At 32.8% G+C, this 60948-nt stretch overlaps 2 protein-coding genes across 5 annotated transcripts in view; one reads left to right on the forward strand and one right to left on the reverse strand.

Annotated features, from left to right (window-relative positions):
• LOC139486956 (uncharacterized) overlaps positions 1-2664 on the forward strand; it is a 6759-nt gene extending 4095 nt beyond the window's left edge. The window contains exons 3-5 of the mRNA XM_071271997.1: positions 1097-1178; positions 1719-1975; positions 2528-2664. Coding sequence (XP_071128098.1) covers positions 1097-1178; positions 1719-1975; positions 2528-2563 — 375 coding nt within the window. The 3' untranslated portion in view covers positions 2564-2664. The remainder of the gene's footprint in view (positions 1-1096; positions 1179-1718; positions 1976-2527) is intronic.
• Positions 2665-28136: 25472 nt separating this feature from the next.
• LOC139485251 (serine-rich adhesin for platelets-like) lies at positions 28137-60618 on the reverse strand. 4 transcript variants are annotated; one of them, XM_071269552.1, is made up of 3 exons: positions 60482-60618; positions 37917-37972; positions 28137-30426 (listed from the first exon to the last, which is right to left on the reverse strand). In XM_071269552.1, exons 2-3 carry the CDS (start codon positions 37957-37959, stop codon positions 28301-28303), a joined length of 2169 nt encoding a protein of 722 aa, XP_071125653.1. In that variant the 5' UTR covers positions 37960-37972; positions 60482-60618; the 3' UTR covers positions 28137-28300. The 4 variants fall into 4 exon arrangements, with proteins under 4 accessions (XP_071125653.1, XP_071125654.1, XP_071125656.1 ...); XM_071269553.1 differs by lacking the exon at positions 60482-60618 and adding an exon at positions 49395-49493; XM_071269555.1 differs by lacking the exon at positions 60482-60618 and adding an exon at positions 43344-43535.
• Between the last annotated feature and the right edge of the window lie 330 nt (positions 60619-60948).

A 60948-nucleotide genomic window follows, 5' to 3' on the forward strand; every position in this document is an offset into this window, starting at 1 on the left:
TGTAAAACAAATGTCGTGGTAGAGGGGTCTAAATACAGCAGAAACAACATTTTCCAAAAGACCAAAAAAAGTGAAAAAGTATATTTCAACAAAACGCATTTGACTAGCAGGTCGAACAAATGGTGTTCTTAAACCCTGCTTACTACCATTTACGATTGCGAAATAAATTGATCACAAGATGTAACAAAATGGATCTTTATATCAATTTAATACCAAACAGGTAACAATAAACTTGCGGCAAAGATGTTATACCACAAACATGAGGTGCAAACATAAGTACACCATATCCGGATTTAGTCAATTAATCACATTATGTCTCTTCAGTGACGTGAGGAATCAATACGGTATTTAGAAAGCCATGTGATTTACCTCAATTTAAGATAGACTTTTGAATATATAAGAGTCGAGAAAGGATGAACGGATTATTTAATCCGCAGGGAAAATATAAAACAAGCCCAAAAGAAATAAATATAGACTTACTTGAAAACAACGTTCAAACCTATGATATATAAGTCTGAAAATTACACCCAACAGTGTAAGAACTAGATTTTCTGCTGACAAATATTGGTCCGTTCCTCAGCGAGATCGAACTCACGCCTTTGAAACACTACATCACCAATCGCTTCGCCTCATGTCCAGCGCTCTCTCACTATCTATGTATATATATATATAGTTACAGATCTAACATTGTTGGGTTGATGTTTAGACGAGTTGTATATATATATATATATATATATAACTCGTCTAAACATCAACCCAACAATGTTAGATCTGTAAATTTGCTTTCGCAAATTTTTGGTTCTTCCCTCGCCGGGATTCGAACCCATGCTACTGTGATATCGTGACACCAAATCGCCTGCACTGCAGCCGTCCCGCTAGACCACACAACCACCTGGGCTCTCAAAAAAGAGCTTTCGCTGGCCGTGTGTTACCTTTCCACGTCAGTTTTAATCTAGCGGCGTACTGCAGTACATGATATATAAGGCATGAAGATGTTATTGTTACAGATCAGCCAAATTATCTATAGTAAAGGATCCTACAAATTAATGTAAGATACAGTCACAGAAAATAATTATATTATATATAAATATTGCAGGCGAAAATTTACAGTGTTTACTATGGTAAATGTTCGATAGAAGACTTAGCGCCATATCCAGGAAAAGTTAACTGTGTGCCAAGTGAGTTTGATTTTAATTAAATTAGAATACAGATCCTCTTCCCAGCTTTTCCTTACAAGAATCTGAAAACACTGATCTATGAATCATTTCATTGGCTCTTGAAATTTCAGTATTTAATTTTTTGAAGATGAGTATTAATCCAACAAAACTAGAGTATCTCAAAGCATCTTTAAAACAGGAAATAAAACCGAGTATTTTCATATCCTTGTAAGCAAAGCTTCAACACAGGATATGTATGACAGTTAGATTGGTTCAGTTTTTAGCTGCATTTTACAACCATCTTATACATATGAATAGATAAAAATAAATTGCGAAATTGTCAATACATAAATTTAACTGTTCATTTAAGAAGACAAAAATGAAAGCAAATTAAAAATCTAGATTGCAAAGATTTGCAGAAGATACTTGCACACAGAATCGAAATATGTTTATCGTCCCACTTAGTGTTAAAATCAGAATTGTCTTAAAACATTCTCAAGAGAACGCGTATACAGTATAACTCGTTAAAGTAGATTAAGGAAATTATTTTTGTTATTCCAGCTGATGCTAAACTGGTGCTTTCTACCTATTATGGTTTTGGTGATAATAAGTACGAGATTGATATTTATGAATTTATGGTAGATGGTAAGAAAATGCAAATGAGTTTCAATAAAGGAACATGTATTCCTGTTGGAGAACATCAGCAATTGGCCAATGGCTTTGCCGATATTAGTTTCATGGGGATCACAGAAGGAATAAAAGACCCAAAAGTGTTTGATATCCCACCGGAGTGCAATAGAGCGAGATCAGTTTCTCCGGTAAGTAAACAGATTCTGCATGTACATCATGCATGTCAGCAGATGTGGTATGTGTGCCAATGATATAACTCCCTCATCCAAGTCACAATTTGTAAAAGAAAATCCTTATAGGTCAAAGTTCCGTCTTTAACACGAAACTTGGCTCTCACCGAACAGTAAGATATATAGGGCCAAAAATTGCATGTGTTAAATCATTCAAACGGGAAAACCAACGATCTACTCTATAAAAAAGGAGAGACGAGAAACCCTTATAAACCACATCAACAACAGACAACTACTGAACATCCGATTAATGAATAAAACTTAAAGGCGAAAGACGTGTGATTTGATCTTATACTAATTATATAAGTGAGATTGAATCGGGATACTAATATTGGCATAGCACTGAGATCGAAGTTCATTTTAATTATGATTGTTGGTAATGTTCACACACATGAGCAACTGAATCAACCAGAGAAATGTGTTAACTTCTATTCATTATTACACTCAGTACCTCATTTTTTGGGATCTTATGATTTTCTATTTATGTTTTAAAATATTTTTTTATTTCAGAGAATGCAGTATGTTAAAAAGATTGGACATTTTTAAGGTGAAAAAAACTAAAGAAATAACTTCAGTCACTTCAAAGATATATTGGTAGTGTGATGTTATATATATAATTTTGATATTAAAACCTTAGAAATACCCGACTAATGGCTACTAGAAATAAAGAGAATGAACGAGTTTAACAAGTTACCTACGAACAACAAGAATAGTGAAGTGTTTGTTTCTTTAGTTGGATGAGTTCCTACTACCTTCTAGTCCTTATAGAAATCATTGACTTCGTAATATATATACATATACTACGCACTCATTGACAAGTACTAGTACTTGTATATTGGAAAAATATAAACGCAAAAAAGTAGAACCAAACGTCAAACTGCTATAAAGTTTATATACATGATTGCTAAAAATTCTTACAAATATTAAAGAGAAACGAAAAGCTTAGTATAATTTTAAGATGACAAAAGGTCTTGAACGTTGTAGTATTGCAAAAACCAATCCAAAGAAGTTTTGGTTAACCTTAAAGCAAAATAAAAACAAACAAATCAAAGTATGAGCGGACAACGAAATGTCCTTGTTCGTATGAACCAAGCCGAGCTATCTGATGCAGTGTTAGATCTTTTAAATAACACTTATTTTGATGGTTTAAATATAGACTTACTAGATACATTCATTTCGGAAGACGAAACTATTTAGACACAAAAGAGTCTTAAATGCGGACAAGTGCAGGTAACGATGAAATTGTAGGTGAGGTGTTTTCTTGTCCTTTATTTGTCGCACCTATTTTAGAAACTTTGTTCACTCGATACTTGCTATCGGAATATATCCTGAAAGTTGTACTGAATGTTTAGTTATTCCTGTTCCTAAAAGTGGTGATATTACGAGTCCAATTAATTATACACCTATAATATTAGTAAGCATCCTTTCGAAGTTGTTCACTAGTATTCTAACTGAACGTTTGTTATCGTGGTCTCAGTACGAAAATCATATAATAGACAACAAATTTGGATTCCACCCAGGACGTTCGACTGTTGACACTATATTTACTCTACATGGAATTATTTAACATACTCTTCAGCATAAATGAAAATTATACTGTGGCTTCGTAGACTTCCGAAGGGCATTTGATAAAGTGGACAAAAGAATTTTGATTTACAAACGTCTCATATCTGTAGTTCGCAGTAAATTCTATTTATTTATCTGTGTGTTTACGTGTGCGATCTATAAAGTACTATCAGAGTCTTTTGATAACCATCTTGATGTAAAACGAGGCAACCCCTTATCTTCTTTCCTCTATAATTTTCAGTTCATCTGGCCCAAAGGCCCAAGTGAACTATTCTCATCACTTGGCGTCCGTAGGTCGTCGTCGTTGAAGTTTTACACTTTAAACTTCTTAAACCACTGAATGGAATGGCACCAAACATGGCATGAATATTCCTTATGAGGTTCTGACCAAGTGTTGTTACTTTGTAGCCGATCCATCATCCGAAATAGCCGCCAGCGAGGGACTTGTTAAACATCGGACCCTATAGGAAATACATTCAAATGTCTTCTTTTAGAGAACCACCGAATGGAATGAAGCCAAACATAGCACGAACGTTCCTTATGAGTTGTTACTATGTAGCCGATCAATCATTCAAGATGGCCGCCAACGGGGGAATTAGTTTGACAAAGGACCCTAAGGGAAATAAATACAAATGTCTCTTTTTAGAGAACTCACTGAATGGAATGACACCGTACATGGGATGAATGTTCCTTATGAGATGCTCACCAAGTGTTGTTACTTTGTAGCCGATCTATTATCCAAGATGGACGCCAGTGTTGACTTAGTCTAACATAAGACCCTATTGGAAACACATACAAAGTTCGACGTAAACGTTGAGTAAACCAAAGTAGTGGTTCATAATCAAAAACGTGTAGCACATGTCAACAAGGATCTAGAGCTACAATGCAGATCACTTCTAACCTCTAATTAGAACTGTCAGAATAATCTGTCATAGAACTGTTCTAAACTGTTTTAGAACAGTTCTACCCTAGAACTGGTCTAGGTAAAACTGTCAGGATCAGTTCTAGTCGTAAGACTGACCAAATCAGTTCTTTTCGTAGACTTGTCAACCAAACTGAATAAATGAATAAATCAGTTCTTACCAAGAAATGTCAGCAGAACTGTCTCAAATTTCGCGGTCGTAGAACTGATTAAACCTGTCAGGATTGTAGAACAGTTCTAAATGACGTTTGGGCATGTTTAACAGTGGTGTGATGGGAATCGGTTAATATTTAAATTTAAGACAAAGAGTTCTTAAAACTGTTCTATGAATAGAACTAACTAAATTAATTCTAACAGTAGGACTGGACAATTCAGTTCTAATCGTAGAACTGTATAAACTCTAAAACTGTTCTAGGGTAGAACTGTCTATATTAGTTCTAGGCAGAACTGACTAAGTCAGTTCCAGGTAATAACTGTCTACACGTACATGTGAAAGATTTATAAAAAAAAATGTTTATGTGCAAAATTCAAATGAAAATTTTTCTCAAAATGAAAATGTTGAATCTGAACAAGGGCACACTGTTGATAATGATAACTTTTGAGGCCAAAATATTCATAGAGATATTGCTAAAGAGAAATGTTATCTTTGGTAAGACTAGATAAGTTCATATACTAGTATTAGAAAATTCGAGGCGTTGAAAAACAACAAAAACAATCCGCGTAAATAGAGGATTACAAAAACCTTTTTCCAATAAATGATAGTTCGGTTGATTTTTTTGCAAGTTTCAAAATTAGTCGATTTACTTTTAACTCGTATAGTCCTGTTAAAACAGACACATAATTAAATGGTTGTAAAGCATAAGGATTGTCACAGTCAACTTGATTCACAAGATCTCAAAAAGATAAAAAAAATTGGGTTTCCAGAGGAAATTGAGTACACGAATGAATGTTTTTTTGTATTTATATACATTCGACTTGCTCTAGCTTCACTATAACAAACTCTTCAGATTGATGGTTTTGGCAAAGCTGAAGTTTGTCAAATCATGAAAAAATGTTTTAGCCATTTCGACTTAAAGACTTGACCAAACAGCCGTATATGTGCCTTCTTTTATTTGGTACGTCGAAAAGCTGCAGGCTTAACAGGGCTGACAATAATGTGCAGTACATGCCAATATCTATCTTTTAAAAAAGACCGGGTATTTGGCAATGAGCTTGTAATAGCTTTTGAAAAACACAAAGAGCAAAAGGAACATCTCTCTGATCTTTTATCAAAACTAAGTAGGACGAGAACATTCGAAAATAACTATCGTCAAAAGGAGAACAATATGGTACCCATATAATCTAGTGTACCATCTTGTCTTGTGAAATCATTCTGTGTCTGCGTGATTAGGAAAAAGTCTAAATCCGACTAGAAATGTCAGGCGCGATCCAGAGGGGGGTTCCGGGGGTTGGAACCCCCCTTTTTTTTGGACGATCAATGCATTTGAATGGGGACATGTAATTGGACCCCCCCCCCCCCTTTGTCCTGGGCTAGGAACACCCCCTTTTTAAAATGGCTGGATCCGCCCCTGAATGTGTTATTTCAGGTCAGCAAATTGGTAAATATTGGATAACCGTAAATACATGTATGTTTGAATAAGTAAAATGTGTTTTGTTGTTTCCATATGCATATTGAAATACAAACGCATTGAATTTTGAGTTATCTTTCTTTGAGTAATTTAACAAAAGTATACAAGATATAAGTATGCCATTCCCTGCGCTCATTTGTATAAATACATTTGAATGCCAAATACACGTAATATGCGGAATGAACAAACTATAGGACATGAAGTCCTAATTAGATAAATCAACTTCAACATAATGGTGCTTGCACAGTTCTGCACGGCTTCCCTAACCAGTTTAACATCCTGTAAGTTATCAGCAATCAGCACCTGTTAATGTGCAATTTATACCTCCCTTATGATGATGTAAGCGAATGCGCGAAAGGAAACATCTACCTTGAAGGGCTCTGAGACAAATTTTATCAAAAACTGTCATTGATGCAAAGAGCTATTGGAGAAACAATTATTTTAATAAAAATATAAATCTTTGTGAGATCTAGTTCAAATATTTATAGTTTTTCACTTGCTTTCCATCACGATATAATTAACGAGACGGTTTTTTCAAACACAACCGAATCACCCACCATGACAGCATTTTGTCCAATCACAGAAAGGATTTTCGAGCATGCGTATTCTGTTGCCATAGTTAAGCGTCTTTAAGTTCAAATGGCACAAACCGAAACTATACCGACTACGTCGGCAAAAAGATGGCGGCAATCTAGAAAGTCGTAATCGTCTTTATATGTTTATCAGTCTTTAAAATTATGAATTTAACTCTCAACATTCCTATCCACTTATGAACAGCTACGTCTTCAAATAAAACTCCAACTCCAGTTAGTGCGCATGCCTAAAAGAAACAGACGTGTTATGAAGCTCCGATAAAAAATGTGACCGCTTCCATATGCGACTTTAACATGCTTTAGTGCCTTTAGATCAGTGTGTATGGTACGGACATCAACTATATAATTTTTAAATCACATTCAACTTAAAACTACGATATTTGAACGTTTATAATGTTTCAATTGTACAATTCGAGTGAACCTTTCAAAGGTAAACAAACAAACATTCTGTTTCGTTACTAGCAGTGAATATGGATATCTAGGCCGCCTTGCTTTGAACGAGTTTCTAGACTTTAGTATTACTGCAAAAGCAGTAACTATGCCAGCAAACAAATGTGTAGGCATGGTGAAAGTTAAGGATGGCATTTCATATGACATCTGTAAAAGAACTATTTGATTCACTTGTTGAATATGGTGCCGCGATTTTAGGCTGCGAGAATTTCTCATTTATTAATGCAATTCAGATGAAGACCAAGCGTCGCTACATGTATAAAGCGGGTATATGTCCTAAGTCAGGAATCTGATATCAAGTAGTTGTCGTTTGTTTATGTAATTTATACGTGTTTCTCGTTTCTTATATAGATTAGATAAAGACAACAGTAGTATACCGATGTTCAAAACTCATAAATCGATAGAAAAAAATAATCCGAGTCACAAACCAAAACCGAGGGAAACGTATTAAATATAAGAGAATGACAACACAACATTAAAATGTAAAACAAACAGACACGAACTAAGCATTAGACAAAATCCGATGAGAATAACACATATAACATCAAATCTAAATACAGGAATAGGAATTTGGGATAGAAAAGAACCGTGACATGTCTTATAATGATGTAAATACACATTCAAATCTAAGAGGAAACAAACGATCAAAAGAAACACAACGTTAAAATGTAACACATATAGAAACGAACTATAATACAACAATGACCATATTCCTGCCTTGGTACAGGACATTTTTTTAAGAAAAAAAATGGTGGGTTGAACCTGGTTTTGTGGCATGCCAAACCTCCCTCTTTTATGGCCATGTTAAACAGAACATTAAAATGACAACACAACATTACAGGACTACAATACAAATAAATAGGAGAACACAATTGACAAAGAAACAAAAGGCACCAGGTTTAAAATTGTATACGCGAGAGGTGCGTTTTGTCCACACAAGACTTACTAGTGACGCCCAGATACAAAAGGTTGAAAGCTAAAACAAGTACAAAATTGAACAGCATCGAGGACCAAAGATTCAAAAAAGTTGTGCCAAAAACGGCCAGGTTCTACTGTCAGGTACCAGAACATCCCTATTATTTAGAATAATTTGTACTTTTGCAAACAGTAGTTGGTTTCCCCGTTTGATATTTACACTAGCAATTTTGGAGCCCTTTATAGCTTTTTATTCGGTGTAAGCCAAGGCTCCGTTTTGAAGGCCGTACATTCACCTATAATGGTTTACTTTTATAAATTGTTATTTGGATGGAGAGTTGTCTCTTTGACACTCACACCACATCTTCCTATATCTATATAACAACTTTGCTAGAAATGAGTCGCAAGGAGGCGATGATCGAGAACATATTCCTGAATTTCACAGAGTCAACAATGACGGACATAGTCGGAAGATAGATTTTTGTTGTATAAAAACAACGATTTGATTGTTCTGGTATATTTAATTAATGACAACTTGATAAATCTTAGGCAATGTACAGATATATTGCGACGGGACCTTCAGAACTTGTCCCAGGCCGTATTCACTATATTTTACCATTCATGGCCGTTATCGAAAAAATGTACCCAAATTTTGACTATTTTATTGTTTGTGTCTGTTTAGTTAACGCATCAATGTAAATATAACGGATTTTGATGAGACTGTCATCAAAGTGAGAGGGTTAGCGCTATAAAACCAGGGTTAATCCACCATGTTCTACATTTGAAAATGCCTGTACCAAGTCAGGAATATGACAGTTCTTGTCCATTCGTTCTTGATGCGTTTTGGTTCAATCCACCATTTTTATTCTTTAAAATGTCCTGTACCAAGTCAGGAAAATGGCCATTGTTATATCATAGTTCGTTTCTGTGTGTGTAACATTTTTACGTTGTGTTTCCGTTGTGTCGTTTGTTTTCTCCTATATTTGAGCGTGAATTCACATTACTATAAGACGTGTCACGGTACTTTTCTATCCCAAATTCATGTATTTGGCTTTGATGTTATATTGGTTATTCTCATCGGATTTTGTCTAATGCTTAGTCCGTTGCTGTATGTGTTACATTATAATGTTGTGTCGTTGTTCTCCTCTAATATTTAATGCGTTTCCCTCAGTTTTAGTTTGTTACCCCGATTTTGTTTTTTGTCCATAGATTTATGAGTTTTGAACAGCGGTATACTACTGTTGCGTTTATTTGTTATTTGATTTTGCCATGTGATTACGGACTTTCCGAAATGATTTTACTTTTTGTTAATGTATGATCTCAATATTGGTGGCTATAGACATTTTACAATCAATGAAGGTCAAATTTCGACAAATCATACGGCACAGTTGGCGCCCATGAAAAGTCATCTGTTAGTTTGAACTCGCTTTGAACCGCTGAGTTAATTGGGACCAAACGATATCCGACCAAGATGTCAGACACAGCTGAACTTAGCTAAACATAGGATCCGACGGAAAATTCAAATAAAGATATTCTTGTCTAGAACCAGTGAACCAATTGGGACGAAACTTTGGTTGAATGGTCATCCTTAGGTGGTCCCTTCAAAAAATATTTCCAACATCCTCAACCTGCGAACAAGATAGCCGCCAGAATCAAACTTGGTTTAACATCGGACCTATGAGAAATTCACTTACATATTTTATTGTCTGAAACAACTAAGCAAAATGAAACCATAATTTACAGCAATGGTCCTCGGGTGGTCCTGTTTCAAAAATGAGTCCAATGATCGGGACCACCGACCAAGATGGCTGCACATTGAACTTAGTAATATTGGATCTTTTAGGAAACAACTAAGATTTTGTGGTCTGAAACCAAAGAGTCAACTTTAACTCTGGCTTACAAATGATGTCTTGAAAATCTAAGAAAAAACCATCTCAAAAATGAAATAGTGCAGCATTTGTAAGCTAGGGGGCAGCACTAGTCAGTCAAATAAGTACTGTGAATACGTGAAAACAGTCATGTGTGACCAGAACTGACTTATGAAGGCCTCAAAAAAACATAAGTGACCAAAAGTTATGTTCAGCTTTTCCTCGAGATGGTGGGTAGGATATTTTTACTTTTGAATCAGTTCATGATACTTTCATCAGATATACGCAGTACTCAAATCCAGCACATGAATTCCGACTCACATACATATGAAGTAGAAATATCACTTCACTGAGTGCCGAACTATTGAACTGTCGGATCATCGAACTGTCGGACCATCGAACTGACTATTCCCCGAGGGTATCACAAGCCCAGTAGTCAGCACTTTTTGTGCTGACATGAATTGTCATTGAAATGGTTATAATTATAAATTTACTGTAAACAATTTTTTTAATTTTTTGAGATACTAAGTCTTTTCTACCTCAGGCATAGATCACCTAAGCAACAACAACAACAACAATAACATTTTTTTAATTGTCAATGAAGACGCCCCGAGGAGCAGTACAATTACAGTTTAAATCAAAGTGTACAAATAATTGTGCTGATTTTTATCATTGAACTATTTAAAATTACAATACATGACAACAAAACTAAAACTATATAAGAGAAGGGAGACAACAAATACAGTATATTTGTATAGTGAGAAGGGCTGGTGGCCTTAGCTGTAATTGGCAAAACTTTTAGGAATTTTGGTTCTCAATGCACTTCAACTTCGTACTTTATTTGGCCTTTTTAACTTTTTTGGATTCGAGCGTCACTGATGAGTCTTTTGTAGACGAAACGCGCGTCTGGCGTATATACTAACTTTAGTCCTGGTATCTATGAATAGTTTATTCACTACTACGTATGTGAAAACTACAAAAACAGAGTAAACGTCGTTCTAACGAAGATTCTTATAGAATTAATTACAACAACAAAATATTATATGCTATCAATATTCAAACGTTAAACATGTTAAACTTGTTATATAAAATAATATAAAATTGCCCTTTTTTTGTCATTTATACTACAACGCATTTTTACGCACATTGGTTCCGAATCAAATTATAAGAGGGGAAAGAAACGAAAAAAATAAATAGTTTTATTTGTATACGTAAGTTCCTCTTAATGTACGACGGTAACACGACTCCCTTAAAATTAATGTTTAATGTTTCAAAATATCATAAAGTCTTATGGGGGTGGGGGGGGGGGGGGGGGGGGGGGTATGGATTTTTTTTGGAAAAAAAAGTTTGTTTCCAGTTTTGGGAGAAAATAATAATTTGTTTCTGATCCTGAGAAAAAAAAATTGTTTGTTTCACCCTCAGCTGCCACTATATGTAATGCTAAAATTGAAAAAACATTGTTTTCGACTTCTCGCCAATTAAATAGATTGTTTTTCGCCGAATGCGAAAAAAAAAAACGTTTGTCCAGAAATAAATCCCCCCCCCCCCCCCCCCAGAAAATCAAATGGTTGCTGCCTTATGACCACTGTAATACCATTTCTGAACATCACACCTTTAACGTTCTCCTTGGTAGGGACTTCCTCGGTTACCCCTCCTTCTAATATTAACACTAATTTCTGAATCGGCCTATCTATCATCAGTGTTCCAAAGTAACCATAAAATGTATATTTCAATAGACAACTTTCGAGTTCGATGCAGTTCCGTCAAAAACTCTGGTTTTAGTGAACCTCATTCGTGCGTTTAGGGGCATCGTCACTTCCATTCCAATGTTGAGCGAGTGGTTGGAAAATTATAATACTATATTGCACGATTTTCAAATGTATTCGACAAACTAAACTCTAATAATTGACAATCAGCACTAATGTCATTAGGGAATTAAGCTTAAGTACCTACGAAACAAAAAATGTTTCTAGTTTATCCTGTTCAATGACGATCACTTAGACGCTTGATAAATGTTGATAGTACAGGGATACAGGCGATCCCCACTATCTGGTAAATGACGTCACAAAGGCGCGCCTAATTGACGAGTATTTTCCGGTGACGGATGAACTCAAAAGTGGTCTATTAAAATAAATAACGCAACTTAATAATTTTTAAAATTTACACCTATATAAAAAAGAAGATGTGGAATGATTGCCAATGAGACAACTGTCCACAAGAGACCAAAATGACACATACATTAACAACTATAGGTCACCGTACGGCCTTCAACAATGAGTAAAGCTCATAACACATAGTCAGCTATAAAAGGCCCCGATATGACAATGTAAAACAATTCAAACGAGAAAACTAACGGCCTTATTTATATATAAAAAAAAAATGAACGAAAAACAAATATATAACACATAAACAAACGACAACCACTGAATTACAGGCTCCTGACTTGGGACAGGCACATACATAAATAATGAGGCTTGGTTAAACATGTTAGCGGATCCAAACCCTTCCCTTAACCTCGGAACCAGGCTCAAGCTAGCAGCCACTACGCTAGCAGCCAGTTTCGCCACTAGGTGCAATGTGAAGCTGAATAGCTAAGGTCGACTTGAGAAAAAATCCAGGGTGTTGTTCGACTTAAATTTTTTTTAAACTTGGTCCAAAGTTGGGGTCGGACACCCTACCCCACCCTTACGGAAATGTTCATAAAAAGTGTTCTACGGCAATACTTTTTTCGCCACTAGGTGCAATGTGAAGCTGAATAGCTAAGGTCTACTTGAGAAAAAACCAGGGTGTTGTTCGGCTTAAATTCTTTTTAAGTTGGTCCAAAGTTGGGGTCGGACACCCTACCCCACCCTTACGGAAATGTTAATAAAAAATGTTCTACGGCAATACTTTTTTCGCCACTAGGTGCAATGTGAAGCTGAATAGCTAAGGTCTACTTGAGAAAAAATCCAGGGTGTTGTTCGGCTTAAATTTTTTTTTAAAGTTGGTCCAAAGTTGTGGTCGGACACCCTACCCACCCTTACGAAAATGTTAATAAAAAATGTTTTACGGCAATACTTTTTTCGCCACTAGGTGCAATGTGAAGCTGAATATCGAAGGTCTACTGGAGAAAAAATCCAGGGTGTTGTTCGTCTTAAATTTTGTTTAAAGTTGGTCCAAAGTTGGGGTCGGACATTCTACCCCACCCTTACGGAAATGTTAATAAAAATGTTCTACGGCAATACTTTTTTCGCCACTAGGTGTAATGTGAAGCTGAATAGCTAAGGTCTACTTGAGAAAAAATCCAGGGTGTTGTTCGGCTTAAATTTTTTTTAAGGTTGGTCCAAAGTTGGGGTCAGACACCCTACCCCACCCTTACGGAAATGTTAATAAAAAATGTTCTACGGCAATGCTTTTGCTCATGCACACTAGGTGCAAACGGAAGCTTTGAACCTTTGGTCTAATTGACCAGAATTCCAAGTAAGGGTATAGCATTTAGTTTTGTTTTTGAATATAGAATAATAATTTCCTTGCCCACCATACTTTTTGTACAAAAAATAAAGCTTTCGGCTAATCAAAAGTAAGCGGTAACCTCTGCTATAGAAAAGGAAATTTCGTTAAAACAGATTTGTCCGAGTAAATAAATATTAAAGTACGAGCGCAACTTTCTATTCTTGTAATGCAGAACAATTGTAACTTTATAGGAACTATTTGACAGGATGCAGAGAATATGGAAAGCTATTTGGCACAATATCACAAAAAAATAAATCTGATGACAGAGTCTGACAAGCAATTGTACAAGCGTTTCAATAATTTTAGGCCACACCAATTTGATTTCTTGTTCGACGGACCCGCCCGCACCTATTTTTTTCAAAACAGAATTTTTTTTTTTTTTTATATTCCCGCTTCCCGCATCCGGAAATGTAATCATGTCCATTTCCCGCACCGTTTTTTGTAAATATTATAAAAAGATATCAGCATTTGTTTTTGAAATCACAGTCTAACCTGTATATAACGATTTTAAACATAAAAGCACCCCACCACACTGTGTAAATATCTGTGAGAATATTTGTTTCAGCATGAAACCTATTTATCTAAAGCGGGAGTGCTCCGTATATATTTTTATATCAGTGGGAATACCTGTAAAGAACAAAAAATTGGTTACTTTCCCCCTTACTTATATTCCCTATCAAAACATGTTCGTTGTTGGAATAAAGTACAAAGAACTTCTGAAGGATTTGCCTTCAACTGCAATTATATTGTATGCTGGCTAAACAAAACTATCCATAGCCGGTGCATGTTTATGCACCTGTCCTGATTGATTGAGGGGCCTGTCGTTCAGCAGTTATTGTTTGTTGATGTTGTTCATTGAAATTGGTATTTTCCCGTTTGGATATACATGATATATAAATTAGATCGTTGGTTTTCCTGTTCGAATTGTGTACGCTAATAATTTGGGGGTCCTTTATAGCCTGCTGTTTGGTCTGTATCAAAGCCCTGTGTAAAATGCCGTACTTTGACCTGTGTTTGTTATTATCAGGTCGAGAACAACCCTCCCTCAGACAAGGGGTCATTTTACTGATGTAGAAATGAAAATAGAAATACCATGGATTTGTATAGTCCTTCTATACAAACCTTTGAAAACTTAGAATTTTTTACTCAAAAAGAGGAGAGTTACATCATATTTTAAACAACTTTTTCTAAAAGAGGGGTCCACTTATTTTGAATAATATTAAACTGTTAAAGTAAATGTGTTATAAACATGGTTCAAGTCCAGGAATATTACAAAATTCTTGGACATGTTTTGACCATTTAATACCAGATAGATATATAGTTCTTTAAGAAAATATGAACCCTTTTGTACAAACAAATATATATTAACTTATATTGATCCCTCATAAAACATGTAAAAGGGATATTTATAACATTAAGGGGTTGTCCCCAAACTGATTATGACTTGGATGGAGAATTGTCTCATTGTCAGTCACACATACATAGACCAGATTTAATTATTTCTTGGTGAACAGGGAAAACATACTTCAGAAATTAAAGAAATGTCAAAGTACAAGTCAGAAATCAAGCTTTAAAATTGTCAAAACCTACTATTTTATGTTTACAAAAAAAAATTATAATCGCTCGCCTTTACTTTTCAAGTATCGCCTCAAAAATTTACAAATTAAATATTTTTTTATTAAAATTTTCAAATCGCTCGCTCGCCCCAAATTTTGGAGTCCAAAAATCCGTAGAACAAGAAATTAAATTGGTGTGGCCTTATAACTATTTTCAATTCTATATACACTCAAGGCTGTTGACTATTAAAAGTAAAAGCGTGCAGCATCCTGTTTGGTATATATTGACAGCGATTATTATTGTCTTTAAATTATTGAACAGGACTAGATTTTTTTTTTTAAATTCATTGAATAGTGACTTCGATTGCTTAATTATGTATTAAAAATTGATAATATAGTGTTTATATATTAATAAAAAAAATTTAAGTACGTTTGATTCTGATGCAACTTTTAAGTTCATAGACATATTCGAAAACTGGCTGCTAGCGTAGTGGCTGCTAGCGAGTGGCTGCTAGCTTGAACCTGGTACAATACTGACGCCCTCAGTGAAGCCTTGCATGTCTGTGATTTATGTTTACACAGTTTCGGCTGTTAGATCCCAATTACTGTCATATCATCCAAATATGTCTGTCATACAAGTGGTATTTTATGCTAGCTATGAAACCAGGTTTTATTAACCCATCATTTCTTCGGAAAATGCCTGCACCAAGACATGAATATGGAAGTTTGTTTTTACTTGTTTGTTACTTTTGTCAGTTTTATAGACTTTTTCAAATGTCTTGACGTTCGGTACTTTTTTACATACCATCAGAAAAAAAGACTCAAACATTACCAAGTAAGCCCTAGAATGGAACCCCATGTTCAAGAATATTGGACATTTCAAAGCGAGATAACCCAAGTTTATTAAGATTTGTTTTTAAAACTCTTGATAGTTTTAAATTCCTCACCGATATATAATTTTTTTTATTATCGTGATATCCCGTATTTTTATTTAGATTAAGTCTTCATAATTTTGGTAAATCTGTTTAGAGTTTGCCTTTCAAAATGCAGTTGACAACAGAAAACATTGATTTGAAATTTTTTCTTTCTTGATAATTAGATTGTTTCATCATTTTTCAATCTTATCTGCTAAAAAAAAATTAACTGCGACGAAAAATGGAATTTTTATGATTTTTTTAAAGCATGAACCCATAGTCAAACGTACAATAACCACATTAGAAACATAGGGGGAAATAAAAAAATATATAAATGTTATTTTCAAATGGCTATTGAAAACAGTAAACGCTGACTTAAAATTATTTTTTTTGAGGAATCATATTTGGAAATCCTTCTTAAAGTTCACTTGCTATGGACATTTTTTATCACATTTAAGGTAAAAAAGATATATAAAAAATTATAACAGGGTAAAGTTGTTAAATCCGTTTAAATCAATGATAGCTATTTATAAGATTTATCAATGACATATCACGTGTTCTGATTCATGTAAAAAATTTAATGTCCTTCATTCTTGTGTATGCCCAAGGATATCGACAAAGGGGGAGGTAAAAATAAACAACTTAACTGAGCAAAATTGATAAGACCTGGAAAGAAACAAAACGAATAGCCATGGACAGGAAGAACTGGAAAGAAACTGTAGTCGCTCTATGTCCTCCTTGGGACGGAGTGGATTAAGTCAAGTAAGTCATCCTAAGTCAAGAACCTGTTGTGCAGTGGTTGTCGTTTGTTGATGTCGTTCATAAAAGTTTTTATAGATAAGACCGTTGGTTTTCCCGTATGGATGGTTTTATACTAGTCATTTTTTAAGCCCTTAATAGCTTGATGTACGGTTTGAGCCAAGGCTCCGTGTTGAAGGCCATACTTTGATCTATAATGGTTATTTTTTACAAATTGTGACTTGAATTGAGAGTTGTTTCGTTGGCTATCATACATTACAACATCTTTTTGTATCTATTTATCTTACTTTGTTGTGTATTATTTAATTTATTTGCGTTTAGTTGTGACTGCTTTGCTTTTGTTTCGTTTCTAATACGTTCATACATAAATGTTTCATATTGAAAATTTTGTAAAATGATTAAACGATATACTTCAATGAACTAGATATCAGCAACATACATTCTTTTAAAATAATGAAATAGAGAATTTATTTGCAAATTCATATTTTCATTGTTTTCCTCCCTGAACGATTTTTGTAATTTTTATATTTTATTATACTTGTACAATGTTTTTGTTAGGGCAATTAACGTTCTTCCACAATAAAACGATCCTAAACTTGAGGATTTTCATTTGTGTTCACTTATACCATTGAAATCTTCCTTCTTATACTAGTAAATCAAAATAGATATGTGCATCTGATGTAACCTTCAACAAGAATGTGCAAAACTAAAAAAGTAAAAGCCCGGAATGTACGAATATGTGAAAAGTAAGATCACAAAAGTACTGAACTCTGAGGAAAAGACCCTGATCCAATGGCAAAATCAAATGATAAAACACATCAAACGAATGGACAACAACTGTCATATTCTTGACTTGGTACAGGTATTTTCTTATGTAGAAAATGGTGGGTTGAACCTGGTTTGATACCGCTTAACCTATCACTTGTATGTCAATCGCATCAAATTCCCTGGTATTTATAACGATGCGTGAACAAAACAGACAAAATAGGCAAAAACCGTCAAAATGGGGATTCCGCAATCATCACCGTGTCACAATCTCAATAGAACAAAAAAAATTTAACAAGAGATACAAAACAGAGCAAAAGGAGATGTATGGTCAAAATTACCATTAAAAAATTGTCAAATCCAACAAAAGTCAACTTTGCATTAGCGAGTTAGTATCTTAGTAATAAGCGAATCGTTTAAGTTTTTACTAGATCTGCTCTTTTTATTTATAAAATATAATAGAATAGAACAAAAAAGTTGAGTTACTTGAACACAAGGAACAGAAGCTCTGTAGAACTTTTTGCGGACATTAATAACAATAACAGCATAATTTTTTATATAATATTAAGACATATAGGACATATAAAACATTAGACATACAAAGTCAGACAGCTATATTTCATAAGGAAAATTAATCATATATAAAAGCAAGCACAAACAAGTAAAGCACTAATCTAGATAAGCACATGCAAAGACGAAATAAATAAAGCAAACTTGTTCTAAAAAGTAGCATTGAAATCATAAAAAATCAAAAAATCAAAAATCTGCAGAACCCGGTAACTATTTGTATAATTTTTTAAAAACTTTTAATGCCACCACTTGTAGACATCTTCTTTTTAAAGAAGGTAAACCAGATTTTAACAAACTGACATTTTCATAGGTGAACCTCAATTGACCTTTTTGTACTCTTTCAATTTACCCTCTTCAAAATAATGCCAAACCACAAGACAATAGTTGAAATTAGATATCATATATAGTTATGAAAGGTACCAGGGCTATAATTTAGCACGACAGACGCGCGTTTCGTCTACTTAAGCCTTAGCAGTGACGCTCATATAAAAATAGTTATAAAGCCAAACAAGTATAAAGTTGAAGAGCATTGAGGATCCAAAATTCCAAAAAATTGTGCCAAATACTGCTAAGGTAATCTATGCCTGGAATAGAAAATCCTTAGTTTTTCAAATAATTTCAAAGTTTTGTATACAGGAATTTTATAAAAATGACCCCATAATTGATATTCATGTTAACACTATATGAGTGATAAATAGTTAACCTTCCCAATTTAGACAGATGTTAACCAATTCTTTTTAGTTCATTTAACTGCCTTGATGTTTTTTTATAGTAATTCAGAAATATGTGTTTTAAACTTTTTATAAGTTGATAATCTATTGCCTCTCCCAGGAGCTTTACTACAGTGACACACCATTTTTTCATTTTCATCGAAATTGAATTCAATATCCTCACTTTTTGATTTATGGCCAATGGCAGTTGCCTGAAATTAATCTGGATTACCTTTCATTTTGTTATTAGCAAACCAATCTATTCAAACAACACTTTCCTTTTCCAAAGATTCAACTAAGATCTAGTCCGGAGTGTGACAATGCATTGTCATCTACATAGTTGTACAACTCGCCTACCTTTTCAAAATTGAATATGGCGTTAAGAAAAATATTGAAAGACACAGGAACTAAGTTTTAGCCATGTAAATATTTTACCAGGTACTAGAACATGCACCAACTTTTACACATTATTTTCTGTTGGACGGATAGTAGCCAATAAGTTTTTGTGAATCATTTGAAAGGCCACACGCCTTCAACTTTAATAACAGTAAATAGTTATCAAAGGTACCAGGATTATAATTTAGTACGCCAGACGCGCGTTTTGTCTACATAAGACTCATCAGTGACGCTATATCAAAATAAGTATAAAGCCAAACAAGTACAAAGTTGAAGAGCATGAAGGATCAAAAATTCCAAAAAGTTGTGCCAAATACGGCTAAGGTAATATATGCCTGGGATAAGAAAATCCTTAGTTTTTTTCGAAAAATTAAAAGTTTTGTAAACAGGAAATTAAAAAAAAAATGACCACATTATTGATATTCATGTGTTGACTACTGGGCTGGTGATACCCTCGGGGACGAAACGTCCACTAACAGTGGCATCGACCCAGTGGTGTAAATAGAAATCAAAGGTACCAAGATTATAATTAAGTTATGGGAAAGGCAATCAAAGGCCTTTGAAACGTTCCCAGTACTCAGTGACTTTAAGATAGCTGTATTGCAGCCATAGTCAGGTTCAAAAGCTGACAAAGAAGGATGAAATATCTTACTAAAATATTCTATTAGCTTTGACACCACCGGTAGTATGGGTCTGTAGTCCCCTGTCTCTAACTGACTATTCTTCATATGCAATGGAACAACCTGAGCTTCCTTTGGATGATCAGGAAACTCTATTTTTGTTATTGACATATTAATAAGTTTTGTAATAGGTTTTACAATTACTGGTTTGACTATTTTCAAAATTTTTACTGATACATCATCAAATCCAGTAGCTTTGTTTACACTGGTCTTATTAATTTGTTATTCTACAAAGTCATCACTAAATTCATAACACGATAAACTGCCTTCAACATTACAATTCTCTATAACGGTTTTAATGCTTAAAAGTTTGATGATTTTCATCTACCGAACAACTATCATTGCCAAGGTCTTTTTTTTTTTGTGCTACATTTGCAAAATAATTATTGGACATTTCTGCATCATTATAATGATGGCATGATCATCGCACAATACAATATTGTTGTCAAAATGACTACCTTTGATTGTTTTTAAAAAGGGTAAAGTTCTTGGTCAGAAATCTCTTTGTTTTAAACCACCAGTGCAACGCTCTATAAAACAGTTTTTTATATACACTGACGTATAAAAAATGCGTCTAGCAGTTTAAAGCTTCTGTATGTTATTCATGGTTTTTAGTTGGTGGAACATCAGGCTTTATTTGTACTGCAATGATGTTATGGAAGTCAATCAATACATAGTTTAAATGTATGGGATTATGGAGTTAGTATTTCTCTGTTTGTTGAGATGACATAATTTAATATTGGTTTTGCATCTTTTGTGAAACAAGTTGCATCTTTCATTATTACAATTCGAAGCGTTTGCGCAGATAAATAAAACAAAAATATAAATTTTATGATCATCTTGTAATTTCAAAAGTTAAACACATCATGCAACAATGTGTTGTCTCTCTTATATCGATGGTTTGTGATATTTTAAATAATGTATGGATTTTAAATCATGATCTAGTATGTAATGAAATGTTTCATTACATACGCTTTTATTTTGAGTTATCTTTCTTTGAGTAATTTAACAAAGTAAACAAGATATAAAAGGTATTATTAAGTATGCCATTTCCTGCGCCCACAAGTATAAATACATTTAAATGCCAAATACACGTAATATGGCGGAATGAACAAGTTTACTTTGGGATAGCTTCCGAAAAAATGAAGGTAAATCGGATTCAAGAACAGGAAGTACGGGCTACAATTAGAAAACTAAAATTAACAACTTTTACCAAGTCATGGATGGAAAAAGACTCCGAGTATGTCAGGATTTGCAAGTTTTTAGGGAGAAAAATAATGACAGTTTCAGATCCAGAATTCGAGGCAACATAAATTTGGTATCAGTTTACAAAAAAAGAAGGGAAAAGGAACGAGAAAGCTTGAAGTGACAAAACGAAATTGACAAAAAACAAAGAATATATTGTCATAGTTGTAGATAATCGTATTACCTAATCGTCAACCAAAATAACTCTTGAAATTAACCGCAAGGTTTTCCCCACTTAGAACCACCATTTTTTAGCTGTTCGTGTTAATAACTTGTCACATTTATGTACGTTGCTTTTATTCCAGGTTGCTTTAAGACGTATACAGCCGTTCAGTATACATCACCTTAACCATAACCTCATCTCAATATTTAAATAGAATGAATGAGTGATGTTGTAATATTTGTAACAGTAAATTTCAAAACAAAAATAACTCGATTAACTTATAAAAGATCCCGTGGTGTTAATTAATTCGGATATATTCGTCCAAATTGACAGGGTTGACATTTTGGATAGTTCCGTCCCCAAAGAGCTTGTATATTATCATGTTCAGTAAGGAGGTCTTAATTTGCTTTAAACATGTTTCATTTTGGACTAGTTGCTTATCATTTTAGAACCTGAACGGGCTAATATGTTAACCATACTGGGTAGAATAAAATTTCTGTGTATTTTATTGAGGATAACGCGACAGAACATATACTATGTGGAAAGTGACAGGGAGTCGCGCTTCCGACATTGAGCAGTTAACACACATGACTTCTAGTTGCGTGATCAGAAACATCCTTACGAGGATACCATCTTGTGAAATCAATCTGTGTCTGCGTGATTAGGAAAAGGTCTAAATCCGATTAGAAATGTGTTATTTCAGGTCAGCAAATTAGTAAATGTGGGATAACATAAAGAAATCGATTTATATTTGAATAAATAAAATGTGTTTCGTTGTTTCCATATGCATATTGAAATACAAATGCATTGAAATGTTTCCTTATATACGCTTTTATTTTAAGTTATCTTTCTTTGAGTGTTTTAACAAAAGTATACAGGATATAAAAGGTATTATTATTTATGCCATTTCTTGCGCCCATTAATATAAATGCATTTAAATGCCTAATACACGTAATATGGCGGAATGAACAAGTTTACTATGGGATAGCTACCAAAAAATGAAAGTAAATGTGTTTAAAAGTGTTGTTACTGATGGTAAACTTAAATGAACTATTAAGGAGTGATTTGTTTTTGATGGTTGAAAAAGGGTAAATCGCGAATAAATAGAAAAAATATGAAATCCGGTTTGACTTAACCTTACAAAACAGCTTCCAAGATGGCGACGAATAATTCAAACAATATCAATATATCTCAAGTTTTGACATAAGCCCATAAATAGATCCTAAAATGTCCGTATAAACAATATTGTGACCAACAATCAGACATTTACATGTAGTCTTATATAGATAGATTAACTTCATCGTAATAGTAAACGACTAGTACTGCAGAGCTCCCCCTAACCAATTTTAACCTCCTGTTATTTACCAGCAATTAGCACCTGTTTTGATTCAATTTACAAATGTATACCACCCTATGTTTCATCATCCGTTCAAACTGATAGTCTTATACCTTTTTCGAACGTTACACCACAAATGACCTGCAGTTATATTAACGACACAAACATCAGATTAAAACGTCTACTTGTTTGGCTTAATACATATTTTGATATGAGCGACACTGATGAGTCTTATGTAGACGAAACGCGCGTCTGGCGTACTAAATTATAATCCTGGTACCTTTGATAACTAATTATTATGCGGTTTACATGTTTAACAATCATTATATTATTTCTGTGTGATAAGTGTTTTTACGTTTCTTTGTGTTGTATTCCTGTCATGTAGTGTTGTCGTTTTACGATAATTTTTAGCATTATTATATATTAAGTGGAATGTTTAGCTTGCCATGAAACCAGATTCAACTCACCTTTTTTTAAATGTCCTAACCACAAGTCGGAATAATTACAGTTGTTATCATATAGATATAGGAAAATGTGGTATAAGTGCCAATGAAACAACTCTCCATCCAAGTCACAAAATTCCATCGTTTCTATGACAGTTCGCATTATCGAAAAGATATACCCTAGCTCTAACAATCCTAATCTTTCAACGACTCTGCGTAGACAAAAAGAAGACTACTGGATTAGACAATTGGGAACTGCAACACCTTATGGCTGCAATGACAAAATTGATGGTATAGGTATTCTATCTAGTCCTTCGTGTAACTCGGTGAATGTGATGAATATTTTCAACTGGACTCCTCGACGTAGACGCAGTCATGGTCATCGTCATTATACATCACCTTCTCTGCATGATGTCTCTATTAATGACTTGCTGCCATTTATACAAAAGCCGTTAGGTATTCATCACATTCGAACGAAACTTTATTCATTACCCCTTTCAAAACTTCATTCTCTGTTCAATTTATGTTTGGAATCCACTTTTACAAATCCTCATTCAAACCAATACAAACTTCTAGCTATAATTTCGGATATTGCAAGTCACAGACTTTTCAAGCCAGTTCGCAATGGAAAAGATGAAAAAGAAAAAAGATCTTTCCTAAATCTTTCCTTTGCCAACAAAGGTCTCGATGGCGTCAACCTAGGCAATATCCTTCATCATAAATTAGTTCAATCAAAAATACCTCCTTATTTCAAAGACCAGTCTGTACCAATAATTTCTTATACCTGTACCAAACCTATTGCAACTAAAATTTTCAATTACAAACGCGTTTTGCAGGATCTCGATATGACGACTTCAAGTCTAAACCTCTTGATTGCACTTGTGCTAGTTCCAAATTCACATATAATCCTGCTGGCCATGTTATTACCGGTGACCTTAACATTGTTCATAACACTTCTCTACGAAATGTGTTATCGAAAGGTCCTAAATATGGTGAGCCTAAATCCATCAATTGGAAATACAACTTTAAAATTTTGATGGATTCAGTCGAGGATTATGCCAGGCAATGGGCTAATCGCGAGAAGGAAGACGTAGACACTCTTTCCGAATGGATTAAGGCAGTGAGGTCGTTGATACAAATCAGAATTAAGAAACTGAATGGGTCCATCAATGCCCATGCTACGTCAATCTTTAAAGACCCAAATGTTGCGAAAGACCTATCCGACCTCCATGACAAATATGTTGTTGTCCCCGTAGATAAAGCCCCAAACAACATCGTTTTTGTGTGTAAAAGTCATTACATTCACTGCTTGATAAACGAATTAGGTATTGACAATTCACTTGGAAACTCAACATATACCCTCACGACACTTACCAAAGAGGAAATCCTGGATAATCATAGGTCTGTTCTATGTTCCTTTGGAATTTCAACCAAAGATGAAGAACTGGATCTTCCATCACTGTATTGGATACCTAAACTACATAAGTGTCCTTACAAACAACGGTATATTGCTGGATCTTCCAAGTGCTCCACGAAACCTCTTTCTAAATTATTAACATCTATTTTATCAGCAATCAAAGACGGGCTTCAAAGTTATTGTGAAACTGCCTATTCTAGAGGTGGCGTGAATCAGATGTGGATACTTAAAAATTCCAAAGATCTTTTAGAGTACATACAAGCTAACTCTCTTTCATCTTGTAACAGTATTAAAACATTTGACTTTTCTACTCTTTACACAAGTATTCCACATTTCAAACTAAAAGACAAATTGAAAGAGTTGGTATTACTTTGCTTCGTAAAAAAGAATGGCCAACGTAGATACAAGTATCTCGTCTTAGGGAGGGATCAATCCTACTTTGTAAAGAATCACTCTGATTCAAACAAAAAATTCTCTGAAACTGATATTATCAAGATTCTTGATTGACAACATATTTGTTACGTTCGGAGGACGTGTTTTTCAACAGACTGTCGGCATTCCAATGGGAACAAACTGTGCTACTTTACTTGCCGACTTGTTTCTTTATTATTATGAGGCTGACTTCATGCAGGAACTTCTTAGGAAGAAAGATAAGAAGTTAGCAATATCCTCTAACTCTACTTTCCGCTATATAGATGATGTTCTTTCACTAAACAATTCAAAATTTGGTGACTATGTGGAACGCATCTATCCCATCGAACTAGAGATAAAGGATACTACAGATACAGTTAGGTCGGCTTCATATCTTGACTTACATCTAGAAATTGACAATGAGGGTCGGTTGAAAACAAAACTTTACGACAAAAGAGATGATTTCAGCTTTCCAGTTGTGAACTTTCCATTTCTAAGTAGCAACATTCCAGCAGCACCTGCATACGGGATATATATCTCCCAATTTATACGATATTCCCGTGCTTGCATTTCCTATCATGATTGTCTTAATAGAGGGTTGCTGCTCACAAGGAAGCTATTAAACCAAGAGTTCCAAATGGTGAAGTTGAAATCATCCCTTCGTAAATTTTACGGACGCCATCACGAGTTGGTTGACCGTTATGGAATAACTGTTTCACAAATGATATCGGATATGTTCCTTACGTCGTAACTACAATCCCCTTCCCTTTCATGAATGTGACCTACCGAGTTAGACTATTTACCGGATTTGTAATCACATAAGCACCACGACGTATGCCACATGTGGAGCAGGATCTGCTTACCCTTCCGGAGCACCTGAGATCACCCCTAGATTTTGGTGGGGTTCGTGTTGTTTATTCTTTAGTTTTCTATGTTTTTGTCATGTTTGCTATTGTTTTTCTGTTTGTCTTTTTCATTTTAAGCCATGGCGTTGTCAGTTTGTTTTAGATTTATGAGTTTGACTATCCCTTTGGTATCTTTCGTCCCTCTTTTATAAAGGTAAACAATTATTGGTCAACTACGGTCTTCAACACGTAGTCTTGGATCACACCGAACAACAAGCTGTCTGTTTCTAATTATGGTTCGTTTTTAACTATGTTACATTATCGTTTGTTTCTGTTGCATTCAGTGTTTCTGTTGTTCCGTTGTTTTACTCTTAAAATTGATGTGTTTTCCTCGATTTAGTTTGTAATTCGGATTTGTTTTCTCTCGACTAATATGTAACTTTTGAACAGCGGTATACTACTGTTGCCTTTATTTATACTCTTGTGAAAAAGATGAATCTACTGGGCCCAAATTTAATCACGATTAGGCGAAAGGTACTAGAGGGATTTCAAACTCATAGATCGATATTAAACTGACAAAGCCATGGCTAAAAAAGAAAAAAAAACAGATAAATAATAGTACACTATATACAGCATAGAAAAACAACATAGAAAACAACTATTATTAAAGTATAAAGTTTTAAAATGTGTATATTGACCCCATCAGCAAACATGGCCTAAATGACTAAAAAAAAGAAATAGAGGGGACAAGCAAGTTTGAGTCAAAACTGTCAGATGACTTCTTATAGTAGTTAATGGATTGGCCTTAAATGAAAATTTTACCACACTTTCATTAATTTTTCCTCAAAACTATAATAGATAAAAATAATCTTTAATTGGGTAAAATAATCAGCATACAAGATTTACAAATAAGTTAACATATATTGTAGCTGAAATCGTCAGAAGACTTTTTATTGAATTTTTTGCTCTTTAAAGGGACACTAGCTACGAGATATATAAAAAAATCAAAATTATAATATTTTTTTGTTTAATCATTAATGAAAGTGAAATAGTGAAATAATAATTCGCTTTTAGCAGCCAATATGGGTTAATTTTGTCAAAATAAGCGAAGAAACATTGATAATGTATTATTCACTTGCAAGTGAATAATTCGACCTCATTAAATCCGTATTCATATGAACTTCAAATTAACCCCTTAGCTAGTGATGGATAACACGTGAATTGTGTGTGTATAGTTATTTAAAGGAAAAGAATGTCAACATTGAAAGTGAAACAAAGGTAAATCATTTAATTGTGTTATTCGATCCACAAAACCTCATTCTTATACAGGTAAAAATGATGATAAACATATAATTGTAATCTATAATATAAAATTAAACAGACATAGAAGAATCCAATTACACGAGTTCTCTTTTTCTATTCATATCCTTATTTATGTGTTTATCCCTTATATGGTCATCGGAAGTATTTGGAGGCCAACTCGATAATTATTTAGATGGCGTTTAGACTATAAAAACACGAACTGAAGCTACATATTCTCGACACTATGCCATGTACATTGCTTATTTTATACTTTTTATGATTTGGATAAATATTTCACATTGGTATTACTCGATTTATTTCACTTGACTGGGCGGGGTTTAACCGGTTCTCTCATAATAAACCAGTCCATCTGTAGATAGGTGATTTAGGATAAACTCATCAATGAAGTGTCCAGTCATTATTCTGTAAATTCCTTTGATGACACTGATAGGTGATTAGAAATCAGTAATAATTATAACGGCAATCATCCTTATCACACACATCTTTGAATAAAGACTGTCTGTATGCAAATTAAAACATAAGCTACACCCGATCAGTTGAAATAACATTGGTAATATCAATCAAATACTAGAATTTGAGTCAGTTCGGTGACCATAAATTTGACAGCTAGTGTCCCTTTATGAACGATTTTTAACTTTTAATCGTTTTTGGTAATTGTCTTTTTTAAACTGCTATAGATCAACAATACAAGATCTACAAACAAGTCATCATGGCTGAAATATTCAATAGATATGTGATAAGGTATGTTGTCCTTTTTCATTATTTGCCCATTACCTTAGCCGTATTTGTCACAACTTTTTGGAATTTTGGGTCCTCCATGCTCTTCAACTTTGCACTTGTTTGGCTTTTAACTGTTTTGATATGAGCGTCACTGATGAATCTGATAGTAGACGAAACGTATTAGATTATAATCCTGGTACCTTTGATAACTCTTAAAAAGTGTTATAGATACAAATAGGTAGACATTTTTTAAAGCCCCAAATGATCAGCTGTAAAATTACAATATGCCAACACGAATGAAACTGTCTGTAACTATTTATAGAGTTATCGCCCTTTTGTATCTTTTTCTCTCAAAAATTGGCAACTGCTGAAGCTTTTTTTACCAGGACTTGCATGTGATATCATTTACATGTGTATAAAGTTACAAATGTATCTTGTCTTCTTTTATAACACTTTTGTTCTTACATTTATTCATTCATGCATTTTAATTATTCAAAAAACGTTAAACTATTTGATTCACAATCCAAGACCATATCCATTTTAAGGACATATCACAATGGTTCCCACGTACATTCTTTCACTGATTCCGAATAACACTATACTTTTAGAAATCTCTCATCGTCAGCAAAATAAATAGGATTATCCACACTTTTATCAAGTTCTTCAGTTGTAGAGCATAGTTTTTCTTCTGACTGATCCCCGTTTATATCAGAATTGTCATATGACTGTTCGTGACATTGGGTATTATTTCCGGTTCCTGTTACGCCAACAACTATGCCATCCTCATTCGAATTCACCCTTAACTGAATGTCGCTCACTGAAGTTTCCTGTTCTTCAATAGGAAGCAATGCCGCTCGCTGGCTATCCGTTTGATCCATCAATTTCATTCTGACACCGTTCTCCGAGTAAGAACTATTTGGGCGCGGTATTTTGGTAAGAGTGTAATCATACGAATTTGATCCATTTGACATGAAGGATGACAATGTAAAAGATCGTGACCTTTTCTTAAGATAGTATTCCCGCGCACAAATTATCATTCCGGCACATACAAGAATAACTGAGATTGCTGTAGCGCAAATTATCACAATAATATCAACTTCGTTTAATCCCATCAGGAAAATTTCTGAACCCATTTCATGATCTGTATATAGATATATTCTGATAGCTTTGAAATTCAATCTATAATTATCAACGAGGACTGTTATGACAAAGTTGTTATTTTTTATCATAGTACGAATAATTTCTGTTAAGTTTTTATGTGTTGTATTATATACATTGAATGACAGACGCAAAGGACCACATAATATATTTATCGGTTCCACACTCAATCCTTTTGTGCCTGCCTGAAAGGCAACGATGTTCATCAGACTGCCCCAAATTTCCTTCAATGCCTCTTGGTTTTCTAATGATTTGCATTCACCGGTAAACTCGATTTCAAAACTGAAATTGTATAATTTCCTCTTGTGTGGGTTTGGTTTTACAGTTACTCTTTCGTTTAGAGAATATGTCATTTGATGATATTTTGTCGACAAAGAAGGTTGAATAATAGTGTCTCCAAGTGAATAAGTGGAAGATACATGCGACACATTTAACAAATTGGATATATTTGATCCAAAAAGAGATTTACTTGCAGCACTCGGGGATGTTGTGCTTGTTGGCACGTTTGTTATGACCGACGTTGAAAACATATTCATTCCGACAACGGATGACGAAGACACTAAAAGTGGATGACTTTTTTTACTTAAATGCGTACTTTGGAGAGTCACGTCGCCTGTAGATGCAGATACAATAGGCAAACGAGTTGAAGTAAAATCACTCTGTTGTGATAAATTTTGAGTTTTCAGATTTATTGATGTCGATGGAACAGCCTGTGTAGCTTTCGAAGATGACAGATTTATCTTTGTGTTATCTTCTGTTTCTACATGTGAAATCACAGGAGTCGATCCTATCATATTTGTGAAATCTTTAACCTCACCATTTGTAATGACTAATGAGCTGATTGGTTCAATTGACGACTTTGATAATCGATCAATAATCATGTCAAACGGCTGCGTCGTTATTTCTGGCTGGAATGAAGTTTTTAACACATGCACCCGTGTCGTTGTTCTTAACATATGTGCTCGAGTCGTCGTTCTTAACACATGCGCCTGTGTCGTCGTCTGTAAAACACGTCCATGTGTGGTCGTCTGTAAAACATGTGCCCGGGTCGACGTTTGTAACACACGGCCTTGTGTCGTCTCTGTGTGTTTTTCAGACGAAATGTTCAGCGTGTTATAAACAGATACATTTTGAACTAGTAAACTTTCTTCTGATAAAAATGTCGATTTTGTCACTAATGGGCTATAATTGATAGAGGAAGTTTTTGAAATCGGTACATCGTTTAATTGAATAACTGGCGATGCTAATATAAGGGAGGATACCTGTGAAGAAGGATCTACTGAATCAGTTAATGCGTGTGTTCTGTTACCTTTCGTTGTTGCGTTGAGTTCTCCTGCGGTATTAAAAAAGGTTATTGTAGATGACGCAAGTGGCATTTTCAGAACTGCTCTTGTTGATTTTAGCTCATCAAAGAGCGTCTGAAGCTCGATGTTTGAAGTAGAAATTGTGTGTGGTAACATTGAACGAGTTGTTGTTGGCACAACATTGTCAATTGTTCGTTTTGTTCTTATACTCGAGGATTCAAATTGCGTATTGTCACTTGATAGTTGTCCTCTTGTAATACCTGGCGAAAGATAAAAAATAAGTTTACTTCATTAGAAAGTCAAATACTTAGTTTTAGAAAAAGGAAAATAAAAACAAACATGTCTTAATGTTAGGTCTTAATGTAAATAAGTGATGTTTTTGTCGTTTTTTATTAGTGGTTAACGTTTGTTGATGTGGTTCAAAAGTGTTTAAAATTTCGCGTTTTTTTTATATAGCTTTGACCGTTAGTTTTCCTGTTTGAATGGTTTTACACTAGTCATTTTGGAGCCCTTTAAAGCTTGCAGTTCGATGTTAGCCAATGCTCTGTGTTGAAGGCCGTACTTTGACCTATAATGGTTTACTTTTACAAATTTTACTTGGTACTTGGATGGAGAGTTGTTTCATTGGCACTTATATCACATATTCTCATATCTAAATATGATAATTCCAAAGATTTCTTTTAAGAATGTGATTACTACGTATACAGATCTTTAATATATATTGGCTTGATAGAAAAAAAAATACCGTATGACTGATAATTATATCAACAACATTACTAATGTTTGACTTCACGCTCATAAAACTCCAATTTTTGTTTATAGAAACAATGTCGAAAGTGTATAAACAAATCTGTAAGAAAGAAATGACCTTTAAGTGATGGCGTTGGATGATTTTAAACTGTAATACCTTATATTAAATTATCTGCGCCAACTCATAGAAACTCCTCTGTGACATTTAAATCTTATTAGAGTATATAATGAATAGCGTAACTGCTGTAGCTTCACAATTCAATTAAATAAAGGCGCCATTTCTAAGTAATTGAAATGTTCCTGAACAACAACGCTCGTCTGTGAAGTAAATGTCACGCTAGAGATTTATTTAAACCTGTATATCAAATTTTTTTCTCAGTAGACATATGTCCCGAGCCGATCGACTTTCAATCTCCTAAAAGCATCAAATCCTTAAAAAAAGATTGTAACGAAATTGCAATCGATTTTGTATTAACTTTATTCCTGCATTCTTTAGCAAGCAATATCGAGAAAGATTTATTGAAAAACAAGAAACACATCAAACGCATATAACATCTGATAAGCTGCGAAAGCTACAAATAAGAGACAAATGTGTTCTCTTGACATTGTGTTTAATATTATATGCATTGCCTAATTAAAGAATTACGACTACAAATCCCTCATGACACCAGTAAAAGTTATTGACAAGTGATTCGTTATACAGGAACTTTCGTTTGTGCGTATTTCATATATTTTATATGCGTTTATAATTAACAGCCTACTACAGGTGCAGCAAGAGCAATACCCTATACACAGTCTTTTTAGTACAGTTTAAGGGGCTCGCGGGTCTAAATCGAATTGTTTATCTTACATAGGATTTCGCTATATTTTTTTGTAAATGAACTTTATCTTATACTTAATAGAAAAATGAAATAAAAAAAGGGGTCACCGTTCATTTACGCTCACAATCTGCCATCGAAAGTAGCATACATTTTTGTTAATGTCCTTTTTTTCTGTTGAACTAATAGGAGGAATAGAAGTAATATCGAAATAAAAAAAGAACTAAATTACAGAAATCGCTTAAATTGTACAATTATTTAGTTTATGTACAACTTATTCGAAAACAACAATAAAAAATATAGGTCACCCATTGGTTAAAAAAGATATTTCAATTTTAATGCCAAAAAATGGCATTTTTTCAACCAAAGGGAGACAATTTGTAGCTTTTTCAATGATATCTACATTTTAAAAGTTACCTTGGGCCAACACGAATTTTAAAAGTCACCTAGGGCCAACACGAATTGATTTTTTGGAAAGATTTTTGTACCATATGATAAAGTAACGACTACTAAAGAAAATAAATAAAATTTGTAATGAAAAATAAATGTTTATTTTTTTCTGCAATTTTATACCCGCGAGCCTCCTTAATTATCCTTTTCCGTAAATGATATAAATGCTTACTGAATCATAAAACCATCTATCTCTATTTATTAAAAACCAAGCGTTGTTTTCCACGCGACAATTTTGATAAATTTACAGAAAAACATTTTGAAAAAATATCTTTTATAAGATCACCGGCCTTGCAAAGTAAAACTGAGAAAGCAAATTGGGCATTCATAGAAGGACGTAGAAATATATATACGACTGAAAAATGATAGCAACAGTCTCATATTTCAGAAAACCACCAAAAAGTTAACATTCCAGGGTTGGTTTTTTTTTGCTGTTTTTTTTTAAATTTTATGAAACGCAGACGTTTAGATAAGAGTTGTATAATTATATTAATCGTTTAACAAAATATTCACACCATGAGAAACGTCTAGGAAACAACGTATATCACAGTTTTAATGCGTTTGAAGTACAAACTGATAAGCCATGTTATTGTCTTTTGTAGGCATTAAAATATATTTTCGCCCTTCGAATTCTTTCCCGAAAAAGAAATTGTGTGGGTTTTCTTTCTTAAAACTATATACATAAAATGTATGAATATGAGTAGTCGGCTGATATTTGTGAGTTTCAAAATCTCTCTAAAAAATAAATTAAAAAGACAGTCCAAAGATACTAAATCGGACATTAAACTCTGGCGTACTAAATTATAATCCTGGTACCTTTGATAACTATTTAAAAAGTCGAAACTAACAATGCCATGACAAAAACGGAAAATACCAAAAAAAAAACAAAATTAAACAAAACAAAAAATAGCAAACTTACGACTGATCAACACTACCCCATGTTTTCATGAAATAATACTTAAAAAATCATATGGTCAATTAAATGACAACTGGGTATATACATTTGTGTTACTTATAATAGTATATATATGTTGTGTCATGTGTACTATTATGTGTCTGTTGGTTTTTTTCTTTAATAGCCATGGCGTTGTCAGTTTATTTATGATCTACGAGTTTAAATGTTCCTCTGGAATCTTTCGCCCGTCTTTAATAATTCTATAATTTCCATTAAAACTTCATTATATCATTTTGAAGAAAATCTCTAATATTATTTTAATTCAAAAGAGAGCCATTATTATCTAAAAAATATCTTATAAAACTAGATTATTTGATAAATGTTGCTAATCATATGTAGGAGAAAGAACTATATTCCCCAATTCATATTATGTATCTTAGCTTTTCATCTCTTTCACTGATGTTACATGGGAATTTATGTTTTAAATCAACTAAAACAAAAAGTATATAGGAGAAAAAATCTTACGTATATAACCATGTTTAGCAAAATGTCGCAACCTTCCTTCAGATTTAATGTAAATTACATATATAGTTATACATCCTTTAACTATTCCATTACATTAGATAAATTGGTATAATCAAACCAATAGATTCCCATCAAATTTACATAAACACAGTAATAGGTGCTGCATAAATCGCCGGGATTGTTATTTACATCGAAAAGTAACCAATTTGTCGATGTTTGCTGTCGAATTAATATGACGACAAGTTACTGATTTGAATTGACGTCATTGGAGCTTACACATACTTAGATTTTTCATGCTTTTAATTAATTATACATGTAGGGTCATTATAAGGTTTCAAAATTTTTAATGCATGCAGCATTTTGTGATGTAAATACTTATGATTATAATTCAACAGCACATCTATTTTGCAGTACTATGCAAGCATAGGGCGACAAAAATATACTTCTCATACACTATTGCAATACACATACACTGTTGCAAAACGTAAAATCACAAAAATACTGAACTCAGAGGAAAATCAAATCGTAAAGTCCCTAATTACATGGCAAAATCAAATGACAAAACACATCAAAAACGAATGGACAACAAATGTCATATTCCTGATTGGGTACAAGCATTTTCAAATGAAGAAAATGGCAACACACATACACCATTGCAACATACATACACTGTTGCAACACACGTACACTATTGCAACACACATACACTGTTGCAACACACATACACTATTGCAATATCTTTAAATAGACCAAACTATAAAGAATATGTGATTGCAATGAGCATTAGCTTTAAAAGATCTTGAATCAACCAAATTCATTTAATGAAATATAACATTAAGATACAATAACAAAAGACTAATGAAGTTTCGCACTGGAATTCGGCACATGAATATGAAGTCTTGTACGTATTTTATGGCAATTATGAAGAAATATAGTAATCTATATTTAAATTGATATTTTTTATAGATGTCAAGGATTTTCAAAGCTATGGAAAATTGAAGGCATAATAAGTATCAATTCGTTAAGCTATAGGCATTTTAGTTACTACTTTGTTAATACTTTGTTAATAGATATAAAGAGATGTGATATTAGTGCCAATGAAACAACTCTCCATCCAAGTCACAGTTTGTAAAAGAAACACCATCATAGGTCAAAGCAAAAAAAGAAATTATGACATTATCGTTTAGATACAATAACATGGAACATAAAATTGAGAAAGGAAATGGTGAATATGTCAAAGCGACAACCACCCGACCATAGAGCAAACAACAGCCGAAGGCAACCAATGGGTCTTCAATGTAGCGAGAATTCCCGCACCCGTAGGTGTCCTTCAGCTGGCCCCTAAAATATGCATAATAGTACAGTGATAATGGACGTCATACTAAACTCCGAATTATACACAAGAAACTAAAAATTAAAATCATACAAGACTAACAAAGGCCAGAGGCTCCTGACTTGGGACAGGCGCAAAATTGCGGCGGGGTTAAACATGTTTATGAGATCTCAACCCTCCCCCTATACCTCTAGCCAATGTAGAAAAGTAAAAGAATAACAATACGCACATTAAAATTCAGTTCAAGAGAAGTCCGAGTCTGATGTCAAAAGATGTAACAAAAGAAAATAAATAAAATGACAATAATACATAATTAACAACAGACTACTAGCAGTTAACTGACATGCCAGCTCCAGACCTCAATTAAACTGATTGAAAGATTATGTCTTCATCATATGAATATCAGGTACAATCCCTCCCGTTAGGGGTTTAGTATCATACTATCATAAAATATATGAGAAGAACATAACCCGTGTCATGCTTATTATCATCCTTAACATCCTTATTATATATGATATATTATATATATTAAAATATATGAGAAGAACATAACCCGTGTCATGCTTATTATCATCCATAACATCCTTATTATCAGCAATCAAACACAGTTTAAAAAAAAGGAAAGATGTATGTAACCATAAACCACAAAGATTTAACGTCCACACTTTTTGGAATTTTGGGTCCTCAATGCTCTTCTACTTTGTAACCTTTTTGATCTGAGCGTCACTGATGAGTCTTATGTAGACGAAACGCGCGTCTGGCGTATTAAATTATAATCCTGGTACCTTTGATAACTTTTTTTACACCACTGGGTCGATGCCACTGCTGGTGGACGTTTTGTCCCCGTATGTATCACCAGCCCAGTAGTCAGCACTTCGATGTTGACATGAATATCAATTATATGGTCATTTTTATAAATTTCCTGTTACAAAACTTTGAATTTTTTCGAACAACTAAGGATTTCTATTCCAGGAATAGATTACCTTAGCCGTATTTTGCACCACGTTTTGGAATTTTCGGTCCTTAATGCTCTTCAACTTTGTACTTGTTTGGCTTTATAACTTTGTTTTATCTGTTCGTCACTGATGAGTCTTTTGTAGACGAAACGCGCGTCTGGCGTATTAAATTATAATCCTGGTACCTTTGATAACTATCTGACCTGAAGTAACTGCTCATTTATACAAACCGCACAGTCAATGTTAGATCTCAAACTCCCTATTCACCAATCAGGACAGTTTGGACAAAGACAACTCGAACCAATATGAGGACAACTTAGACTACTCTTTAAGACAACTCGGAGTAGTAAGACAGATAAGTCGCAACAGTTTGAAAGACAATTAGAACCAGTTTGCAAGACAAGTCTAACTTGTTTGAAAAATAACTTGGACCCGTTTTTTTTTATCTTAATACAGTAGATAAACAAAAAATACACAAAAGAATAAACAGCAATAACCTATACAAAAAAAAACCACTTTACTGATGAGTCGTTTGTAGACGAAACGCGCGTCTAGCGTATATACAAAATTTAGTCCTGGTATCTATGATGAGTTTATTTACTCTTAAATAATCGAATAATTGATAAAAAAAAAAATAAGCACTGTTTGTTTTAAAAAATATACACTGAGTTCTTAATAATGTTCGCAGTTACTGTGAGCAAGCTGAAAGTACTTAACCCGTTGAAAGAAAACCGTCATGCGCTTAATATCTTCATGGAATATTCTCTGACCTGATTTTAAAGAAACATTTTTGTAATGTCATAACAGAACTATTTGTATAATGCTTTAATATGATATAGATATTTTGAAACCTCTTGGTGAATATTTGTAAGTATTCACTTAACTAACTATCACCAAGCAGTCTTCCGTGTTGTCTTGCTATGAATGCTTTTCTTACGTCTTTTAGCGACTGCTGTGGTTTTCCAACAAACGTAATACCACATTAATATTGAATAAGATATCTAGTGATCCTGGTTTTGCAAGTAAGATTACAGAATATTGCGTAAGTCATCCAATTAAAGAAACTGTTAGAAGCTTTTGGTTACAATATCATTGTTTGGCATGTCAGATATTGTTTGTTATTTGTAGATTTTGCGTCACAGAGAAGTGTTTTGGAGAAGATCTTGAGTGTTTTCTATTAGTGTTCCATTTCATTAAAATTTCGCTGATCACTTTTGACAATATATCCCATTTTGAAAAGAATTTCACTCCAAATTGACTGTTTTTTATCTTGACTTAGGTACCTCCTAAGACAAAGGTCGTCAATAATCTACATTGAAACACAGCATCTCTAAATCTTGTCTAAAAGCATTCTTGTCTTTTTTAAAGAAAAATGTTCGAATTAAGTCCGTCCTACGAACCTGGGGTATATTTCAATAATTGGGTATAATAGGATTTCGTGTTATAATTTTGCTCAATTTTATATTAAAATGACCATCTTTTTTTATGACATTCTTTCATACTTCCATGGATTCAAGTTTGCATACTGTATATTGATTTGGGGTATGACATTCATATCATTACATTGTATCAAATTAAATCATTGAAATATATGTGCACCTCACAATGTCAATTCATATATAAAAATTTGAAGGTCGCTGTATATATTTAAATTATGATTGATGATATAGATTAAGTGGTTATATAAGTATTGATATAACTATAGGTACTGAATTTCAGTGAATGCTACATTAAAATAGTACGTTTTTATGGAAATAATGCACCGGCCTAGAAATCTTTAGTATTGAAAAACATTATGCATCAGATAATATAAAAGGAAAGCTGTCTTTCAAATGTACAAAAGAAAAATCATAGAAATCGTTTTCTTTAGAAAAAAAACGTTATCAGTTTGAGAGCTTTTTACAGCAATAAGTATGTTTAAAATATTTTATACGAACTATTGCAATGCTTGGAATTGGCAATACTGGAATTCATCTTTTAAATTTATTTCTTTTAAGATTGACATATAAAGTGAATTACTTACATGTAATTAACGGGAAAATGATGATAATTATCTTCGTTTCCATCTTAAAACTCTGTCTGAAAATACAACAAAGACAATGTTTATGTAATTTTCCATGAATAATTACATTATTGAATTGCCTATATAGCTATATACTACAGTCATTTGCAGTTACAGTGAACAATTTACTGGTACGGAAACCTTGTAGACAGCTCATTACCTCAAAACGGCATGGTTGCGCTTTAGCAATTTTTCAATAATCGGATGTGAGAAACTCTGCTAAAGGGTAAATTCATTTTTAAATTCATTTTTTTTCTCCTTTATTAGACATATCGGGAAGGGACAGTTCAGTGGATATTACCAGATTTTCTACTAAACTGTATGTAGCCAATTATACTGACTTGAAATTAAACATTCGTTGTTATATCGATAAACCTGTCACAGTTTTGTAAAATCTATCCTTTAGGCCAAATCAAGCTACTCATTAAAGTAACAAGGATTGTTTCGATATTTTTAAGCGAGGATCCTAATTGCGTAAGACAGCAATCACAATCTTATTGACGACATATCGTGTCTATAATGGTATATATAATTATCATATAGTGTTAAGAAGTCGTAGTTTCAACGTGAACAAAACAATGAAAATATGACTGGTTGTATACACTTTTAAAAAAAAAACAATTCAATAATAGTACTAGTGTAATAAGGGTGTTTCGTATCTTTTAATGTCTTAATGATGTATACCCTCCACTCCTCTTGCCCATGTATAGAGAAACAATTATTTCAAGAAAACTGTAAACGACCTTTGTTGCTATAAAGTTATGCCTAAACCAGTAACATGCGGACAAGTTTAGAAGGTGTTATGAACTTGAGTGTGAACCATCTTATTTACAAACGGAAAAAACATATCAAGTAAAATACTAAACAAAAAAACGATGAACATGCATACATAACATTTTTGTTTAAGTCCTCAATTCTTTTTTACAAACATTGGAAAATATAAACCAAATTATAAGCAGTTATTATCCATCTGAGCACAGTAACAAATGGTGACACAATTTGAAAACGCCATAGAGAGTGTTGAACAAGTGAAGAAGTATCCTTTCATGACAAAAAACAGCTATTTTTGCAGATGCTTTTCTATATATCTAAATAGTCTGACCTGATCATTTAGATATTAAGAAATATGAAATGTAAAAATTGCAAAATAATCTTTCAACAACTCCTTAAAACGATTCACAACATTAAAAGGTTTGCAGACTCTCCGCGAAGTTCCAAGGTCTGGGTTAAAAAAAAACTGACATCATCTTTGAAAATATTTACTTAAAAATCATAAAGTACAAGTTAGTTTGAAAAGAATAGAACAAATATCAAAACATTTCCTTTATAGAAGGCCACAACTTCACTATATATGTTCAATTATTTTGTGAGGTTTCAAAGAATATTTTTAAACCAGTATTAAACATTTATTTTACATTTTGTTTGTCTATTTTCTTGTGGATGAAAATTGACTACTCCCATAATATTACTTGACTTATTTCACTTGTCTGGGCAGGGTTTGAACCGGTTCGATCATCAAAGACCAGTCCATCTCTAGACATGTGTTTCGGGATAAATTCATCAATGAAGTGTCCAGTTGTTCGTCCCATATCTCATATTCAGTTCTTTGGTGACACTGATAGGTGATTAGAAATCAGTAATAATTATAACGGCAATTATCCTTATCACACACTTCTTCAAAAAGACTGTCCTTATGCAAATTAAAACGTAAGCTCCGCCCGATCAGTTGAAATAACATTTGTAATGCATGGTGAATAATTTCGACATGTGCAATCTGTTTGAAATTTTGTAAATATGTATTGAGAACTGTAGGAAAGGATTGCGCGAAATTGGTACCTTCTTTGGTAAATTCTGCTAAAATGATACTAAGTCCCAAGTAGGGAAACATAGGGTAATATTCTATACTATCAAAATAAAAATTTCAGCAAGTGTTCATTTTAAAGATATGAGTTAAAAGCTGTAGGAGGAAATGATTACATAAAAGTGGTACCCACTTTTCCCAATCATCGACCCTCGAGTCAACACCATAATATACGCTGGATTTGGCTTTTAAAATAACCCAGTTTAACTGCATGGGTCCAAAATTAACCCACAAAAATGAAATCGATTGATTTGATTATAATAACAATCTTTTAAAAGACTGTTGTTTAGATGTCGATATGTTGGTGCTTTAAGAAGGTCAATGCTACAAAATACATTATGACTGTCCTTTTGAATGTATATTTATAAGTTAATGTAAAATAATTGATTCATAAGAATTGTATTAAATTATACATGTAGGAATTATATTAATATACTTTCTTTTATGTGTGAATAAAAAGAAATTTTTCAAGTTATATTCAAAACAGTTTCCAGTTCACGATGAGTTGAAGAACTCTAACAGTTTCAACAATTTAAAACAATTGAAATCTCTAAGATATCAGTATCAACCTGTAGATAATTTATCGTGTAAGTTACACACCTTTGTTAAGACTTTCCAATAAAAATAAGTTTTACATCAACCAGATTACCTGTAAGTTTTACATTCAAGCCTCATGTTGTTAGCTTTCAGTCACGCGCACTCATTTTCTTTCTTTCTTTCTCTCTTTCTATTTTATGAAGTTTAGTTTCTTCGTACAAAAAGAAAGAACAAAAAATATGAGACATACGTTAAAATGTGACAGCTGCCTAATTGTGCAACATAACCAAAAAAATACATATTTAACAAATGTTAAATGAAAATCTACCAACATTGGTTCATACATGATGTTCACAATCTTAAAGTAATAAAACATTTTTTTCGAAATTTTTACACTTGCAGTTAACCGAAAGTTAAAAGACTGTATCAGACTTCAATTTTTTAAATAAAGGGTAAAGTGAAAATGATTGAACATTATTTACCTTATGTAAGTATAGCATGTATAGTCCAAACATTCATTACTTCACCAATGCGTTGTTCTAACTTAAAAATTGTATGTTGAAGAACAGTATTTGACCTCGAATATTGAATGCCAATTCCAATTGCCTGTCTCAAATTCCATTATATTTTCAGAAACATTTACACGTTCATTAGACATTCAAATTTTGTAATTCTATTCCATCGTCACCTAGCAAGAACAATTACGCCAAATCTTCTGATGTTATTTCATTGGACAAAACAAAACAACAGAATTGACGAACGTGTAGATAAATATTTCCTTAACACGTTTTCTATCATGTCAGTCTGGCTAGAAATCAGATAGAGAATACATTTAAAGTATCAACTTGGCGACACTCTTGTGAAAGTATATCGAATCCAATCAGGTTACTTCTTGTACATAATTTGCGGACTTTTTTTTATCTCTTTCTCAGATTTATCTTTTCTCTCTCTATTTATCTAGATTTTATCTCAAACAGGATTATTGTATACTGTTTTCGTTAATGGAGTGTCAATTTTGAAAGAAGTAGACAAATATGCATCAGTTTTACATACTCGTATTTGTTTGTTCTACAGATACAAGTTTTGGAAACGTTGGCTATGTTTGCAACATTAGTAAAGATCCCTAACTTGTTGAGTGGTTCATAGTGCTATTATAAGGTGCAATTTAAGTCTTTTAACTTCTTATTGTAGCTGAAGCGTTCATCAAATTTCCTGAATTTCATAAAATTTTCCAGTATTTCATTAAATTTCTAGTATTAAATAAAAATTTCTACATAAGCATCAACTTTTTTATTGTTTATTTTTCATTTTGTCTAGAATACACAACGGGTATGATTGAACTATTTGAAACTTGATATTAAGTAAACACGAATCAAACAAAAATAAATTATATATGGGTTAATTTTCTGTCCTAGCCTATTGTACTTCGTTATATGAAATACAAGGAAACTCAAAGAAACTCAAAACAACGTCATTTAGAGTAAATATTGTGGCAGTATAAGAACCTTTATAAATATAACAAATGGATGCCATTCATGTATATCAATTGTGTAATTGGTGATTAGTGTTGATCTCTGGAACGTATACCATCCATTAGCTTCTCTGAGTATAAAATAACTGACCAAACTGTTACAGAATACTAATGAAGGTTTTACAAAACATTGGAACAGACGCCAAATCTATTTAATTTCGTATGTAATACAACGTAAAATGTGACCGCTGATATCAGATAAGTTAATGCAACATGTGATTTTAGTGCAAAAACATCTTTGCTCTGTAAACAAATGAACATATACAATATAACCATTACCAATGTTTATTAACCATAACAATACACAACTGAACATATACAATATAACCATAACAATACACAATATAATGTATTTAACCGTACACTGCTGAAGACGAAACACAGCTTGAGTCCCGAAGCAACTGAAAAACAATTTAAAATATTGAAATAAATGGAAAAGAAAAATTATCACTCAACCAGTATTTTTTTTATTTATGGCCATTTGAAACCCGTATTCAGGTGTGGGATTTTTCGCTATGTTGAAGACCCATTAGTGGCCTTCGGCTGTTTTTTTTGCTCTTCGGTCGGGAGTTGTTATTAAACACATTTACATGAAGAGGTCAATATACGGTTTTTGCTACTGTTCTCTTCAGTTGCTCTCATACCCGATTGTTCAAACATTAATATCTAATAATCACGAGCTTCCTGACAGAATTTTTCCAGACGCTATCTGATTGGCCATTAAAAAGGTCGTCGGGACATGCCCAATGTCGAGTTAGGTCAGATGTTAGGGGAGTATAGTGTATCAGAACATCGGATTTTAATGAGAATGAAATTATACATGTAGGAATTATATTAATATACTTTCTTTTTTGTATGAATAAAAAGAAATTTTTCAAGTTATATTCAAAACAATATCCAGTTTACAATTAGTTGAAGAACTCTAACTGTTTAAACGATATAAAACAATTGTAATCTCTAAGATATCCAAATATTATTAGTTATACTAGATTACAGTATTAACCTGTAGATAATTCATCGTGTAAGTTACACACCTTTGTTAAGACTTTCCAATAAGAATAAGTTTTACATCAACCAGATTACCTGAAAGTTTTACATTCAAGCCTCATGTTGTTAGCGTTCACGCGCTCTCGTTCTCTTTCTTTCCTTTCTTTCTTTCTATTTTATGAAGTTTAGTTTCTTCGTACAAAAAGAAAGAACAAAAAATATGAGACATACGTTAAAATGTGACAGCTGCCTAACAGTGCAACATAACCAAAAAATACATATTTAACAAATGTTAAATGAATTTCAAAATCTACCAACATTTGGTTCATACAAGTCATGATGTTCACAAAAATAAATATTTTTTCGGGAAGAAGTAATTTTTACACATGCAGTTAACCAAAAGTTAAAAGACTGTATTAAACTGCAATACAAGTATCTAAAATGAGGCGAAAGTTAATATAATATTATTTACCTTATGGAAGTCTAGCATGTCTAGTCCAAACATTCATTACTTCACAAATGCCTTATTATTACTTAAAATTGTATGTTGAAGAACGGTATTTAACCTCGAATATTGAATTTCAATTCAAATCGCTTGTCTCAAATTCCATTATATTTTCTGAAAACATTTGCACGTTCGTTAGACATTCAAATTTGAAATTCTATTCCATCGTGACCTAGCGAGAAAAATTACGCCAAATCTTCTGATGTTATTTCATTGGACAAAACAAAACAACAGAATTGACGAACGTGAAGATAAATATTTCCTTAACTCGTTTTCTATCATGTCAGTCTGACTAGAAATCAGATAGAGAATACATTTAAAGTATCAACTTGGCGACACTCTTGTGAAAGTATATCGAATCCAATCAGTTTACTTCTTGTACATAATTTGCGGACTTTTTTTATCTCTTTCTCAGATTAATCTTTTCCCTCTCTCTATTTATCTAGATTTTATTTCAAACAGGATTATTGTATACTGTTTTCGTTAATGGAGTGTCAACTTTGAAAGTAGCAGACACGTATGCATCAGTTTTACATACATGTAGTTATTTGTTCAACAGATACAAATTTTGGAAACGTTGGCTATGTTTGCAACATTAGAAAAGACCCCTAACAATAAATGTTTGAGGGGTTCATAGTGACCTCTATTATAACGTGCCAGACAAGTCTTTCAACTTCTTTTTGCAGCTGAAGCGTTCATCAAATTTCCTGAATTTCATAAAATTTTCCAGTATTTCACGAATCAAACAAGAATATATTACATATGGGTTAATTTCTGTTTAAGCCTATTGTACTTCGTTACATGTAATACGAAGAAACTCAAAGCAATGTTGTGTTAGAGCAAATATTATTGCAGTATGGCTCGGAATCTCTATTAATATAACAAATGGATGCCGTTCATGTATATCAATTGTGTAATTGGTGATTAGTGTTGATCTCTCGAGCTTATACCATCCATTAGCTTCTCTGAGTATAAAATAACTGACCAAACTGTTACAGAATACTAATGAAGGTTTTACAAAACATTGGAACAGACGCCAAATCTATTTAATTTCGTATGTAATACAACGTAAGATGTGACCGCTGATATCAGATAAGTTAATGCAATGCATGATGTTAGTGCAAAAACATCTATGATGTATACAATAAAACCATTACCAATGTTCATTAACCATAACAATAAACTACTGAACATATACAATATAGCCATAACCAATATGTACCATAACAATAAACAAAGTAATGTATTTAACTCTACACCGCTGAAGATGAAACACAGCTTGAGTTCAGAAGCAACATAGAAGCAATTAAAAATTTTGCAATATAACGGAGAAGAAAAATGTTGTCAATAATAAAAAAAAAACATAACTCGATAACTGTATGTACGACATACCGAAGGAAACACTCATACACGCTGCATCACTTTTGAATTCTGAATTGCATTAAATTCATAGAATTTGACTCATGAAAAATTCAGAAGGTGTGGAATTGAAAATGATAAAATTGCCAAAAGGCGTTTTCGTATTTGAAGATGCAAACCTATACAAGGTATGAAGCAGGCCTTCAACCACAATGACGTCTTTACTATTTGATATGAAAGATAGGAGACGTGCTTTACACACCAATTAGATAAAAACAAAAATACAAGATAATTATTAAACACATTTAGAGGTCAATAGACAGTTTAAACAAAAGACAAGTGAATAAACCACATGTGACTATAAGAGTATTTGGTTTGAACGTCTATATGAGACAATTATCTACTAGACACTAATATGTCAAGGACTTGGATGCTGAGCTAAAAAGATTGCCCCGAGGACAGAAGAAGCGTAAACAAAATTCTACACTGTAAAAAATACATCGTTTATTCATTAGTTGATATTAATATTTGAACTATTGCTTCCGGGAAAGAACTGACTAAGCTCGATATCTTTAATATTTACTTTTTCGGTTATTTTCTTTTTATTATTATTATATATGCTTAGTAATGATTGGAAGTTTTAAACCTTTCCTGTTTGTTTAAATGTTTTATGGTCACACCAGTGTTCCAGTTTATGAGGGTGTGTGTTGAGTGCTCAAAAATGTGTGCTTCTATCACATTACATTATGTATGTGTATGTCCACAATTATGAATTTATAATCAAGGAGTAGTCATTGGTTGCTGTTTGTCATAATTATATATGTTCGGATATTTTGTCACATTTTGTCTTAAATAGATATCTATATACTATGGAGTTTGATAAATGTTAAACATGACTAAAAACATTTTTTGTCTGTAAAATGTCCCTTTCATGTTTTACATCGCGATGACCTTGAGGTCATTTCGATGTATTGCTATCGCCTAAATTTTAATTAATGCATAAATTATGCAAATTAGTTTTGGGATTTTAACCGATCTATAAACATGATAAAAACGTGCACATAAAATAGTGCAAAATAACATTACTTATCGTTTGATATAAATACATCTCTTCAATGAATACTGATAAAAAAAAATTGTTAATTAATAATATGAAAATGTTTTGTAGTATATATATATATATAAGTAAAAAATCATTGATTATATCAATGCACACGTACCAATAGTCTGGGAACCTGACACAATATTCTCAATATCGTAAGCGGATTTCCGGTTCGAATAAATATAATTTGAGGGAAAGTATGAATGGTAATTACTCGTATCCAAACTTTTAGAAAAATCGATTTATTTTACAGAAAGGTGTCCGCCATGCACTTGCATTGCACTATCATAAGTAGAATAGTAGAATAGAATGTTATACAAATTGATGGAAATCATATATACATGTAACTGTTATTTTAATACAATATATAACAACACATCAGTGTGTATACTGATTTGTATCACTACAACATAATAGTTATTACGGTGAAGTTGAATTTCCTGTCATTTATAATCGTTATCCACACACGAACTTGTCTCAGAAAAAAATAATTCTCTGTACATTTATCTCAGTTTCAGGTAAAGAAATATGTGATTATTTTCTGAGACAAGTGCTTTTGACCATCCACAAGAACTTGTTGTCATCCGATGTTCAGTACTTCAGTACTTTGATTATACATTGTCTTTCTCGACTTCCAGTTGTGCTTTTACAGGTTAAACAATGTGAGTTTGTTAAAACTTACCATCAAAGCTGCGAATAACAGGTATTTTGGATTTTTATTAAATATCAGTTATCGATGTTTTTTTTTATATGGAACATACTAATTATATTGACAGTCCAAGATTTTATGCATTCATTATATAGAAAAGAAGATGTGGTATGATTGCCAATGAGACAACTGTCCACAAGATACCAAAATAACACAGACATTAAGAACTATAGGTCTCCGTACGGCCTTCAACAATGAGCAAAGCCAATACCGCATAGTCAGCTATAAAAGGCCCCGATATGACAATGTAAAACAATTCAAACGAGAAAACTAACGGCCTTATTTATATAAAAAAAATGAACGAAAAACATATATATAACACATAAACAAACGACAACCACTGAACTACAGGATCCTGACTCGGGACAGGCACATGCATAAATAATGTGGCGGGGTTAAACATGTTAGCGGGATCCCAACCATCCCCCTAACCTGGGACAGTGGTATAACAGTACAACATTCATATTTATTTTTAGAGATCTTATAAAAGAGACTTATGAGTCAGTATTACATGACAAATGATAAAAATGTCAGCGTGGGACAAAACGATATGATCGATAGCAATTGATATCGTCTGCAGAGAAGGCATAAATACAGATTTATAAGTATGAGTGTATTCCTTCGGGCAAAGATCTATTATGCACAGCTATGTAATTAGTCAATTGCGTAATAAGTCTAATTCTAAGGAATCATGACCAATGCGGAGGACATTATTTAATTTGCATGAGATTGTCCATTGCTAGTATGACAATACACTCTAAGAATTAGATTTTAAACATATTGCAAACTCTTGTGCCTCGTTTCATATCAAGAGCACACATAATGTGACGTGTTAAGACACAACACACTGCACATTAAACTTGTTTATGTGCTAAACATATTTAGTTGATATATCAAACTTCTAACGCTAAAGAAGTTGCGCACATTGTTGGTACTAGTGAGTGTTGCGCACGATATTAGCACTGGTGAGCGTTGTACTAGCACTTAAACATGTCTTAATTCTAATCATCACATAGCATATCTTAATCATAATCATTTTTGTATTTTGACACTTTTCTAAACATGTTTATAGAATTAAAACACATTAAAGCCAGTTCCAGTGTTACGGTTAGAAACATGAATATATCTAGTAACGATGACTGAGCATGAAGAAAAAGACAAAGAATTTCAAAACAATGAGGTCACCAGTTGTTTGAAAAATGTATATTTAAACTAAAGAACGGTAGAGTTTAAATTTATATCAGTTCTTGTATTGAAACTGTTACTAGCTAGTAATTATAAAATCATAATTTATTCCACAATGCATTGGTATATTTTAGGTGTAATACCACCAAATCATGGTACGTCACATCCGGTTGCATACGAAAGTAGGTCTAAAAAAATATTCCCTTGAATATGACAGTTGTATAAAAATTAACCCTGCATTTCAATGCACTTAAATTTTTCTGAGTCATAAACATGTACGTTGGGTGTCTGAAAGCATCATTCTTTTTTTATTTGATGGTCTTATAAAATATTTTGGAAAGTTAAGGTTACATAGTTACCAAAGCAGGTAACCAGTAATTTAAAACAGTGTAAAATAGGGTTGTTTACTCCGGTGTTGGTTACTTTCTTATATGCAATGAAATGTAGTGTGAAATTTTCACTGTAGCACTGGAAAGGATTAAACTTTATTCATGCAAAGTATTTCTTTGGTTGAAATAAAGGTAAATACTGTACAATTTTTATAAAAGTGCCAATTTAACAAAGACTAATAGGGGAAAATCAATGGTGGTATTACACCTATACACCTAATCGCTATTTTGAAATGTGTCCCGCTTGACCCGAGAATATGTCCCGCTTGACCCCAGAATCTGTTCCGCTTGATCTTTTGACGTCATGCAACAATCACTTTTCCATTGTAGTGTCAGATATTTTCTATTACGTCAAAATTTTACGGGAACATTTGTGATGTCCAGTAATGGCGGACAAATAGCGGTAGTATTGCTAATAGAATAGAGAATGAATATATGATGAATGTGTCAAATAGACCCGACCAAAAAGCAGAAAAACTGTACAAGGCCACCAAAGCACACAAACCAATTATGAATAAGTTACATTTCGTAAAAAGGAAAAGAAGGCAAGGTCAATAAGAATTATGTTACTCAGATGTAACTGTTCAGTATCAGTGTTAAGCAGTATCTATGTCTGGAATGTGTGTACTTGCACGTCAAGTCAAATACAAAATTGAAGAGCATTAAAAACCGATATATAAAATAAATTGCCAAATACGGCGAAGGCAATATATATTAGCTGGGGTAGAAGAATTTGAGTGTTTCCAATAATTCAACATTTAAAAAAAGAAATTTTAAGGATTAAGATTTTTACGATTCGAATATTTCATAAGCTTATCGGCAAAACAACGATCTGCTGGAGCTAAGTACTTTAATCATTTGACATTTTGAGCATGATATCTATATTAGTTTATATACTATTCCTAGATATCATCTTTCATTTCATTTAGCCCATACTTAAACTGCATTTATCATAGGCACAGACAGTATAATCCCATTATATATGTTTTATTACCCATACAAGTTGTCAAGGTATAATAAACTATACGGTTCTATGCAGCCGTCTGGTATATTTATATGTTGTTGTATTATTAGCTGCATGTATTAGATAATCCTTTGGACGTTATGCAACCAACAATCAATCAATCAATCATATTGTATAATATTAAAATAGCAATTAAGATATTGGTTTTTTGTCAATTTCCCTTAATTTCCAACTGTTCAATTATTGAATACCATTTTCCAATCTTATTTTAAAGAACAAGGAAAATTGATATTGCAGTAAGAATTCCTACCTGATTTATCTTACAACGTTCCATACAGCTAATCGATGGGTTGATACATATAGTGCATAAAATATGCATAGAATCTGATCACAGTGATCTGTTTTCAGTGATACTTATTATATCCTTTTTATAGCTGTTACACCCAAAATATTAAGTGCTTAACGAAACTGTCATTGTGCAAAAGTAGGGTTAATAGAAACACCCCAGTTGATCTAATTTAATGTGAACGAAAATAACACTTACTAAATTTCATGCGTCCGAAGCGCTTTTCTGTATTGACCTTCAACAGAAACAACCACACCTATAACCTAAGAGAGGTGTATGACCAAAAGTGTCCAAACAAGATAAGTAAAATTCTTCTTGAGTCAGCTTTACGCAAAAGAATTCTAATTATTTTTTTATTTATCATCGGTAAATAAAATAACGGTCTCAACAGCCTTGATGTTGTGTAATCGCCTGTACTGTGGGATATGTTGGGTTCGATTTTCGGTCTCTAAAACAAAACCAAAATTCATCATTGGAATTTGTTTCTGCTTCACACGGTATTTAGAATTGAGACTAAAGAATGGTCGGATTGGTTAAGGATAATGTGTTCGTGAAGGGTGACATACTTTCCGGTGGACTGTTAACTTGTAAACTGGCAGCTTTTAAAATAGATCTATAGCTCTGCGTGTCGGTCAAGTTCAAAGCATTGTATATATTCATTACTAATTATAATATTTTCAATCTGACTATGCATTTTTGTTTTTAAATTTGCTACCTGACGTTAAAAGCCTTTCATCCATCTTCAGGGAATACAGTTTTCCTTGTTCTAGTATTTTCTCATTCATATCTTTTTAACTTAACTGTCCCCTACTAGAATTATTCATTTGTTTTATGAGATTCAGGTTCCAATTTCATGATATTTTTTTTAGAAATCTGCAATTGACTTCTCTAAAATACCAACTATTAATTTAATATCTATGAAAGAAGATTGTGTATATTTGCCAATGAGACAATTCTCAAAAAAGACCAAATGACTCAGAAATTAAATGTATATATTACCATACGTCCACCAACAATGCGCAAAGCCCATACTACATAGTTTGCACTTTAAAGTGAATTCGTTTGATTCTCTCTAGTTAAAATGAACGCAAATGGAAATGTATATTTAGATTCATTGAAACAAAGTAACACTTAACATCAAAAATACTTAACTTTCTTCATCGGTTACAACAAATTTCCACGTGATTAAGACATATTTTTGATTTAACGAATCCTAAAAATGTGTTATTCAATATTCTGGATATATTTTAGAGGAGAAAAAAAAACACATGAAACGATCCCATCATCACGTGTATTTGACAAATTTAAATGATAAACTCTTTCGCCCAAAAGGTTATGTACTAATGCATTTGATTGAAAGATAATTTACTATATATATACATCATATCCACTCACGGAGACAAGTACATGTAGCCTCTCAGAAAATATTCTACAATTATTGTGGGGGAAGAGGAAGTGACAAAAATAAAGATAATTGGTTAAGTTTATATAGTATAATATGATTTGATTTGCTAAAAAAATATATATTTTACTGCATTGCCTTTTCACATAAAAATAATTTTATGATATATCTATTAGGCGAAATCACACGATTGTTTCTAAATAACAGATAATACAAGAAAATTTGAAGATTATAACGATCGACTTTTCTGTTAAAATGATTTTCAAATCATAACAACTATAAACTGAAAAGGCTTTATAAGATTTACGTTTAAGAAGTCAACATTTCGATTAAAAAAGCCAAGCATTTATGGCGTATCGTTGCATGCATTGTTATATTTTGAATATAATAAGAAAATACCACCTCCCATATACCAAAAATCATATAAAAAAAACAGTACATGTAGTTTTCTGTGTTTATTACAGACTTTGATAATTTTTAATTACACATACATGAAAAACTAGCATTTTGGACAATGTTTACGAGATTTTTCCATATTTTTAAAAATTATTATCGAAGTTAATTTATTGTGTTTTCAAAATTGATGAGGTCTGAAGAATCTCCAGTGATTATAGATATTGTACATCAAAACATTCAGAGTTGTGTGAATTCTTTACTATGGAACACCAAAACTGTCCTATTCGGTCTATTTTCATTTTGGAAGCATTGTTAGTAACAAACATTTTTTTAGTAAATCTAATAAAAAGCTATTGTGACATTTGAATAATGTAACCATGTCATAGTCTTCGTAATAGCTGGTGTCCATGCAGTTATTAGTTTACGTTAGAATTTGTGCTGCTTACATCAATCTGTTATTATGTGCAGTAGATCAATAGTTTTGAAGGGAAATGATAAGATCAATGATTATATAATCACCTTTTTCTTAAGTAGCTATATCCTACGTTGTTGTAATTTGTTGTGTGATTTAAACAATTAAGGATGTTCTCAAGAAAATCAGATTCGACCAAACATTTATTTCTTTTATAATGCTATGAAAATATCGTTTACCAAACTCGCCTAAGATTCATATAAAAAGGTCATGTTATGTATGTCATAAGGAATGAATATGGTGTCAGGCTTAATATTAATAGTGATTAGCTGTAATACAGTATGGTAATTCTTTCTGTGAATCTGGTCCCTTGAATAACCATTTAATCTGAAGATCGAGAAAGATACTTTTATAACTCATCTGAGTTATATTTATCATAGATTAAAATATCTCTTTATATTTGTACCTTTTTTCTTTTGGTTTCTTTGTTACTGTTTTGTAAAGTCAAAGATTAGACACGAGACATTGAAAGGGATATGGACGAATGTTCAGCAGAAACCATTCAAATGACGAATATGGAAGAAATCAATTTTGAATCAACTGTTCTTGTTAATTCCTGATCGTTAATGCTTAATCTTTTTTGATAGGCTAAAGCAAACGATTTGATTTCTAGATATGTATGCATGTGATAAATTTAAAATTAAAATTCCCACAACAAAACATTCCAACAATAGAAAGACACCATAAAAAAAGAAGATGGCAAGTTCTAGTTTTGTTGTGGTTGTAATATGTGGAATACATATACGATGTACAGCAGCCGATATTACAATATATGACATTATTATCTTACCTCCTATCCATTTCTAGAAATATCATTAGTTAAAAGCGACCGCGTGAAAACTCTGAAGATTTGATATGGGGTAAGTAGGCGTTAATTTTAATACACGGTTAGAAGTGGTGTTACGTCCCTTTATAAATAAAACAACACAATTTTTTGTCGTAGCTTATTTTTCTTTTTAAATCTTCGGTGGCTTTTTCATAAAAATTGGTACACATTATCTTCATCAAACCTAATGCAATTTTAAACAGAGGACTCAATGTACTCGTTTTCAAGTTTAATCAGTCTCAATCCTAAAAAAAAATGCATCTTTTCCTGATGTCACAGTTTGACGACGCGGAAATATATCTTTTTTACTATCATTTACATCATTAATTTATTTTAAAGATTTTGTATATGTTATAATTATGCATTGCACTGTCAATAAATGAGAAAACATTTTTCTTCAAAACCATGTATAAAAAATACTGTAAGTGCTAGCAAGAGAAAAATCGTGACATAAAAGTTTCCATGGCAACATGAATCTAAAGTAATTTAATTGTGACCATGCTGGTACTTTCAACGACAAATTGTTTTCACGAAAGGTTAGTGCTTTTGAAAAATTGTACAATTTTAAATGCGCTTTCTGGTGACATTAACTGATTACATTTGAATAAAGTGGGTAAGTGTTTGTAGAAAACTAAAATACATTTACATTAATTTATTGCATAGATTGCGTTAACAACAACTGTTAATTGAAAACTGAACTATTATACATTACTTTTCCTAAAATTCAACAAGATAAGTTGATTTGTGACTATATATGCAGCTTTTACAGCAAAACATGTCCATAATGGTAACTTTCAAAATAAGATCTTAATCTTAACAAACAAAATAGGAAATTGAGAGTTATATTTGTTACTTAAGAAAGGAACAATGATATCACATGTTTTGCTATAATTAAGTGCTTTTGCAATAAGCGTCTACAATAAATCTCAAATTAGAAGGAAAAAGAAAGTTAAAAAGCCGCAATTGAGTAGGTAAAATACTTGCATATACAAAAATAAATGTACCAATAAATAAATTCATTGTCGGAATGATATTCGTAGAAAGGCAACAAAATATCGGAAATTGAGACCAACAGAAAACGGAACTACTTAAATGTAAATACAATGTTTCTGTGACAGGTTGGGACATACTAGTAGTGATTAGGTTCCGGTCGGTGATCTATTTTAGTCTGTTTTCTATTTTGAAATGTTATACGTAAGCGTTCTTTTTATCACATCATTATATTTACCGGATAAGGTAATGAAGCTTTAAATCTGGCATTACAAAATGGTATACAAGAACGTGACAAATCTCTGGACAGAACAAGAAGGACAAAACATTTTGTAATATGTGTTAAAACACTATTCAACTTCTTTTTCTGTATAAAAATATCTCGTTGAGATTTTTATCTTGATATATTATCACGATCTATTTCATGAAGCTGCGAAAATTAATTCAGCATAAGATTTGTAAGCTAATATCTTGCACATATTTTGAAAGAAAAACCAAATGATATCAATAATATAAATAGATAGGTATTTTTTATGAAGCCAATAATTAGGATCAATACAGGAATCGATCGAAGACATTATTACAAGCATTGACAGGATATTAATTTGTACAGCATATGACAGGCAGAGAGAAAAAAATCATCAACAATATATAGAAAAGGTCACAGATAAAATCGGTGATACATGTACGCATGTTCAAATAACTTACACAAGTACTCCATATATGTGCATGACCTAACCACTGATATCAAGATTTGAATCGTCACATACCGTATCTATGGTCTCATGGAATGATAGCTTCAAACCAAAGACTCGACAATTGATATTTGCTGCTTCTCCGAATAGCACGCAACATTTATTGAGCAATAACAAAGACTGGTATGCCAAGAGTCAAAGCACAACTATAATTGCGCTAACTGTTTATCCCAAGGAACAACGGTCATTAATAGCAAAAATGTAATTGCAAAACTATCACCAGTATGGAAATGGGAGTAAACAAACTTTAGATTAGACCGTTGGTTTTCCCGTTTGAATGATTTTACACTAGTAATTTTGGGGTCCTTCAAAGCTTGTTGTTCGGTGCGAGTCAAGGCTCCGTGTTGAAGGCCGTACATTGACCTATAATGGTTTACTTTTTTAAAATTGTTATTTGGATGGAGAGTTGTCTCATTGGCACTCACACCACATCTTCCTATATCTATTTTGTCTAGAGAGATAAATGTTCATGGTGTCGTATTACCTAGTTCTATGTAAACCGTCACATAAACCGCTGATTAATTCAGGAGGAAAGAACCAGGGTAACCAAGTAATCTCGTTTAGAATTAAAAAAGAACGAATATCATCATCAGGCTTAATTTACATAAATTAATACAAGAATAAAGAGATGTGATGGGATTACCAATGAGACAAATTGAACTAAAGATCAAACGGCTGTATGCTCCTGTGAAACTTCAAGAACAAAATTGTTACGAACTAGCTATACAGATCTTCCTTCGTTGCCTCGACTGGATATTTACAATCTGTATACGTGAATGTCTTTTCATTCATTAAATGGCTAGATCTTCAAAATTTTCCACAAAAAGCTTTTTCTAATAATTAAAATATATTGTATGCATTAAAACAACCAGGCGTCAGGACAACTGTGAAAATGATCTGATACAATTCAAATACAAGTCATCTTTTTAGTATTCCTAATCAAACCTTAAACTCAGATTGAAAACGTTGACGACTTCGTTTCGTAGGACAGAATAGTTCACATAGAAACAAAAATCTTGTTCAGGAATGTACAAATCGTGAGTACTTTATGAAGAAAAAACTCTGATTTGAACAAAAAATCACTGAAGATGTCATCAACAATATGCTGATTTCTATTAAAAACAACATATTATTTACTTGTGTAGGAAGTTTATTACAACCAATGGGAAACAGCTGTGCCCTCTGTTTGATGACTCGTTCCGTTGTTAAATTTTTGAGGCAGACTTTATACATTTTATACATAAATTAGGCCGTTAGTTTTCTCGTTTGAATTGTTTTACATTGTTTTTTCGGGGCCTTTAATATAGCTTACTATGTGGTTTGAGCTTTGCTAATTGTTGAAGGCCGTACGGTGACCTATAGTTGTCAATTTATGTGTCATTTTGGTATCTTGTGAAAAGTTATCTCATTGGCAATCATACCACATCTTCTTTTTTTTCATTCATGTACAGGAGCTTTTCAAGTTAAATGAAAATAAGCTAACATTAAGTATCCGGTAACTTTGGTTTTCACTGCTTCTATCCAAACGAACTGATATAAAGGGTACCACAGCTACTTATACGTTTCCCTTATATATTGACATAATCTAGAAACTGAAAATCAATGAGGATCGGTTAATATTGACATGACAACAAAAGATGTGATTTCAAGTTTACTCATTGTGAAATTTCCATTTCTTTATAGCAACATTTCAGCAGCGCCAACTGTACATGGAGTAAGTATCTTCCAGTTGATTCGATATTCCAGGGATTATGTTTTCTACAATCATGATTTCTGCGTTACAGGATTACTGCTTACCAGGAAGTTATTACATCAAAATTTCCAATTGGTAAAGATGGATGTGTTATGATTGCCAATGAGACAACTCTCCACAAGAGACCAAATACCGCATCGTCAGCTATAAAAGTCCCCGAAATAAAAAATGTTAAACAATTCAAACGAGAAAACCAACGGCCTAGCACATGTAAAAGTTAACGAAAAACAAATATATAACAAAGCAACAAAGGACAACCACTACATTACAGGCTCCTGGCTTTTGACAGGTACATACATACAGCATATGGCGGTGTTAAACATGTAAGCGGGATCCCAACTCTTACCTGTGACAATTGTGTAACAGTATAACATAAGAACGAACTATACATAAAGGCTGAACTCATCAAATGAATACACATTGAAATACATATAACAAACACACAGAGTGGACGTGGATGGGTACTTGTATATCCCAATAACAAAGTCACTTGGTACAGATCTGAGAGTACTATTTGCAGTTACTAACAGCTAGTTCAAAGCCAATACCAACAAAAACAAAATCATGCATTCATGTATAAGACGATACTATCAACCAGTACACTTTCAACATCAAATGGATTTAGTGTGAAGACGTCATAAACAGGCAGAGAAAAACATGGCATTGTGCAAGCCAAGATATAGGTATAGACATAATGTAGATTCATGAAAGTGCATACTAGTATGTATACATATGACAATAATATTTAGTTTGCTTTTTATTTACTAATAGCAAAATAATCAATATTAATGATAATAAAAATAATATTCAATGATCTAATGACAGTGTTGAATTGTTAACCATTTAGAATGAGTAATTCTTCGAAAGTTGTATAGACGCCATCATAAATTAGTTTCCCGTTATGTAATATCTGTGTAGCTAATTCCCACTTATATATTTTACTCATTTCCGAATTTGACTCATCACATACAAGGCAACTCGATAGGTGTCACATGTGCAATATGAACTGCATACCCTTTCTTTCTGGCTACATGAGATCACCTCCTCCGATTTTTGATGGGATATGTTTGCTCAGTCTTTGATTTCTATAGAATGTTTTGTTATTTTCGTCTTTTCGTCGTGTTTTCCCCCCGATAGTATTGTCTGTGATTTTAGACTTTTCATTTGCTTCTTATGTATCTTCTCTCTTGTTATTTAGGAGAATAGCAATGATTTGTTTTAATGTAAGCAACAGAACTTGACATTGTCATATTCACTGGACAGATGTGATATGATTGCCAATGAGACAACTCTCTACAAGAAATCAAAATGACACCGAAATTAACAACTATAGGTCACGGTTTTGTCAGTGCACTGTAGCTGTACTATATACAGTATATATATAATAAGTATCGAAGGAGGTTTGTTTTGTTAACTTCCAAATAGCGGATATCGTTCCAGCAATATGTGGTTGTCAAACGTATTTGATCAAATCATTTGCAATCAGATTTCATGTTAGGAAATGTTGATGATTCCTCGAGGATATAAGAAAGAACTAAAGAATCATCTCGGAGAACTAATGACAAAATCAATTTGTATGTCCTATGATGAAACACAATTAAGTCTCGTGTCCTTAAATTTGAGGTGACAGCAACTTAATTTGAATCCATTAGTAAGCCAAAAAACTGATGTGGATGTAATGAGAGAAAATGGAACCTGATAAGTCAATGTAAACTGGAATTTGTAAAATTACTTCCGTGTAATAGAATCCATTTGATTAGTTAAATAGGCATTCAATATACTTTGTGTCTAGTAAAATAAATAAATGAAACAAATGCCAGGGAAATGTTACTGTATGCATGTTATAATATTCTATAAGCATAAATGAAGACTGACTATCGTTCAGTCCTAGTAAACATGAATGTGTTAAAATGATCAAAATGCAATTCTATTAGAACAATGTAGTGTTTTTGCCTTCGAATCTGACCATCAGATACGTTAGAAAGGAAGCAATTTTAATTTGATGAAGACAAAATGTCTAAAAAAACAACAACAACTGTTTCACTATTGATTGACTAGCTGTTAGGGCAATATATAATGTTAATCCTGGTATCTATGATTTTTTACTTGGTCCGTTGACATAGATATGCTTTGCCTTTATATGATTTTGATAATACGATGTTAAATGTTGAAAGTAAAATGGCAATACTTTAACATGTAAAATATATGCAATATGTTCAAAGTCAATGAACAATAACTGAGGGGGCCATATTACTTCCGGAGAAATGCCAAATGCTAATACAACTGTATACATTATACAATATACTAGTTGACTCATCATACGTTATTCTAAGTAAAACGAATTTAACAAGAAATTTAACATGTAAAAGAGTGACAAAAGATACCAGAGTTACAGTCAAACTCACATTAAACTATACAAAAGTTTCAAAGTCATTCAACCATGACGTCGAGGCCATATGAACTCCACTGAAACTAGGCGTGCAAATGCTAAAAAAAACATCATACTAAATGTCATTGACCTACCGTTAATCTTGAAATGGCCTTACTGTGTACCACAAACTGTACAAAAATTTCAAAGTCAATAGACATAGCCAAATTATATCCTTAGAAATACGATGCGTCAATGCTTATACAACTGCACACCAAATATTTCTGACCAATCGCATGTGGTTCCCCTTGAACTGAATAAGTCTCAAACTCAAACAACATAAACTAAGCAAAAGTTTTAAGGTAAGTGATACAGCACGTACGTATGCGTATCGTCTATAATTGTTAACTTCATCGAGGTGAGATGTATGACATGTTATAGACTAAGTTTTAGATTTTTTACGATTGGATTTCCGAGAGAGCAACCCCAGCAGTAGATGACGTTGAAAATTTAAGCAAGTGTATACAAAAGTATACTGGAAATTCAAACATTGGTCGAAATGGAATAACAATGCATGAATACACTGGTGTGGCTCAATATAATGTACTAATACGTAATATCTTTCTCGCAGGATAAACATACATACAGTATATATTTATATTATCACTAAGTCATTGTTGTTTCTTAAGTGTATATAACATTTTAGCCACTTCAACCAATTATAAAATAAACACCTGAACCCTTATAAATACGATATAAAACAATTGCAATCTTTAAGATAACAAAATATTACAAGATTACAATGTTAACCTATTGGTATTGTATCATATTAGTTACACGCTTTGGTTAAGATATTTTCATAATACAAGTTTGACATCAACCAGAAATATATATTCGGTTTAGGGTTGCATTCCGGCCTCATTTTGGCACCTTTTGGTGTTGCTGCAAGAGTTTAAGGGGGTGGGGTGGGGTCAAGTACCTGTATATATTCCACAAACTCTCTCTCTCTCTCTCCGTCTACCGCGGATATTTGAATGATCGATGATGATTTGTTATATAGATTATCATTTTGAGGTTAAAGTGTATATAATTTGTTATATAAAGCTCCATTATGATTTATTGGTTATATTCATTGTTTACTCCTTGTTAATTAGGAAATGAAGGCTTCATATAAACAATATAATTTAATGTTTACTTTAAGGTTAAGATCACTGACAGTCGTGTGAAGAGGTCATTTATTTGGTATTGTCCAGCTGTTAAATTATCGAATCTTCCTTTCTTGTTTCGAACAGTGACGTTATGAACACTGTCGGATTTACAAGGAAGCAGACAACATGTGTATTTGACTGTTACTCCTCCGTCTTATTTCACGTGGAACCCTGAATTGTTTATCACATGTATAACACCTCTTATATGACATAATAGTCATCGTAAACATGCATGAAATATTGGCCACTGGGCGTGAAGCCTACATCAATCAATCAATAAATATTACATAACAGACACTTTACTTCTAATGAACATACTATATCTGTAAAAGACTTTTTCCAATTAATATGAAGTGACATTCGAACATCACTTATGTTAAGAGAAATCACCTAATGTTGGGGGAAATATCCTCCGACCATTCAAACTTTTGTTATGTTATTTGGCTTTAGCCAAGACCAGTAGCGTTGTTTCGTTTTTATTTATTTTTTTCAAGAAAGAGGTACGTGCAACTTAACCTATCATCAACAATTATTTAATTTCAACATTGAAAGCGTATCAATTCTTTTTATTTTTCTTTTTTTAATCTGCTTATTGCTTTTTGCTGATGAATTTATATTCCTTGGACCATTGCTATTTGACAGAAAATCTATCCGAAAGGAAGATATATTATGTATCGAACAGTTCGATATATATTGTCACAACACTATACAGTTTCTGTCTATAGATACATGCAATACAATTATGTAAATCGAGATACAATTATGTAATTATGCAGCTACAATTTGGTCGTAAAGATTAATTATTCAGATTCCAAAATTTGAAGGATTAAACTATTTGGTAAAAAATTCATATTTATAGTATAAAAATTACTACACCTTACCTTTATCTGTTAGGAAATGCGTACGCTTCCCCCAGACAATCTGATGCCGCTAGAGAGACAACTTATAGGAGGATATTAATAGATCAAACAGTCAAATGTTGATACAAAAAAAGATATATCATATAATTATTTCCTCCAATAAGAAACTTGAGTTGTGAGAAAAGAAGTGAAACGCCATCATCGTCTACACTTAAAAAATGGGCGTCCTAATTAGGCATTGAAATATTTGATAAGGGTGGGCTTGTTGCCTGTGTAGTGTTAGTGATTTCAAATTATCTTAATTTGTTTTGATAATAGTAAACTGACCTATGAACTAATAAGATAGGACCTGCCAAAATTAGCAATATAATTTCATTTTGGAATTATGGGAAGGAGAGGTTAATGAAATATAATAATGTCAGACAAATAGCAGGCATAGACTTGCAACTAAATATGCATCTATCATATATGCATAAGGTGTCATGATT

Source organism: Mytilus edulis, chromosome 8 (genome assembly GCF_963676685.1).
Source record: "Mytilus edulis chromosome 8, xbMytEdul2.2, whole genome shotgun sequence".
In the NCBI taxonomy this organism is placed as follows: domain Eukaryota; kingdom Metazoa; phylum Mollusca; class Bivalvia; order Mytilida; family Mytilidae; genus Mytilus; species Mytilus edulis.

Excerpts from the sequence above, each read along its gene's own strand:
- LOC139485251 (XM_071269552.1), bottom strand. The coding sequence starts at position 37,959 with ATGGAAACGAAGATAATTATCATCATTTTCCCGTTAATTACAT. Across the intron at positions 30,427-37,916 it reads CATTTTCCCGTTAATTACAT|GTATTACAAGAGGACAACTA; the intron begins GTAAGTAATTCA and ends ATCTTTCGCCAG.